Source organism: Rhipicephalus microplus, chromosome 9 (assembly GCF_043290135.1).
Source record: "Rhipicephalus microplus isolate Deutch F79 chromosome 9, USDA_Rmic, whole genome shotgun sequence".
Classification (NCBI taxonomy): domain Eukaryota; kingdom Metazoa; phylum Arthropoda; class Arachnida; order Ixodida; family Ixodidae; genus Rhipicephalus; species Rhipicephalus microplus.
Window position 1 is genome coordinate 26,805,502 of NC_134708.1, and position 72,089 is coordinate 26,877,590.

The 72,089-nt window shown below is 47.2% G+C and overlaps 1 protein-coding gene across 1 annotated transcript; it reads right to left on the bottom strand.

Moving 5' to 3' along the window:
- Window positions 1-23,109: 23,109 nt before the first annotated feature.
- Window positions 23,110-49,916, bottom strand: LOC119163638 (uncharacterized). Its single transcript, XM_037415677.2, has 3 exons — window positions 49,778-49,916; window positions 46,628-48,055; window positions 23,110-24,468 (listed from the first exon to the last, which is right to left on the bottom strand). The coding sequence occupies exons 2-3, from the start codon at window positions 47,955-47,957 to the stop codon at window positions 23,558-23,560; spliced, it is 2,241 nt and encodes a 746-aa protein (XP_037271574.2). The 5' UTR covers window positions 47,958-48,055; window positions 49,778-49,916; the 3' UTR covers window positions 23,110-23,557.
- Window positions 49,917-72,089: the final 22,173 nt, after the last annotated feature.

Sequence of the window (72,089 nt, forward strand, 5' to 3'; positions counted from 1 at the left end):
TCGTCATGTGTCTCTGGCACATTACGGTGTCGACAATTGGGAACGGTGGCACTGCAGCCGATGACATGAGCGTATCGTCTATTATAGGTCACACCAAGACGAATCTACTGTATAACACTTGCGATGCGTCGCTTTAATTAGGGAAGAATCCGGAACCTCATTTCCGGGTACTACTACTACAAACGCAGGTGTCGTCACACCAGTTTGATTCAGCGCTATGATGTCGCGATAGGTCATTAACTGACGAGACTGTGTCAGACTCACACAAAGGCCTGACACCTACAATGCAACTGTGGTTGTAATAGTGGTCATAGCTTCCTTAAAAGCAACTGGACTAGATGCAAGGCTATAACGCTTTTCTCAACTTGACAGGACTGTATGTACTCGCCTCTCTAACTACCCATCACCATCCATTACTCTTTTCCCTCCCCTTTACTCTCCCCTGGTGTAGACCAGAAAGCTAGAGAATGCTATCGCTCAGGCCGCCTTCCATGCCTTTCTGCAAATGAACCTGTCTTTCTCAAGGCTTATGGTCGAAGCGTATACTATAGGATAAGGTTTAGGATCGTTAGCACGGCGGTAGGTTAAGTTAGGTAGCACGTTAGATCTTTAGGTTTAGGACCACAGTATTGTTTCTCTCTCTTTCTCTCTCTCTCTCTCACACACACACACACACACACACACACACACACACACACACACACACACACACACACACACACACACACACACACACACACACACACACACACACAGGGTCCTTTATGGACTCGCCTAAGACGCTCAAAAGCAAAGACCACTTTATCTTCTCAGTTGATGAATTGTCACTCCTCCGCTCACCTCCGAAAGCTCTCTACACCTAACGAAGTTTAGCACGGCCTCCAAGATCAAACCTGGTTTTGCACAGCCTCTGAGATCGGCCCACCTTCGACCAAGATGTCACAAACTTTGGGGACCTTTGACACCAGGACGACGTCAAGTAGAGTTGTCATCCCGTGACGGCGACTGCTTGCGTCTGTCGAGTGGACGCCGACGACAACGACGAATTTTTGCGCAAATAGCTCACCAGGGGAAGAATAATCGGAAATCGCACATCATTAACGAGAACTAACAAACAATATTGCCAATAATACCTTGCGTGGTATTACTGTCAGTTCTCATTAATATCGTGTCTAACAAATAAACGAGCCTTTCAGTTTACACTTTCCTTAAATCACGCATCAGAAATTCGAAGGTGACCTGCCATTCAGGAAACTCAAAATAACCCATATCTTGAGGTTAACATTAATCTTCCTGCCCATTCCGCTATATATAAGATGGCCGAAACTCGGCCAAATAAATTTACATTAACTCATATAAATAGCATGGCCGCCGCCAGTGGTCTGCTGTACGACCCATGTATGGTTTCCTAAAATCAACTAGAGGGAACTTTGGTGCTGCGATCGTTCAGCGACCATTGGTAATGATGGGTAATGCACGGATTCAACTGGTCTTCGTCTTGCGGGTGGCAAATCACACTTGTGGCTTCGTTTCTTGCTGTGCTTCAGTTTTTTTTTTTTAATCTCGTACCGAAATCTGCGCGCGTAGCGTTGCGGATTTCAAAGGCTATACTTCTCATATTCTGGCGGCAGTGGCTTCACGAAATTTTTCGAAACTTCGGGTGTTAAGCCTATAGCCCTTTGAGAGGACAATGCACTTCTTTCTTATCGAGTAGTAACCATTTGTGAGCAAGGCAACACCGTCAAATTCCACGATGTCGCGGCGTTTGAGACGGAAGTTGACTGTTGCCACCCGGTTTCTCACTAAATGTATTTTAGAGGAGACGGGGCGATGTTAGTATTGTGACAAAATGGTTTACTGACTTGACAAAAAAAAAAAAAAACTAGCGTTAGTCTCTATGGTGTTCGTTTAAGAGAAGTTCCCTAACGCAGAGGGACCTTGAAGACGCAAGCTGCAAAAAGGAAGCGCGTCATACTGACAAAACAAAAGGAAGAAAAGGAACAGAAATAGAAGTTTGCTTTAAGAATGCGAATGTCACAATGGTGCGAAAGAAATACTTCAGAACGTCATCACTGTTGCCAGGAAAAAGTAGAATCGAGAACAACCATGAATGAACACAATTGAGCGAATTTCCAAGAACCTATAATTTTTGCTTGCTTGCGAATGGAGGCATACGCAACATCAAATACGCAACACCACGCACAGGATTGGCCGAGCTAGAAAGCAGTGCAGTTGGCACGGCCTCTTCGAATAGAATTACTGGTATACTGGCTAGTTGTGCACGAGTTTGAAGTGAAGTACCGTAAAGAATAACTCGTTAACGAGTTTCGTCGATGCGAAACAGCGCGACAAACGAAAACAAAAAAAAAATACCGCCAGACCTGCGTGGAAGACGCAGCACTGTCACAGCGAAAGCTATAGAAGAGCGGCCTTTCAGAGCCTTTTCTAAACACGCGCAACTGCTGCAAGCTCACTTTGTTTGATACCTATACGTCATTAATAATAAAACATTTAGAGTTGTAGGCCGGCATTCGCTATGCTATATTTCGTCATTTTTTTTTTTCGGAGAAGCATGGTATCCGCTAAATACTTGCAAGGAATTTTGTGCCAATCAATGGTTGATGAAGTGGCTGACGACGATGAGGAATTACGGCTGAAGTGGGTATGCGCCACAGCTAATAAGTGTGGCCAAGCCCCCATGTGGGTATGAGCCAAGATCTCCCAGGAGACAAGACAAGACAAGATAACAAAAACAAGAACGCATCCGGGCCTCCATTGCAAGAAGAAGGTGCTCGTTATTACGTGCAGCACGAACTGCTTCGTACCTGCAAGGTAGAACAAGGCTCTTAAACAACGCGGGCGTTTTCAGACCTGCAGCTGTTCAAGCGTGGAATGAGAACGGCCTAGCTTCAAGAAGAAGCAAGCGTTTCCTTGGGTCGTCGGTGGATTTGCCGTCGTTGTCGTTGCGCACCTTCTGTACCTGTGCTGTGAAGCTCGACTGTGAAGAAGCTGCCCGGGCTCAGGATCGGGCGGCAGTATCCTTATCGCTCTGAGAGTTTGTTGTTTTTTGTGTTTTTTGATAACTGTATGGGTTTTTTTCCACTGAAGCGAGTCATTCGAACTTGATGCCATTTTCTTCGCCCGGCCAAGGGCACTCCCCACTCCCGCCAAGGATTAGGCTATTGACTATTTGCTACGCAGTGGGGCGAGCAATGTCCCTGTGGCTCTGGCACCTACACATGGGGGCAGTATTCCTATGAAGAAACCAAAGGCAATTCAAGTGGAGCTTCGAAAAGCCACTTCGCATTTCCAGGAGATCACTGAGGTCCGCCAGTTTGGTCGCGGAGGCATTCTGTGCTGTTCCACAGATCAGGAATGCATTCGTGAGCTCCTGCAATGTTCCGAATACGCAGCGCATCCGGTAAGCCCATTTATTCCGGCACACTTCGCATGCTCGAAAGGATTAGTCCGCGGTGTAGACACAAGCCTGACACCTGCAGAAGTGCTCGATTTGTTTTCAGTGGCGGGTGTAATGTCAGTGTACAGGTGCACCCGTACAATTGACAACATAAAATCTCCAACGGAATCGGTAATAGTGACCTTTTTAGGAACAGTCTGACTTTCCGAAATTAAGGCATGGCCACTGATCTATAAGGTATAGCCACTTTCCCCCAAACCCCTGCAGTGTTTGAAATGTTGGCGATATGGACATAGCGTCAGAGGGTGTCGATCAGTTCTTAGATGCCGTCAGTGTGGTGAAAATCATGACAGCCGCAAGTGCAGCTCTGAAAAGGAGAGGTGCTGCTTATGTAATGGGGCGCACCCTGCAAACTTCGCAGACTGTGCAGCAAAAGAAAGGGAGCTTGCCATATTGGATATTGTAGAACGCAAGCGGTGCTCTCGGAGAGAAGCCGTTTCAGAACTGCAGGAGAGATCCAAAGGATATGCAGGTGTTGCAGCACGTAATACCACCACCATGGATCCATCTCTCGCAACATCTATCGTAGAGGCCATAGAGAAGGCTACGGAAAAGGCAATGGAACGCCTCGCAAACAACCTTTTTGAAAGCTTGGGACAATTAGTTTCGAATCAGCTATCTCAAATACTATGTGTAGCATATGCGAACAATTGGGATCGTCAGGCATCAGTAGTATCGCAGCGTACGGAGATAAACAGTGCGACAACACGTCAGCGATCGGTTTCTCCTGAGGCAGGGACTTCCAAAACAACGGAAGAGGGTGATCTAACGGATGATTCGGAAGCTTGTGCAGATATGGATACGAACTCTCATAGGGCTCTGAAGCGAACCCAATCTCCCCAATCAAAAATTCTTCACATCATTCGAAATCTAAAAAGTATCTGTCCAAAAAAGAATTCTTTGAGAACATGTCTAAGAAAGACTTTTTGCGAAAGGAAATTTTAGACCAAGCAGTTTATGCTATGGTTCTGTCATCAAAGTAGGTTCACTAACCATATTTCAGTGGAATTGCAGATCTATATTTTCCGCAGCCACAGACCTATCATACCTTTCTTCACAACTTTCCCCGGATAGTATATCACTGCAAGACACCTGGCTTTCAACCGGCCAGAAGTTTTACCTAAAAAATTATCGGCTATTTCGATTGGACCAACCTAGCAGGGGCGGTGGACTTGCTGTTTTGATAGCAACTATGTTTAGTCACAAAGCTAAGATCTCTTATCAGTGTGTGACTCCCGATTGTGAAATTTTGATAGTAAACATAATATTACCCGACGGTTCTCCCTTCTCATTTGTAAATGCATATTTTCCAGCAGGGTTGCAAGACACACAGAGTCTAGACGATATGTTCTCTGCCTGCAAAAAAAGATATCATAATCACTGGAGACTTTAATTCACATCATGTGGCTTGGGGTTTCAAAGCAGATATAACCGGAAAACGCTTGTGGGAATGGGCTATTGACAAGAATTTATCTTATTTAAATTCGCAGTCTGCTACATTTGTCCGAGGTCTTTCTAAATCTGTAATTGACTTGACATTTTCAAGCTCATCTCTAAATATATGTTCGTGGCAAAACTTTAGATTGTGCTACTAACAGTGACCACTTGCCTATTAGTTTTGCACTCAAGTTTCTGAGAATGCTTGTCGCCGAAAAGGCTGGCTCATTCCTCAACTATAGAAAATTAGAAAAAAGACTTGAGGGCTACTTTTGATCGCCGCAACGACATGCAAGGTGACATTAGGGCTATGTGTCTGTGTGCAGTGTTAAAAGATCAGTAAAAGACGCAACTTTTAAACTTAACTCGGCCACAAGAGGTTCTTTTAGTCCATGGTGGACTGAAGAGTGCATGAGGAGCTATAGAAAACGGAAAGCTGCGTGGAAACAACTGCTGGTCAACCAATGTCCAAAAAATTGGTCTGATTAGAAATTCGCAGCAGCAGATTTCAAACGCACAGTAAGTACAGCAAAAGATGGTTATAATATGAAACGACATGAGTATCTTTCTAGGGCGAAAAACAAAAAAGCGCTCTTCAGATTTTTAAGATCTCAAAAGATGTTGCCACCCGCTGAAAATATTGACTCTTCTGTTCTTTCCCCCCGTGACCTCTCTCATTTAGTAGAAAATATTGCGAAAGGGCTCCAAGATAGATTTATGTCAACTCTACCACTGCACATTGTGAACCCAATGGCAGGCGAGGATTTCGAGGAGGTTACTTTAGATGAGCTGGCAGAGATAATACGGCACTTATCTCCTTCAGCACGTGGACCAGACGGGGTAAAAAATGCAACAATAAAAGTAATATTCGAGATTTCTACAACTGAAGTACTTAATCTGGTGAATTTTTATTTGACAAAAGCTTGGCTACCTGCGGAATGGAAGCTGTCTAAAACGATTCCACTTCTTAAAAAGCAGAGAAAAGAACTTGCCTTAGACAATGTAATGCCGATATCACTCACGTCAAAGCTGGTTAAGCTAATTGAAAGAGTTTGGAATGTCCGAGCAATGAAATATATTGATAATAACGCAATATTAAACCGCAGTCAAATTGGTTTTAGATCTGGTTGCTCCATATGGTGTGCGCATGTTGATTGGAGAGCCGAATACAACTGGCTCGGCGTCGGCGCCAATACTGTGCATTAGTTACTCTAGATTTGGCTAAAGCGTGCGATAGGGTTGATCTTTCAATTTTATTAAAACAGATGGAATATCACCACTTTCCCAACTACATCACTGCGTGTCGGAGTTTTTAAGGGGGAGAGAATATTACTGTTTTAAAGATGGGTACTCGTCGAATAGATATAAGCAGACACGTGGCGATACCACAGGGGGCTGTCCTGTCGCCAGTTTTATTTACCATCTTCTTAAGCTCTATTCCATCAACCAAGGATATTTAGTTATATATGTGTACGCGGACGATATTGCTTTCTTTGCAAGTAATACCGACCTTCAATCTCTACACCAGAGTCTACAAAATTATCTCAGTATGATAGAAAGATGGCTCAAAAATATGACCTTGGACGTAAAGATAAGTGCGCTTATTGCATTCTCTTCTCTGCAGCCTATCAACATCTCGTTAATAAACAGTAATGATCTCACTCCGCAGGCGAATTCCCTTAAATATTTGGGCATTCTATATAATGACACATTAAATTGGAGAAGCCACATTGATGATGTGTACTCCAAGGCAACACGGGCCATGGGGTGGCTACGGAAGCTCGCAAACCGTAAAGCGGGTTTAAGAAGAGATGTGCTAATAATGATATATAAACTTTATGTGCGGCCCATCATGGAATTCGGGTGTGTATTATTTTCTGGCAGTGCAGCTTATAGAATGAGACCCCTAATAATGCTGGAAAGAGGAGCGTTGCACTTGTGTCTGAGTATACCAAAATTTGTTGCAAATAACGTGTTGTATATGGAAGCTCGCCTACCTTCTCTGCTAAATAGGTTTGAAATTCTTACTGTGCAAGCATTCTTGAAGATATAGTTCACACCAAAGACTCTCATTTTACGCTTTCATTCAAGAACCAGCTTTATTTTTCGAAACACATTGGTCACGACTACACACCCCGCAAAGATTATTTGCACAAGCGCTACTTCAGCAACTGAATGTAAAAATTAAACATATTGGTCCAATACACAACCTAAAGTTAATGCTTAGCATACAATTTCATGATACATTTCCTCATAACGCGAAACGATTTGCACATAGACACTTGAATGACCAGTTAACAGATTATCTAGCTCACCTGGAGACAAGCAATATCATTGCGGCTGACGCATCTGTGTCAAAAGAAAAGGCTGGGGTTGGCATCCTCTCTCTTTCTTTGGACTGGTCCTTTTCGATTCGACTCCCAGATTATACTCCTGTATTCATTGCAGAATTATTGGATATTGTTCTTGCCCTACGCAAACTGCCCTCAAGCAAATCATTAGCAGTTATCATTACAGATTCGTTATCAGTATGTAATGCACTTTCTGCGGCAGCAAATGCAGAGCTGATGAATACGTCTCAGCATTTAGTACCGAAAAACGTAAAAAGAAAACTGCATTTGCTATGGGTACTGGGCCACCGCGGATTATATTTGAACGAAATGCGGACTCTTTAGCAGCAGTATCCCTGAGTGGGCCCACCATCCCAGTTTTGCCAGATACGGCTTACGTGACAGCGCTAAGGTTCCAAAATGCTTGTCTGCAATGGGGAATAGGTAATTTGGATAAATTTACCGATTTCGAGCATTTGAGGTATTGCTGGAATAAACAGTGGTGTGTATCTCGCCAGTTAGAGGTCACTTATACCAGATTGCGCTGTGCAGTTCCACAACTAAATTATCACCTTAACAAAGCTCGACTCAAGGCGTCACCGCTGTACATTTTTGCAACGAAATTGAAACAATTGAACATTTCTTTTCATTCTGCCATCGTTACTTTTATCAGAGAAAAAGATTTTGAGTAGCCCCATTGCAAAAGCTAGGAATACAAGTAAATCTACCAATACTTTTATCACTTGGCGGCACCTCATTTGGTTACTGCAACAGGGATATATGCTCCACTGTGTTTGATTACATCAACGCAACTAAAAGATTACCGTGCTAGTGAACCCTAACCTTTCCAGATCTTTAGTTTATTATTCGTAGAGATGCCTGTCAAAAACAAGAGATGGTTTGACCGCTTGCTCAGCAAACATTTTTGTTTATTGGTATTATTATCTCTAAAATAATTTTTCAGATTGGCTTTAATTTCATTTCAGTTTCATTTAAGTATCCTGCCACCCGGTTCTTGGCCCATTTCCCTCTGTGGGTGAGCGTCATCCATCTGAGGTCATCAGCATCAGCATCAACAAGCTTTTGTGATCGGTTGGAGCATCGGACGACCCACTCGTTACGCTATTCGCATTGTGCGGCGATTGGTTGTTCTTGCGCCGACTTAAAACGCTTTATAAGCCGTATTAACGCGATTGCTTTTCCGGCATCAATCATGCTTAAGGCAAGTTCGCCAACAAGTCCTGCACCGGTGTGGCTCAGTGGTATACAATACAGCCCTAGCACCCGGCAGGCCCTGGTTAGAGAACCAGTGTGTCATTGGTGCTAGTTTTTTTTTTTTTTTTCATATTTCGTGCGATGTGGTTACACCGGCCGCGGCGGCGGACAACTGCGCGTGACCCGAGTTATCTCACAACAGCGTTCGCTGTGTAACAGAAACAAACAGGAACAAGCGCTGTCCATTCCTGTGATTTAAAAAAAGTGCCGCCATATCCACGAAGTGAATGATGATGAGTGGGCGAAGCTCCGGAGGTAAACCTGGTAAACCATGAATCCTCTGTACATTTTGCCCACTCGATTTTATTACATCGCTCCCCCTAGCGTACGTCGCCGCACTAAATCGAACGATTCCCTTCAACCAATGACACGCGCCATATGTGACATCATTCCTATTTTATAAGATCTCGCGTCTTTCATCAACTACAAGTACCGCTTTCTAGTTTATAACATCTTGCATGTTTTCATCATCAGCTACAAGTACCACCATCTAGTAAACACTACAAGAACTAAACGAGAGGTGGCTACATACAGGAGACGGTACCGCCATCTAGTGAACACTGCAAGAACTAAACTAGAGGTGGCTACATACAGGGAACGCACAGCCCACGCCCTAAGGAGCTTCGCCCCTAAAAAATGTTTCAATTAATAAAACACTCTCTAAGGCCCACGCATGCTTTTTGGTCGCGTTTTGCCCCTCCCACGCGCCAGAAATTGAACAAAGAATCCTCTTTTGCACGGTGCACTAAATGAACCAAACTTTTGGCGGTATAATCTGGCTAGTATAATATAAAGTAACTGAATAAGTACGTTAGTTGTACTGACGTCGGAGTGGCCTCATGCACAGAACTGAAATGTTGGCTGGGCTGAATTTCGCCTTTTTTTTGGGGGGGGGGGCGAAGCACGAACACACCGACACCAGCCGCGTAATTTTACAGCGAAAGCTGTAAAATTACGCGGCTGGTGTCGCTACGGAAGCCCTCCGCTACGGAAGGCCACATGATCCCATGACACAGTGGGGCTCGAACCCGGGTCCGCTGGGTGCCAGCCCAGTATTCTTCCCTGCGCTATGCCGGTGCTCAGGACTTGTCGGAAAACTTGCCTTAGACAGGCTTGATGTCGTGAAAGCAATCACGCTAATACTACTTACAAAGCGTTTTTAAAACAGCTACAGGACAACCAGTCGTCGCACATAGCGAATAGCGTAATCGGTGGGCCGTCCAATGCTCCAAACCATTACAAAAGCTTGTTCTTGTTCCCCCATTATCTGTGGCGCATACCCGGTTCAGCCATAATTCCTCATCGTCGTCGGCCACTGCATGAACAAGTGGCACGAAATTTCTTGCAATTGTTTAGAGGATATACAACGCTTCTCAGAAGAATCACGAAAAATAGCATAGGGAATGCCGGCCTACTATACGCAAAAGTTTATTATTAATGCCCTATAGCGGGTATCAAGCAAGTGTGCTTGCGGTAGTTACCCAATGAGTGTTTCGAAAAGGTCCTGAAAGGCCGCTCTTCTAGCTTTCGCTGTGATTGTGCGGTGCCTTCCGCACAGGCCTGGCGTTTTTTCTTACTAATTTGTACACATCAACGCTTTTACGGCGGGCTTAAAAACGCTACGCAAACAGGTAAACGAACTACGTAGCAAGACATATGTCTTGCTACGTAGTTCGTTTAGGCAGAAGTGGCATATTCCACTGCTGCCTAATCAACGTCTGATAAAACGTTACGACGAAAGCATATTTTTTCTAACGCAACAAACATCACTCATCTTCCTAGTATTGCACGCACTGTGGTTCGCATTTTGGTGGTTTTTCGCTGTAAATCACAGAAACAAACAGGAACAAGCGCTGTTAATTCCTGTGTTTTTGTGTGCTCGTTTTTTTTCGGCTGGACAGGGCTATATTAACATAAGCCGAAGTGATGAGAATACGCAATGAAACTGTCTGCCCCATCGGTTAGTGTACTCGTCTCGGTTAGGGTACTCATCCATTGGGGTACCCAAGGCTCGCAGGCGCAATGTTTGTCACGGTAGACGCATAACAAGACCTCCAACTATCTCACGCAAGTTCCTTACCAGAAGCTCAGACCACATCGTGACGTCACAGTTGAAACAGAAGCTTGCTTTAAGATCGATACTGTAACCACTTCTTGAGAACACTTTGTACTCACGCTTAATAGTAAATTTATCGTTTAATTGGCCCTTACGATCATTTTATAAGGCTCTTGAGGGCTTCGCCTCTCATTTGACGCTAAAGAGAAAAAAAAATTCTGTCAGTACCGTTTTAAAGAACACCACATGCTCGAACTTTCCTGAGCCCTCTGCTACGGAAAGCCACATAATCTCATTGCTGTTTTGGGGCGTACAATCCCCCGCAATAACTGCGAACGAATTACCTTATGTATGTATGTATGTATGTATGTATGTATGTATGTATGTATGTATGTATGTATGTATGTATGTATGTATGTATGTATGTATGTATGTATGTATGTATGTATGCATGTATGTATGTATGTATGTATGTATGCATGTATGTATGTATGTATGTACTGTGCACTGCTTGAATCCTTCCTTTAAGTCCCTCGCGGGGCTAATTTAATAAACTCTAATTTAATATTTTAATAAACTCTTTTCTCTCTCTCTTGAAATATCCTTTGAATAGAACAGCGTTTTGCGTCACAGCTACATTTAATCTTTCGGCTTCCGGTGGTCAATTAAGAAATTTCCTTCATGCCTTGTCAGAATGTCCACTGTTGACACACCTCTTCGCTTGCAGTTTCCAACAGATAATGTCTCTACACACACACACACACACACACACACACACACACACATTATATATATATATATATATATATATATATATATATATATATATATATTTATTCTCTTGCCTTGAGTGAGTGACAGCCAATTATTCCAGGGACGTGTACTCGGTTGCGACTTGATCTGCATTGCACACCGCACGCGCATCACGTCTGCGTAAGTTGCATGTTAAGTTACGGTACACTGTGACTGAAAATACCATATAGCGAAGGACGCGTCACACTGTAATTACCTACAACGTTCGCGCATGCCATACTGGTCGTATACATTCCTAAGTTAAAACTACTACGAGGCGCGTTCTCACGTGACATTTGCTTAACGTACGGTCGTTAGGAAATTGCGCTGCGGAATGTAAGGTGGTGGGCTCGCTTCCCGACAGCCGGTGACGTTGTGGCTCACCGCCTAATGCACAGAAACATTAACAAGCAACTACAGGAGAGACAGCGACACGATGGAGTTGGCATTGCGTACCATTTTCGTCCTGAGCATTCGTTTTCATCGGCACATATTCGCCGAATAAAGACTTCGTGTTCCTATCACCACGGCTGCTCTGTAAAACAGGAATACCAATTGATTGATATGAGGGGTTAAACGTCCCAAAACCACCATATGATTATGAGAGACGCCATCGTGGATGGCTCCGGAAATTTCGACCACCTAGGGTTCTTCAACGTGCACCCAAATCTGAGCACACGGGCCTACAGCAGTTCAACCTCCATCAGAAATGCAGCCGCCGCAGCCGGGATTCGATCCCGCGACCAGCGTGTCAGCAGCCGAGTACCTTAGCCACTATAGACCTCCACAGCGGGGCCAACGGGTATACCAACGGCATAGAGCCGCGGTTACGCGAAGAATAGGGACAAACTTCGGGCCAAGAGTCTATATCAGGACACACGCGTTGCTTTTAAATGTACCATGCTGGCAACCAGCCAAGTTATTTTTAAAATGCTGTTTTATTGGTAAATTCGAGGACCTTATTTACTAATGGTTGAATTTCAAGAGTAAAAGCAGCGCGTAAAAGAAAACGTGTCCTATTTTCAAAAAAAAAAAAAAAAGGGACGCACTTGCATTCTCATTTAATTCCTTTTTAATCCCCGGGACAGTAGCATGTACCGATTTTCCATGAGTGCGAGAAGAGCGCGCGATGAAAATTTATTCCGCAAACTTCAACTGCCTTCACTTAGAACCTACTGAGTGAATGGGTGAACTTTGATTTCTGATCATTAACGTTACTTCCGTACAAATTTTAGCCCTGAGGATAAGCCGTGTCATCTATATTGGTTACGAGTGACCAGTCGTGCGAAATCAGATAAGATGTGCCCTAAAAAGAAATTAAGAGTGACGATTTATTTAACTTCATTATGTACTGTCTTACGTTTGGCTGCGTCAACCAGGTGAGCCCAAGGATCTTTAGAACTTAAAGTAATCTAGCTGTGCTCCCCACACATCCCTCCTATAATTTCTGCTTATCGGCATTCGTAACACATTTTTCAGCGCGCGAACAAGAACTCTAAAGAAGGTGGAGAAGTAATAGCAAAACGGTAAGACCGCTGGCCTTCAATCTAATTGACACTTCCAAACGTGAGAAGCAAAAAGCTTAAAAGCGCATGCGTACGGTAAAGATCCTCAGCGATGCTAAAAAAAAATCAAATCACCGGTACTTGTATCACAGAGGCATTTATCAGTGCATTCGGTTTCTTTTCTACCCGGAACGATTGAAGCAGTATATACTCGCACATCAGATTTATGAGATATAAAAAAAGTGTGGTAAATCAATGATACAACTTTATAGTATTGGAAAGACGTTAAACGATCGTCGCGACGGTGCTCGTAAGGAACGCTGTGCCGTGCCTCATTTCATTTCACGTAAGCACGGCTGCATCGTCGCCTTTAAGCAAGACCTACGGCGGAAGGATATCCTTTGTCACTATCGTCCGAGAACGCGATGTAGTTAGCGGTAATTAGCTCTCAATAACCCACCGCCAGTCTCAGACTGTGCCTTCGTACAGATCAGTTTCGGAGCCCTGGGAGCTGACCTCGAACTGGCCTGCCATTAAGTTAACTGTCTTTTTTCGGCTGTCGCTGACTGTAGAGGTGGATACGCCATGTGCCCCCGTTGCTGGTTCTCGTTTCCATAACGGGACGGAACTCCCACAACTGTTGACGCAAACGAGAACGGTATGCACCGAAATACGGAACTCGAATCTCGGAGGCAGTGCTTTAATTCTGATTGTGTGATCGAGCTAGGCCTACAATTGGTTTTTTTTACGCGGCCTCTCGGTTGACCCACCTGCGCGATTGCAGCATGCTCGCCGCTACTTGCAGCAGCGGAACGCCCTTTGACAAGTTACGCCGAAGTGGACGTGTCTGATAGATGGACAGTTGCGGAACAACGTTTCTGCTGTGACGTCTGAGCCTCCATGGTTTAAAAACGTAACGCACGATGTGGGGCCACCGACAGGCTAAGTACTGCAACCCCCCCTCCTCCCCCTCCCATTCCTCTTTGCGCACGACTACAGTTTTCACTGCAACGCGATCGCACCCAAGTGGTCGTGTGGTGTTGCTATAGCTACACTACCCGTCAAAAAGACGCAAAAGGGTCGTAAAAGCGAGACAGGGCAACCGCGTCACCGTTGCACGAACTTCAACACAATGCAGCCAAACCCAATGCGAGAACAGGCCAGGAACGCGATCAGGTTACGTCGGCGAAATCCACCCACCTTTCCTGTCGGCACTTGCCTGGTTCACTGTCGACGAGAGATACAGGCCTGGCTTCCATGTTACAGCGCAGGAGGCCACAAAAAAAAAAAAAAAACACGAAACACGCGCGCGAGTTCAAGGCGAAGGGTGGCTCACGGTCCACGCCTGTAACGTAACCGCCGCAATACGCAAGAAATGCTGGGGAGCTTTCGGAAGCGGATGTCTGCTGGCGCCCCCTACCGATTGCGTTGCGACTGCGTTTCAATCGAATATTGCCACCTGCACTCCAAGCAAATACCGCAAATACTTCGGCCACAGAGCAATAATCGTCTTCTGGCTCACTCTGCCTTCCTTCGACAAAAGCTCGGGGCTTGCCACTTTCATATCAAGAATGCTGTGTCACGCCGATAGCGCGCATCATCCGTTCACGAACTGCTTGCGAGCGCTATCGACGTGAAAGGAGAGGAGGTGAGGGGCTGCCGCTCCCCCGTCCTTCCCTGCTGAGCATTGTTTAATGCAAACTCATGCCGCTATATGAATATGGCGGATACCATAGCGTTGTGCTTCCCCTTCCCCTCGTGGGCACTTCGAATGAGAGAGACAGACAGAGCGAGGGTGAGGGAGTATGCGCGAACCTGAAACGAAACAAGACAAACTAACCCCCGTATTTACAAACGCTCCTCGACTCGACTTTCACCCTTCACTTGACAGAGTTGCGCACTGCGCCGCTGCTCGGCTGAAAATCACGCTGCGCTACTCAAGAATAGCAGCAAATTATTACTGATATGCAGTGACTTTCCCTGCCTACAGATGGCGCTCCCATCGGTTTTCTAACAGGGAAGCTAGCAGCAAGATAAAATTTGAGAAGCGATTGAGAGAAATGGGGGAGGAGCGTTGGGCTAGGAAGGTATTCAGCTACTTGTACATGAAGAATGTCGATACAAAATGGAGAAAGCGAAGCAGGAAATTGACTGGTAAATACTTAGAAAACAGCAGGTGGCCAAACCAAAAAGAACTATCGGTTAAGAAGAAAGTGAAGGAAACGGAGACTGGTATGTGGAGAATTGGCAAGATTAAGCAGTACGCACAAGAGATCTATCGAACTTTTAAGCAGGAAATTGCCAAGGAAAGGATCTATGATAATACTCGGAGTAGTTCTCTACTGTTTGAGGCCAGGACGGGAGTAATGCTAACCAAGACATATCGGGCCAAATACGAAGGGGTAGACACAACGATGACGATAGTTATAGCGCGAGAACAAAACGACGACACAGAGACAAGAAGGACACGAAAGACACGTGTCTTTCGTGTCCTTCTTGTCTCTGTGTCGTCGTTTTGTTCTCGCGCTATAACTATCGTCATGCCATACCAACTAGCCCAAGCTGCCACACTTCTAGGGTAGACACAGTATGCAGTGCGTGTGGAGAGGAAGACGAAACTGCCGAACACTTGATAATGTTCTGTAAAGGGCTTCACCCTATAGTTCAGGATGATGGCGCAGAGTTTTTCAAAGCACTGGGGTTTAGGGACAGGGAGGGCAAAATAGACTTTAAGCGGGTAGACTTAACTAGAAGGAGGTTATCTGATTGGTGGCTAAAGTCAAGGCACGAGTGAAAATTAAACCCTTCACTGCAAAGTACCCGTCCAACTTTACTATTTAAAGAGGGGAAAAAAGATAAATCTAGTGGTTAGTTCACTAAGTATTACGGCTAGGTGGCGTTAGCCACCGCCCGATCTAAAGGGTACAGCCACATCCATCCATCCATCCATCAAGTGAAGGTGGAGCGTTGAGTGAAAGGGCGTTCTAGAATACGGGGGTAAGCCACCCGCATCTCCCCGCGGGGGGAACTCGAGTACATGCGTCGCCGAGTGGTTGGGGTATCGCGCGAATGTTGCGTATGTGGGTATGGTTTTGGGAATGCTTAATTAACAGATGTACAGAAGTATTAGGTGTATTATTATGCTCAGTATGCCAACCGAAAACGTGTTCGAACTGCACCGTAAAAGTTGGATTTTTCTTCTTCAACGTGTTCTGCATCTTTGTACAAGTGATACGTTTTTCAAATTGATCTGCATCTTGAGCTAAAATGCCGTTCATTGTTCAACTCTTATCTCATGCCTGTTATATAACGATGCTATAATTGCATGGATTCATACTAGCAATGTGCTAAGGATCCAGATGTTGCTAACATGTTTTTCTTTAGTGTTATTTTATTTACTAGTAATAAAGTTAAAGTTCAAATAAAGTTCCAATCGTTAATTCTTCTTCATTATTCTTACCTATTGACTCAAGGGGAAACGTTACCTTCAACGTCAAGCGAAATCCAAGTAAAGACGCCCTTGGCCGAATTCCTACATATACAGGGTGGCCAGGGAACGGTTGTGCAGCGCGAGCAGCCGTTTTTATTTTACTCGAATCGCGGACATTACTTTTCGGACGTACTTCAAACTTTTACGAAAGAAATCCGGGGACAAATCGCAAGCCTTTTCGGGAAGCGTGACATCATTTTATTTTTACATCTGTTGCGGAGCTTTATGTGGAGAGGGGGAAGGACTCGACGAACACCTACAAAATATAGACAAATAGACTATCTAAACGTATTTTTAGATAGTCTATAATGCAGTCTATCAGACAGTTTAGATCAGTTTTTATAGGACTACGAACGTGGGGGCCTCCGGCGAAACCTTCCCCTCCCCCTCTATTGTATAACACTGCGCACTCTTATGTGGAAGACTCAAGTGCTACAGTTGCTTGGTAACACACTTAGGCAGGCTTGATGTCGGGAAAGCAATCGCGTTAATACGACTTACAAAGTGTTCTAAAACAGCGAAAGGACAACCAGTCGTCGCACATTGCGAATAGCGTAATCAGTGGGCCATCCCACTGATTACAAAAGCTTGTTCTTGTTCCCCTACTAAATGTGGCGCATACCCACTTCAGCCATAATTCCTCATCGTCGTCAGCCACTGCATGAACAAGTGGCACGAAATTCCTTGCAAGTGTTTAGAGGATACCACGCTTCTCAGAGGAATGACGATAAACAGTATAGGGAATGCCGGCCTACTACCAAAATAAATTTATTAATAATGATCTAGTGGGTATCAAGCAAGTGTGCTTGGAGTAGTTACCCAATGAGTGTTTAGAAAAGGCTCTGAAAGGCCGCTGTTGTAGCTTTCGCTGTGACTGTGCTGTGCCTTCCGCACAGGCCTGGCGTTTTTCTTTACAATCGAGAATAGAAAAACAAAACCTGTAGTTGCAATTGATACCTAATTTATCGGTAGTATTCCGTCACTATGCTATAGGGTTGCCACCTTTCCTCGATCGAAAAACCAGCCCTTCAACGAGGGATGGGGGGGATGAGCTACCAGGAGATTGAACTAGTATTGAACAATCACGAGCACGCTCAAGACCATGCGACGTGCAGTGCCATTTGATATAGCGTTGCTTTCCTTGAGCCAAACCTAATGTGAAAACAGAAATGGTGCCTAGAGCTAGCCTACTAGTCTAATTGCGGGCATAAAAAATATCCATGAATAGAGTGATGCTTCATTTATAGCTTTGAAAAAAAAAATGGCCAGTGACGGTTGGCGCGGACTGGCAACCGGCCGACCCGGGTGAAAACCGAACAGGTGGCAACCCTACTATGCTGCCATGCATGTTTACAACTAGGAAGGAAGGAATAAACTATTTTCTATCTAGCGTGTTAGTGGGCTGGGCTCCCGCCTAGGAGCTTGCAGTAGTGTGCTTGCAGTAGTTACGCAATGAGTGTTTTGAAAGGGCTCTGAAAGGCCGCTCTTCTAGCTTTCCCTGTGACTGTGCTGCGCCTTCCGCGCAGGCCTGGCGTCTTTTTTTTTTTTTCAAGTAAATTCTCCGAATAAAGAAGTCTAGCAAGCTGAAATGGCGTGGTTGTCATATGGTATGAATGATATCATACCATATGATACCACACCATTTCAGCTTGCTGAAAGCATGGGGACTGATTCTCATTCTGGTGCTGAGGATCAGTCCATGATCGATGCTGGCTGCTCCAATGGCGGGACAATTTGAGCCCCTCTGCCACCACACGCGCCCTGCGGCATTTTTTATTGGCAAACGCGGCTGTGAAGCGATGATTGCTAAAAAAATTTCACCAAGTAAATGAAGGTAGTTACCAGGACCACCTTATTGAAAGCCATATCGTCTGTCATGTAGTGGTATGCTGTAATGCCCGAAATATTATGGTGTGGGCCGAGGCATTCTACTCCTACCTCACAGTAAAGAATGTCATGCAAGTGGGGTGGACGCTGCCCCAGATTCTATCCAACCTGTAAATGAACATGTTATGGGAATCAGTTTCGCAAGTATTCCGAACACTTCTTTCAGGCTAATCATTCATCAGCCAACGCGGAAGTAAAAAGGAAAAATATCGTACAGCTTTCTGGATCTGGTCCATCACGGGACACAGAGTCTGGAGACCAAACTTCTAAAGTCATTGATAATGACTACCCAACTTAGACAAGGAAGGTGTGCAGAAGATGCGAGGCTATATACGACAAGAAATCCAAACAGCTGGTGTCACTCGAGCCCATGCTTCGGAGATTGCAAAGCCAGCGGGTCGACAGGTCGTTTCAACAAGTGCTATCGTCTTCGATGATTGGATGTCTTCGATGCCTGAACATTAGCCGAATTGTCGGGCCCAGCTACAATCATGTTGAAGTTATTCAGCTAGCATTTAACTTGAACTTTTTGGAGACAACTGATTTGCCTGTAACACAATGAATTCAGGTATTAACCGATTAAAAGAAATAACAGCTTGAGAACATTTTTTTAAAACAGTGAAATAGACGTGTGGGTCAATTGTGTTCAGCCCCTCCTGCAGCATGTGTGCAGAAAAACATGGAAATACCACATCATTTGCACAGGCATCTACACAGCACTTTCATCACCAAGCAGCTGCTGTAGACAAGCCCAAGACAGAAAGATGCACCAACACAGATATGAGCAAAAACAACATTTTAATTTTCTATGCAACTGCATCATAATCCTATTCAAATCCTTCCTTGGCACTCATAACTTAAACTCGCGCGTGCAAAACAAAAATACGTTTCCTCAATAGCAGACTCAAACGCCCTCTAATCTTCGGTTTGAAAGAGTAAAAAAATGTCTCTTACGGCAATCTAACATCGACGTTCACAGTTTACCATCTGTCTTAGTTTACCAATATTAAAGCTATGATCCTGTAATGATGATGGCTGAGGTGTAACAGTAAATTACAAAATGGGGAAAGAGCAAGTCCTCTGGTGTATATATATATATATGTATGTATACATAATATCGATGTATATATAAAATGCAAGTGGTAATGTTCGATGAAACAACTATGCTGTTTTTTTTTTCAAACTTCCACTATAAGGCACGGCAGTAGAGGATTAAAGGCGTTGAGAAAAGTATCAGTTTCCTCGGTACAAACGACAGTTCTAAAGAGAAAAAAAATTCCGGGCTGTCGATATGGCAAAAAAAGTACAACATGTACACAAAGTTTAAAAATAAAAACCCCTTACAAAAACACAAGATTAAAATCAAAAACATGGGTAATAACAATCTGCAGTTTTATAAAAGAGTTCTTATGAGCGAAACAACACAGTGTGAACGACACAGCACACAATGAAAAAAACCCTTTGCTGCATTTGCATCCTTGTTTTGGGGAAACCATACCGTGCGAGAAAAACTTGCATTGAAGAAACTTCTCCACATTAGAAAAAAAAAAGAAAGACAGTTCCTATTCAAAAAACAGCCAGGACGGCTTGTCCAAGGCATTAAAAAATGTGGTCGAACGTTTCCTTATAAAACGAACAAAAAGTGCACACATGACGGTTACTTATGGCCAAGGAAAGGTTACATCACAAAACGATTGGAAACTATTGCTACAACACTCAAGTGTTTGCATTTATGCACAATTGGCTTGCATTAATAAGATATATGCACAACTGTTCCGAGCAAAAGTGCCTTAGTCGAAATTCAAAGAACCGACGCCGCCCCATTCCATAGACTAACTCGTGGGAAGCAGACTAAAGCCGTCCCAGATCCAAACCACAGCAGCACAGGCGGCGACGTGCCCTCGCAATTCACGACTGCACCACACTCAATGCAAATTGCGTTGGTGAACAATTACAAGGTCTTGCATAAGCTCCAAACTATCTCGATGTCGCGTAAAGAAATAGCAATCGGGCAACAAACACACAATGATAGTGAACAACAAATGGAATTCTCCAGCGACTCTCCGGTATCACAATATCGACTGAAGAATACTACCAAGTTTGTGCTAAAGACTCAGTATTTATGCCGGAAAAAAAAAGCCCAGTGATTCTAACGAAGAACGTCTCGGCAAGGTAGGGTATACATGTAGCTTAGTGTAGTAACGTAGCACGTGCGAGAAGATACCCCTTCTTAGTCTATGCACAAGGAGGTAAAGAAAGTCCCCTATCGGCGATACTACCATAAAACACTTGGCATTACAACAAACCCACCGCAAATAGATATCTAATAATTACTATCTATATATAAGTGTAGGAACTTCGGAGTGTATTACGAAGAAATGAAAGAAGGCATAGAATATAAAAACATCTCAATGCAGCCAAACCGTGCCAAGAAAAGTGTGCAGCACCGACTCGACTAAACAAGCAAGAATAACTCGGATGTAATACCTATTGAAAGTACAAGTTCTTGTGCTCCTGGCAAATTAGACTTTAGAATTAGGAAAGCAGTAACCTCGAGGGTCAAATTTCGGATATTAGAACAGTGAAAAAAACTGGACTTTAAAAAATGCTAATGTTTTTGCTTCTCTTGAGTGTAGGGTTACTGGCAATTCAAGTGCAGAAATATAACGCATTAGGCAGCCATGGACTAAAAGCTGGTGCTCAAGCCCAAATTTATGCAGTGAAAATATAAAGGTAGGCGAGCAACAGCAGGGGAAACTAGTGATTACATATGCAGCAATAAAATAAAGGCGTGCACATACAAGAAAAACCATGTACAGCAAGTACCTTTCCATAGCCTTTTACTTCGAGCATATATAGACGATGGTACATTTCTATGCCAAAAAGAACAAAAAATAAGGTGATTACACGCAATTAAAACAGCTTCGTCTAAAGTCTCGAGGCAATAAGAGAACACAATGGCTTGACCCAGCTAGGGTAACTCGTTGAACAAGGCTTGATTTCAATAGAAGCACTGTTGGGTGGAGCGAAAAAAGCTTGCTGGATTTCAACCTCTACACAATTGCAACTTTGGCAGCCTCTAGGTTACTCGAACATGATGATGTATGTTGTAGTACCATATTATGCAAGTGCTTCCAACAAAAGAGTCGAAATCATGACCACGCCACCAGGCCAACCATGAGAAGACACTACCAGCCAACTCCAACTGAATCCTTGAAAAAAAGCAATGGCATCATGAACTGCGACAGCACGCGAAATCTTAATGGAGCTACGAAAATATGATAGCATGTCTCGCAAGATGAGACACCTAATGCCCAAAAATTGCTGCAAGCATCGAAGTTACAACACAGAAATGCAGTACGCAAGAAAAATGAGATGCGAGAAAGAAATGGACGATTATCCAGTCAAGAGGGAACATCGCGTCAGGCCAAAGTACCCGATCCAAAGTACCCACACAGCTGGGGAGCGTGCTCTCACTGAAAGTGTCCGAGTTGCCTCTACAAATGGCTTGCATAGGGTCTAGCATCACAACTATGCAACGCTAACTGAACTAAGCAGGTCTCTGAAAAATGGGTCATATAGCACCACTGTCATGCTCCGCAAACCTGTGTGTGGCTTACAAAGGTATGCCCCAAATTAAAGCGCAAGTGCACAGCGATTCAATGTGAAGCAAGGAGAAAAAGACCTCGACCATCCACTGTGATGTCATTGCACAGTGCAGGGTGCACGTCTCAACACAATTTAGCAATACATCAAGACCAGATTGCATGCGTATGGGCCGTTTGGTTGTAGAGAAGTGATACGCATCAGTCACTAGCCTGCCAGCCGCCTGCTAAGTGGCTGCTCACTCAGTGAATGCTGCAAGAAAAGTCCGACTTTGTTGCTAGCATACATTAAATAAGCAGGCTTGATTCAGCTGCAGCTCAAAGCCGACAAAGCAACTTCCACAGGTACCAGCAACAGTGCGCCATCGCCTTTACGTGCGAGCAGTACCTACAGCTGCCTCAGCACAACGGCTTGCAACGAGGCGCCACTCACGAATGATAGCCTGGTTGGTCAGGCTAATTAGCACCATGTGAAATGAGATGTATTACGTATGGAAGGTGTGGGATGAAAAAAAAAATGCTGAAATCAGCCTTCACATGGTGAAATGACTGAAAGCGCATTGTACAAGCACACTAACAGGCACAACTTCCTTAAAATTAAAAAATACAAAAGCTAGTACCAATACAATTACCAGTAAGAAGGCCCCCACAAAGAGTGATAGGTGATTACATATGCCATATATATAGATGGACATCTATATCTAAAATTATGTAACTGTAGCAGCAGCCATATGGACCTACTTCACCCTGCCAATCAATTTAGGCAGCTGTGCGCCAGAGTAGAGCAAAGCTAAACTTAAAAACCAACAGACAACATATACAAGACACGAACACCACAGAACACGTACCACATGAGGACTAGCTGTTTTCAACAGTGACGCACCAAACCTGCACCTTTTTTTTTTCCCTTGTTCAGGTTCCCTGAAATCCAAAGTATTGGCTGCATCTCCTTTCCTCTACAAACAATACACATATGCCAAAACAGTTCCTCAAAAAGAAATTTCCGAATTCTACAAAACCAATCCTGTTCTGCCAACTGCTTTCCATCATCTCTCCAACTCTAAAAAAAAAAGCTGTACTTTAAATCACAGTCAACACACAGCCAATACCTGGTTAAAGAGATAAAAAAATGCAAGTAGGGTGCGAAGAGCTCACTCCTGCGCCCGCTTAAAAAAAGATAACTTAAAAAGCCGCGAGCTGGTTTTAACACCCCTACTTGAATGCAACATTCCTATGTTGATGCAAGAAAGAAAGTTACCCGTGCTACAAAACTCTGCACAGCCAGCCAGCCAGCTAGGAAGTCATTTTCACAGTTACAACGCAGGTTTATAACAGGGAGGGCTAGCACAGATATGGCCACCGCACAGAAGAGCATTCAATAACTAGCCCCTCCAGCACGCACCGTGAAAGTCTTCAGCATCAAATTTTGCAGAGGGGCCGGCATTTAGTTCTGGTAAGAGTTCAGATGCTTGCACACTGCGGGGCAATGAGGCATGCGAACTCCGGTCCATTACCACTGAATAGGCACCGATGCGGGCAAAGCTCCAGGTTGGCAAGGACAGAGGTCCGACTGTGAGCCTCAAGACAGGCGAGCATGGGACCCAGGTGAAGCATGGGACAGTGAAACACTGCAGTCTGTGACTACACATGGGACAAAACTCACTGTCGAGGCTTTGCGTCAACACCTCAGAGTTCCGCTCGCTTAGCGCCTGCTGTAGCGTATCCGTTGCTGTTGCTGATACTGCTGCTGGAGCTGGTACTGCTGCTGCAGCTGGGCGAGCTTTCGCCGGAGCATGTGGTGGCGGTGCTGTTCGTGCTTGTAAACTTTCTCCTGCTGGTACGCCTCGCTCGTGAGCTTTAGCGCGTACGAGGCAGCCTCGCGAAGGATGGTCACTTTGGCCGCCTTCTTGTTGTCGTACAGGCAGGGCACCCGGACCCTCAGGTCCTGGAAGGCCAGGCGGAGGTCATCCCGACGCTTTCGCTCCATGGTATTGTGCTCGTTGCGCCTGACGCTGGGGGGCAGCTGGGACAGCGGGTGGTGGCCGCGCCGAATCGGGCACGACGGCGCGCCGAAACCAGCGCCGTCGGCGTTGTGGTCGCGCCTGGACCGCTTAGGATGAGCCAGCAGGGAGCCGTGAAGTTGATGCTGGGACGCCTGGTGGTGGTACTGGCGGGAACGCTTTCGCTTGCCACCCACTGGAGACGTGGCGTGGGCGGAGACGTTCGGGGACCCGGCACCGCGACGTCGTCTCCGGGACGCCTGGTCGTGCAGGGCCTTGTGCGAGGGCGTAACGACGCGGCCGCTGGACGTGATGCGGGAGGCAACAGGAGTCACCGTGGACGACCGGGGCTGGCCCCGGACGCCGGCGCACCGGATCGCGGTGGCACCGTTGGCCGGAAGCGCGAGAACGGCGGGAGCGTTGCCGTGCCGCTGGTGGCGCTCTCCGGAGACGGTGACGACGTCGATCTCTTCGTCGTCGTCGTCGTCATCGTCTTCATCATCATCGTCATCATCATCCTCGTCGTCATCATCGTCATCGTGCTGCTCGACAGACTGCTGGCGCTCCTCCTCGTCCTCATCATCGTCATCATCATCGTCGTCGTCGTCGTCATCTGCAGCAGACAAAAGACGCGGACAATGAGGCGGGGGCACCCAAGAATGCCAAAGGCGAAACTTGAGGTCGCGAAATCAGCAACCGCACTACGCCCTTTTGCTCCCCGATGGCTGCGGAAACGAACCAATACTTACTGAACCAGGTATGACAAAATCAATACAAAGGTAAAAAAAGCACGGTGACATCATATCATAACCTACTGTGGCCCGAGACAGCACGACAAAATGCGCAGAGCGTTAACGGAGCAAAGCAGGTTCAGAAACCATACGGGACCACCAGGCTAGGATCCTAAACCGAGGTTGAACGACCTTCAGGCTAAAAATCGCTACCAGGCCGCACCGGCGGCGTTGTTGGCAGGGACGCAAGGACTGACTAGCTCGCGCAGTTGCCGACGAGAGAATGCGTCCCGTGACACCAGAGGAACGAACAAAAAGGGGACACTGAAAGCCAGTGAGTTAGGAGTTCGGCGGCTACAGACCAAGAGTACCAAAATCCAATGCACTAGAACAGTAGGCACGCCGCACCCCAGCTTATACAGCCACACTGTGCGAGGGTTTGCTCATTCAGCAAACTGGACTTGCGCAACGCTAAACTAAGCTGAGCGACAATTCAGTTGCAACGGGCAACAACGCCAGGCAATGAGGCGCGTCATGTCCACGAAGTGAATGCTGATGTTTGGGCAAAGCAGTGTGCATCTGATCACGTATCGAGGCCTGTTTGGTTCTGGTTAACAGCCTTTTCTTTTGGTCTTGTTAGCCTTTTGTTGAGTCATAAGCTTTAGTTGATGGACGAGTAAATGTCCGTGTTTCTCCGCTGTTGCGGTCTTATTTCATTTGTTCTGGTTAACAGCCTTCCGAGAAAATCTTCGTTGTTCACGGATGACCGTTCCTACGTGCGCTGTAGACGCCGGGCGACTGCTTACGGACGGAGGAACATTGTGCGCTCGCATAGGTTGTTAGCGAGGCACAGCGCAAAAGGGACGAGGAAGGCCCTGACACAAACACACACACACACACACACACACACACACACACACACACACACACACACACACACTACTCCTCGACTTGTCGGTTCGCTACTCGCTCGCTACGGAAATGAACGCGGCGGAGGATGCTAGAACCGAAGTGGCAGAAACACAAGAAGCCTGCAGTTCGGGAAAAGGACACGGGCCGCGAGTACGACTAAAGAGGATGAGGGGGGGGGGGGATCTGTTTCGGTTCCATGACGCATGCATGACCACTAAGATTAATGAATAGTGCGTAACAAAGTAAAAAGCTGGCTGACAGTCCTGAAGGCCTTTGAACACGGATGTGCGGTACCCGAGTTTCCGAACCAACGTGTGTAACTTATCGCTATTGCATTACAACATATTACAGCATTACAACATATTACAGCATTACAACAACCCCCCCCCCCCAAGACCCCACCAGCACTGTCCTTCACCCAAGCTTCAGCAGTGCTCTCACCTTCCCTCAGCCGCTATGCTACACTGGTTTACAACCCCCCCCCCCCTCCCCCAACCCCCCGCAAAAAAAATCCTGCCGACGACCATGCCAGCAAAGTCTAATTTGACTAGTTAGGGTGATCGATGCCACAACGGAACAACAGCTGAAAGAGAAAAATCGGGTAGTAGCACGTCGTAAAACTGCCGCCGGACGGCGAAGCTTCAAGCTCGCAAGCGTAAGCGATTGGCTAGCTAGACCGCGTGTTGTCGTGAATCAGCACTCAGTAACACGGATCGCCATTATGACGGCCATTTTGTTTCACTTGCATATCCACTAGCCCTACAAAGCCACGTGGCCTGCGTGACAAAATTACGACAATGCGCCTCAATTCGACGAGTGCCCGGAAATAGCAAAACTCGTTGCTCCGGGAAATGCGCATCAGGCCCCTTTATTAGGGGACGACACCGTAACCTTTCAGACACTTAGAAGTGTGGCAGCTAGGGCTAGTTGCTATGACATTCTCGCGCTACAACTATCGTCTTTCAGACACGCTTCGAGAAGGCGCATCCCGACTCTACCGCTCATTAGAGACGTCGACTGACGCCTGATCCGTGACGAGGATCGTGTCATCGACACGAGACGTGTTACTAGTCACTACTGCGGTACAAGTTAGCACTATATTTTAACGCTTTCGTGTTGACGTATACCGTAGAGAAAAGGCGACCGAAATACCGAACAAAAACTATCGTTTAACTTCGTCGTAGGGCAAGAAAATGTGTCGGCAAAGAGCAAAGTATTCTTTGGAGAAAGGTTAAAAAAAACGAAGAAATAAAACGTGGTCGCGCTATGTCGAGTGACACTTGACAACAGCTTTGACGACAGCTGCACGTAGTAAGTCAGGCCTTTCAAACGACACCCCCTCCCCCACCCCCCATCGACCCACCGGTGAAGTTCGGCCTGCCGACAGCAGCGACGTGAATGCAGAGAAATTGACGAGCGTTGAACACACTGACGAAAAATCCATCGCGACCTCGATTGGTACTCGGAAAGTACGAAAACAAAAGGCAGCCAACGACATCCAGGGCGAAGCCCTCTGGCTCACTAGGGAATCGTAACGGTCCCTATATTTTGCACAAAGTCGATCTCACCGAATTTGTGGAAGCCACGCACACGCTAATGTTCGTCACGTTACCATTGTCTGTGTGTGTGTTGCGTCTACGCTGTGGTGCGTGTTTTATGAGCTTGTGTTGCAATATGCGCGACAATATTACACTCCCACGTTTAGTGCATACGTAAGCGACACTTATTCTGGGCGCGACTTAACACGCGTTGAGTTGTCGCACGCTGAAATACGTTGGTCGGCAGCTGAACGCGAAAGCAACTGACGCGATAACTCACAAGAGTGGAAGCTTGGGCTCGTTGGTGCATAGTCATATTTGCAAGATTGTTTCAGCGCGCGAACAAAGGAAAAAGGACAGGGCAGACAGAAACAGCGCTCTTTCTGTCTACCCTGTCCTTTTTCCTTTGTTCGCGCGCTGAAACAATCTTGCACATATGATGCGATAAGTATAGTTCATGATTAGCGTCGCATATTATACCGCGCGTACGCGGTGAACGGTGGGGGGAAGCGACATCGGAAATACCTTGAAGCATTTCCTCAAGCGCTGTGTGTACGCGATGTTTTAAAATCGAGCAACACCACACCTACCCAACCCCCACAGCCGATCCGATTAACTAAGCTGGTCCACGATCCTACAAAGTCAAATCTCAACAACTTCGAAGCGAGAGAGGGTGTGGCGAGTTCCTACCCGGCAACGGTAGGAACTAGTTTTGTTTATCGAACCCGAAGAAAGGGTGCGGTCAAAAAAACAAGTCGCAACAAGAAACCCGAACTAAACTGGACGGGCAACTCGACTCCGATAAGTAATATACTACAACACAAGCTCAATCGGCGGCGGCCAACCCTAAAGCAGGGTGCGGACGAAACGCGCGACTACGGTACCAGACATGGTAATGGAGTGACCAGACGAGGATGTACACACAAAACGAACAGCGTCGAAACGCGGGCAAAAAACGAATACACGGATGAGCAACTCAAGGGGGGGGGGGGGAAGGGGGAGGAGAAGCGGGTCGTAGAAGATATCTCTGGCTCGGGAAATGAAGCGGCAGCTTCGCTAATCGGTCATACGACCACACCCACCAATGGCGCGAACATGTATAAAACGACTCCTACGACGAAGGCGGGGGGGGGGGGGGAGCCAATTGCACACTGCAAAAGAACAAAAAAAAAAGCAGCGATTTCGAAGAGCGATAGGAACAGGAGCAAGCTTGAATGAAGAGTAAACGTCAGTGATAACCGGAATAAAACAGCAAGCAAACGAAAAAAAAAAAGACCAGAAAACAGAAAGAAGGTAAATGTAGAGAGATGAAAGGTGCGCGGCCACCAAGTAAGGGCGCCCGCAAATGGGGGGAATACGCATGCGCACAAACCACACACAAACGAAAAAAAGCACGCGGAGCAAGAGCATTTTGTAGGAAGATAGCTGCGGAAAGTAATTTTGTCGTTGCGCATGCACTGTCAAGAAAAGCCTGCCCGAGGTGTGTTGGCGAAAAAAAAAAAGAGGGACGGGATGAGAAGGGGGGGGAAGGGGCTGAAGATGCCCGCCTAATCAAGGATGCGGAATGATGGCGCAAAAACGCGAAAGTGCGATTAAAAATGCGCGATCAAGAGATGCCTCCTCTCCACACCTTCCTGCAGACATCGAGAAGCAATCTGGCCGAGAGAGATCCGGCGGGATTAAGGTAAACAAGACAAAAGCCGTCCTCGGCTAGTGGATGGACGACTCGTAGAGGCGAGATGTCCTTGCACGAAGCTTTACGCATCCAGCTCACGCGCCTGGATAAGATGATGCGCTAATGGAGCGCGCGAAGGAGGGACAACAGGAACAGACTTACGTTACACGAAGCAAAAAAAAAAAGCAAGCGAACGAACCACACACCGTCGACTCCAGACGGTGCGCAATTTAGTAATGAACTCATTCCATCAACATCGTCCGAAAAAACCAAGGCAACTGATAGACATACATTCCGAAAAACCCTGTAGGCTTTCCTGTCTAATTCGGTCTAACCAAAGCTGCTGAGAGAATGCGCTGAAGAATTCACTTTTTGGCGCGGGGTGAATAACCCGTACTCTCGCGATGCCCCTTCCGTGTGGTCGAATGTGAATTCGAAGTGAATTGTAGCGGCCTCCCAAGACATCAATAAACAAGTACAAAAGTAGTAGTAGTAGTAGTAGCGGTAGTCAAAGGAGGCGCCCTTCAGACGTCTGCAATTTGGCCAATGAGCTATTATTACTAATAACATCAACTTATCCCGTTCAACTTCCAAGTTCTGGCAATAACGGCCCACAAATTTGCTCAAACGTGTCAGTGGCAGCTTTCACATCTTCGAGCAAACAGGCGTTGTCGCATCGTTCACTGATCGCTCTTGCTGCAAACTAATACTTAGTTTCGTTTCTTCAGCTAAATTTGTCGAGCACAAACAACCGAAAGAAAACAATAACACAGTGCGATGTATCGGCTTCGCCCCAACGTTCGAACCGATTGTATTCACTAGAGGTGTTCGTTAGACTTCAAAAACAGGTTTCGAAATCTCGCACTACCATTTAGAGACGAACACCGCTTGCAAAAAAAATTGGAAAGGACGGACCCGCCTCACGCTATCAAGAAAAAAAAAGGGGGGGGGGGCAGAAAAAAAACAGCCGCACCGTAATATCTAAACAGAGAGCGAGTTTCGGGTTCGGCAGGTAGCATCAACGAGAAGGGAAAAGAAGCGGTAGCAACAAAACTCCACAAACAAGCGGGCTAGACTGCGATCATGTCGAAACTTGCCCCGCAGACCATTCGCTCTAGCAATATATATTAGATACGATGAAAGGAGACGGAAAACGCGAATAAAAGGGACCCTCGTTGCGCGGAGTTCTCTATCCGGGGTGAAACCAAGGCGAATACTCCACCCCTCCTCCGATGCAGGGACCATTTCCCCCCTCACCACTTTCTTCCTTGGCGCAAGAGAACAGAACAGCCTCGCTTTAAAAAACCCAACTACATACACACAGACACAAGCACGCACACACAAGAATGCGCGGGAGAAAGGCCCAGCTTTCGGCGCAGGAGCTCGGTCAAACAAGACTATCCGCACGTGAAGGCATGCGATTCAGCCTCCAGCTATGGCCGAGAGGGGGCGCTAGGTTAAGTAAGGGTGGAAGGAAGGGGAGGCTAAGAGAGCCAGCGCAGGGATATCGAGGCTTCCTCCCAACAAGGGCGGTTGCCGGGGGGAGGCTTCGCATACTACTACCTGACACTGCTTAGTACTGTGCAGTGGTGGGATCTGCGCCAAGCAGCGCGCTGCGCGAACTAAAATCTGGAAGCAGTGCGTTGACGGCCGATTGATATGTGGCGTTTAGCGTCCCAAACCCACCACATGATTATGAGAGACGCCGTAGTGGAGTGCCCAAAAAATTTCGATCACCTGGTTGTTCTTTAACGTGCGCCCAAATCTGAGCACACGGGCCTAGAGCATGCGCGTTTACGGCTAGATGCTGGATGGTTTACAAACACCTTAGGGGGGCTCTAGGGAGCGGTAATGGAGGTTTTAGAAAGGTACGGAAACACGTTACGGAAATACGACACGGTTCATTTCCGTGCGCACGTATACAATGGTCGCGCATGCGCACTCGTCAGCCGGTTCCGTGTTGCCGCCTTTCCGTAACGTGTTTCCGTAGCTTGCTAAAAACCTTTATTATGTCGCGAGGAAGACGCGGAAACGAGAGGGACCGGTGCCACTCCGGACTAAATAAACGATCTACAGTCATTGAGTTTCAATGGGAGCAAAAATAAACCGACATGCAATCGTTCGTTAGCTGTCAAGGAGCAGACCCCTCCCTTGCATGCCCCCCTCCTGCTAATTGAAGTTCAAAAACGCACCCCGCCCCCCCTCCAAACACTTCGCCATCTATCAAACTGGCTAGATAGAGCATACTCCTTTAAGTAAAATGAAATCCCGGTCGACGGTCTGTGCATGCACACACTTCACTGCGATCCACTGCAAGCGAACGGGATGCAATCACGCACACCAGCCACGAGAACCTATGCTGCACCGAATTAAGCAGAAATTGAGAAGAGAGGTTGCGAGAAATGAGGCTCAGGCGGCCGACACCACCCCTCCCGGCGAAAATCTGATCGGGACGCCTGCCTGCCTACTGGGCGCGCGTAGCACGCAATGGCTGCACCTTACATCGGTTCGTATTTCAGTAAAAAGTAAAAAATGAAAAAAAAACGACTCCAATAAATAAATGACGCGCCCCATTCACTGCGTTACGTTCCCCACGCATTCAACTATTCCTTCACAAACACTAACCTCTATTCAAGCTAAAATCTCTTTAGGAATCGGTCCCTCTTACACGGACCGCTTGTTAACGCTTTTCGACATCCTCTCAACCAGCCGAAACATTCGCTCAAGAAAAAAAAAAAAAGACGGACACTAAAACCCAAACGCACCTTTCGAATTCGATAAAGCGAATAATAACAGCACCGGCGCGGTGCAGAAGAAAGAAAAGCCTTACGGGGCGGGCACACAAAGGTAACGACAAAGACCTCGCACTTGCTGCGTGCCCTCGCGTCGATTGTGAGTGCGCGCGCGTGTGTAATTTGATGTATATGTTTTGACGCACATGAAGTGCATATGCATAATAGATACTAGACTCATCCGTTCGCGCCCTAGAGGGCCGTCAAAGGTGAACCCGGGGTCCCCGACCCTTCATGAACGGTCATGTCAGTCCGAAAAAAATGAAAAAAAAAAAACACGGCGAGGGTGAGACTGGATCAACGATCAGGGCCACACGCAAAGCTACTAACCTACACAAGACAAAAAAATACCAGCGAGGACTGGCGCCAAGTTCCAACAAGCACCGCCAGATGGCGCCACCATCCCGCGCTGCAACGTGCAGGCAACGCAGCCAAGCTTAGCGGCGGGCCTTTCCATGCTCGGCTCGCTGTTCAAAAGGGTGGTTCGCGTTGCGCTGCCGCGTTAGCTTTCACTTCCCTCCCTCTTAACGTGCTCCTTCTCTGGTTGCGCTACGTTGTCGAAACCATGCGGAGATGGCGGGACCCGTTAGTGATGTGCCAATCGTCGCCAGGAAGGGGTCGCCATGGAGCACGGAAACGGGACGCTTTGAAGAAGGCCCGGAACGCACATGCCCCACGCTTTGGTAGTCTCGTGAATAACCCCGGATGTTCCGAAACCGGCAAGCAGCAAGAACTGAACGCACGGCATACGACACGTGCCTGATGGAGACTTGCTAAAATAAGACCAAAAAGGCGAATAAGGTGCTGCATGAACGAAAGGACGGACGAAGTCGCGGAACACTGCAGCCGACTTCGGCAAGCGTGCATACCGTACTCGATCACAGCCTAACTAAAAAATGTGTGCATGAGTAATCGACATTCTGGACAACACCCCTCACTCCCCCTTTTCCGTGTGAAACGAAGTCTAGCCCGATGACATGCGCGATCGTGTCAGCTTCCCGTACTGAACTTTTTTAACATTGTCGTAAGACAGCCTAAAACCAGTCACCATATGAGCAAAATAGAAATGGTCACGCTCTTACCACGTTGAAACCCAGGGGTGTGTACCACATTCAACGATTGTGTTCACTTCGGCAAAAAAACGTCACGGAAGGAAGACGTCAAGAGAAACGCAGCGAGTGAACGTGGCGGCGCCCTAATTACTACTACTACTACTACTACTACTCGCGTTCCTCGCACCCACGCAACTCGGAACGCTGAACGACGCCCGCGCGAGGTGCACAGCGCATCTTTACACACAATACCAGCTCAACCACATCCGGTCACGCAAGTGCGAGCAGCGTGACGTAATCGGCGGTAACGCGCGCGCCTACCCTGGAAGCAGCAGCTGCACCGACTGTGTGTGTGTGTGAATGGGGAATCAAAAGCGCAAACTATAAATGCTCCTCGGCGCGCAGATGTCCGTCACCGAAGCGTTCAAAACCAGAGACGGAAACCTAGCGCGACGCACGATAAACAGCTTGAACGAGGAAATGGCCAAACGCAGCGCAGTTACTACGGGAAACTCGCTATACACGACGCGGTCTTGCAAGGAACGTTCGAGGAACGCTTCCCATACCAAGACATGAGGCGCAAGCAAACCTCTGCGCGTACCTGGTCAGTTTTGTTTTGATATCTCTATAGGATCGCGCAATGCTCCCTGCTAACGTTTCCCTTGCATCAACAATGCAACGTTAAACGACGACTAACCTTGTATAAACACAAACGATCAGGTTGCGGTATATGCCAAACAACTGATCGCCATTAAACGCGCAATCGAGTGTGCATTAGTTATTGGGAAACTGCCCCTATCGATACACATACCAAGCGCACGTTTTTTTATTACTTTATTTGGGGGCCGAACTTAGACACGATGAGCCGTGCTCACCGCGAGCGACACCGCAGTCGTCACAACAACAGTGCGAGCTAACGGGACCTTGAACTCTAACGGAACATTCGTTCAGTATACCATGTGCCGTCCGCGCTCAATGCACTGACCTTCCACGTCAACTAGCCTAACTGAGAATCCTTGTCAATAACCAGACGCGTCTTGCCTTGAAAACACGCGCAAGCAGCATAGACACTGCGAGTTTATGGCACAACCCCCCTCCCTCCTCCACCCGAGGAAATTAAGGCCGGGCCGTAGTAGAGGAAGTCGGCGCATCGCACAGCAGGTAGGTAACGCCGCGCGCGGCCTTGAAAACACGCGGCGTGCCCCCTTTCTTTTACAGCGTGACGAGGCGGCGGTTTGTAAAGATATAAATAACCGCACAATCACAATACAGCATACGAGTGGGTGATGCAAACATTCGCAAGCGCTCGAGGAAGCCAGAACACTGCTGGTTCCTTGACGCTATCTATATCTCCATGTAGCACGTTAGAAGAGTCGGTGCAACCAACCACCTTAAGTCCTGGTTGCGAGGCGCACATAAGAGGACGCTAACACTAGAAACGTGGGTGATGAGTAAGGAAGTGCCTTGCGTAAGGCGCGGATGAAATCGGGCGCTGCTTTGCGCCTGACCTCTTCTTAGTCGAGTAATGCAGAAGGGAAAAAAAAATGGCCGCGGATCTGCGTGCTTCCCTGCAAATGTCGAAAGACAATAGCTCAATACGGCTTTTTTTTTCCATTTTACGTGCACGACGTCACATTTTCAGCGCAGCCTACGAAACACTACGGATTTCGAATTGCGTATCTATGTATTTTATAGTAAAGGAAAGCACCACCTAATAGTTAGGTATTGATGCTGTACCTCAGACATGCGTATTATTTACATTTTGATCGCCAATGTACAGAAGTAATAACGCAGCCACCAGTTCAAGATGGCTGGGCGTTCAGCAAGGGCTGAAACTTTTGTCGGGGGAGGGGGCTGAACCATGATTGATTGATTTGTGGGGTTTAACGTGGATGTTGTGTTCTGTCGCAATGTTCTGTTGGATTGTAATTGATGTTCACTGTCTGTGAGAATAAATTTCTCTAAACAAAACCACGCTATGATTCTCAGGCACACCGTAGTGGAGGGCTCCGGAAATTTCGACCACCTGGGGTTCTTTAACGTGCACCCAAATCTGAGCACACGGGCCTACAACATTACCGGCTCCATCGGATATGCAGCTGCCGCAGCCGGGATTCGATCCCGCGACCTGCGAGGCAGCAGCCGAGTACCTTAGCCCGGTGACTTGACCATCGGGGCGGGGCTGAACTATGTGACAGAGCAAGTCGTATCTTGAAGAGAATACACTAGTTAAACTAGAAATCAGTATTGGGAGCGTACAAACACATTTACGCAAACGTACTCCATAGGGGAGGAGAGGGCAACAAGGTTTATTTGCTAGCCTTCGAAAGGAAAGGCGCTAACGAGAGTACCTTACCTAGTCGACTCTAGGGCGACCACTTTCGCCACGCGAAGGGTGACACTTACTTTGCGTCCAGAAAGAAAATGAGTTTTTTTTTATTTTTTCAGTATTGGATTGAAACGCCAGGGTCGACTTCAGGTAGCGAAAACTTTGAAGAAAGCTCGCGAACCATTCAACTGAGTTCGGAGCAAAGGATTAGTAGCTAAACAGACAAAATTAACAGAAGAACGCGAGCCGCGAAGCCGACAAAAAAAAAAAATAAACGACGGCTCCGCACAAGGCAAACCGACTCGCGCGAACGAACCCGAACAATGCGGCGACCGGCGCATTGCGAACAGAAAAAAAAAAAAAAGCCCGCACTAAGCGGAGGGCGACATTATGCGGCAGACGGGGTAGCTCCTATCCCTAGACTGAAATTCGAACGTCCGGGTCTGGTAAAAACAATAACACGGCGCTGCCGGCTTGTATACACGGGGGAGCCCCGACGATGACGCAATGGCGCGCCGACAAACCGATTAAGACACAAAGCGTTGAAATCGGACAACGAACGCGACAAAAATGGCGGTTCAACTGAAATTGCTTAACACGAAAAAAAAAAAACACCGAAATTCCTAAAATTCAAGTTCGTGAATAGTAGGGTGCGATTACCAGCGTTAACAGGCCGGGAACGAGACAGCAGATAGTTATTTTTTTTTTCTAGCGCTTCGCTTCTTACACAGTTGAGCAATGGAATTTACTACCAGGTGAATTAGGTCATTGCCAGCAGAGGCATTTTTGAATAAACTGACCCAATTCTTGCGGTGTATAACACAAGCAGTCTCATATTGTAATGTTCACGATTCCTAAATGTTGCAATGAGTTCGCGTAGAAAAAAAATATTTTGATGCACGTGCAATGTATAACTCCCTCCTACGAAAGACGGATTGGGCTGGAGTGTGCATAAATATATACGGTTCGTCAGGGTAGGTAAACAAACATGAACACAGAAAGAAAACATGCGCCACTTAGGCCTTCTCGAAAGTACGTGCCCAAGCATTTTGGGCTCGAGTAATCACTCGAGCCCCGAAAATAGCCCACTACGAATCCAGAGGATAATCCGTTCAATATAAGAGCGCGTGGGCGATGTGCCGCGGAACACCCACACTACTCCACGCCGACGAGCCAAAAATAGAGCCCCGTATTCGTCAAAGGAGCGCTTTTTTCGGGCCGCGGCGGGACAAAGTATAAAGACAACGAAAAAAAAATCGCGTTATAGATTTGGTTCCGCCGTGTCACACACAACTGGGGAGCATGGGGCGTACGCGGCGAAGTTGCGCGTGGGTGTTCAGGAACCCAACAGGTATGTTCTAAGAAAACGAAAAAAGATTCCTAGAACCCTACCACCCACATTCTTGTAACCGGGTACGACGAAAAGTGAGAACAGAATTCAAAATTCAAGCAACGGTAGTGCTGCGCGAGAAAGAAAAAAAAATATGCGAGAAGTCATTCATAATCACTAATGTCGGCACTTCCGATTCCGCAGGAAGGTAGACTCGATTTTCTATGAGGCGGCAGTCAATATTTGAAAGGGGGAAAAAAAAACTATAACACACTGGCCGCGAGCAACCTCAACTAAATTCCATGATTAAAAACTAACTACAAAATTGCTTTCTACAGTTAAGCTGTAGCACCTCTTGATGAGAAACTCGGTAGCTGTAGTAAATCACAAAACTGAACAAAAGTCTCCAGAAGTCCGTGTTAACACAATCAGCGTCAGCAGAAGGGGAGCGGGGCAAACGCACAGGAGCGGAGTAAATCCCACAGCAAGGCAAGATAACGTGCGTGGTTAATTAAAAGTTACATACCGAGACTCGAAGACGTAAGGCGAAGGCGTGATGCGAACAGGTGACGCAAAAACTTGGCATTCAATGTAGGCACACTCGCGGCAGACTCCATTTTCGTGGCTCTCGCAAGCGAAATGACCTCGGAGCGACGACGGTTGGGGAAGCCAAACGACAGGCGGGTGAGCGGGGCAGGATTCCCTACCAAGCAAGGTGGTTCCATTATGAACAACCCCCTCCCCCGTTTTTTTTTTTTTTAAGGCACGGGGGCCACTTCATGGGATGCAAGGTGGTGGCTCGTAGCAGACGGTTCCGTGAACGAGCGTTTGGTGACAGCTCGTAGCACCAGTGCGAGCCGGGGGGGAAGGGGCAACCGCCTCACCCCCATGCACTCCCCAAATCTCTAGAAGCCTATTCACGAGTACGGTCGTCCAGCCATTCTTTCCCCATAGCTCCACTACCCAGACATCCCCTGAACCCAACCTCACCTGCCTTCGAGCAACGGCCGCCGAACAAGGTGAAAGAAAGGCCCCTCTGGATAGAGGGAGGCTTCGAAAAGGAATTCCCAAGCCACAAAACTAAATCCGCGCAGTGCAGTAAAGACTACCGACAGTGAGAGAGAGAGAAGAAAAAAAGAGCTACGCGAACTGCACGGAAATGCTTCGCGGAAAAAAAGAAAATAGAAGCGTGCATTAGACGGGTTCTCGTTATAGAAATGAACTGAATAGCTCCTGGGGCTCAACTCTACTGCACGTAATTAGAGATACCGCGAAAGGCGACAACGAATGAGACGGGAGGGATTAGAAGGCGAGCAAAAGGGGTAAACGCACCGGACTAACAAGCAGTGAACCGAGAAGCCATCAGCTGCGCTTTCTCGGGGGGAGTGGAGTATTTGAACGATGGGTGGTGGTTGTTGGACGTCTGCGGAGGCAAGTGAAGAAACTACGAACCCGCACCCCCCCCTCTTTCCCAACCGCTGGCGCACTTCCTAGAATGAATCAAACAGCGCCGATCAGCTAGATAAACGCTCACAGTGAAAGGAAGACGACGGGGGAAGCAGGCGGCAAGCTTCGAAGGAGTGGAAACAGGCTTAGATGACTAAAAAGCGAGCGATACCTCGGGAGAGAGAGAGAGAAGGGTGTTCAGAAGCGCGGACGAGTTGCGAGAGACAGGTGAACCGCATTCCACAGAAGCAACTCCCATTCCCCCCCCCCTCCCCAAGGCGGCCCCCGTTCTACGGAAGTCAGCGTAGAACGGCGGTAAGAAAAGCAAACCAGACCGGTCAGGCGTAGAACGTGGTCCGTCTGCTACGAGTAGCAGACGAAAACACGCGCCTGATCCATCCAATCCATTCGTCTCGCAGTAGTCTGCGTCAATGGAGGAGCGATTGAAATTCCTTCGCACAGGTGTTTCAGCGAGGGGGGTCATGCGCACATGACCGAGATAGCGCTCAAACAATGCAAAAAATGTTCCGAAGGGAGTGGGGTCGAAGGAGTTCCAGTGAACTATTGCAACCTGCCTACGGTCAAGCGCTGCCCTTTAAAATAACAATAAGCGTGATTGCTCGGAGAGACGGCGAAAAATGCATTAACCCACTGCGTGCGCTAGTTAATAAACTCCGCGGAACGCTGCCAGGCTGTTGAGGACTATCAGTGCTTCGTCTGCCACTGAACACTTCTTGGCGTCAGAAAAGGCAAATAGAAAGACACACACAAATGAAATCATCTGTCAACCACATAAAAAAAAAACAAAAAACGCTACTGATTCCAGGCGCAACGACATGGAACGAGACGCCGCGGCGTCTAGTCGCGACTTTGTTCAAGCGAGCTTTGTTTTTCAAATTTTTCTTAAGAGCGTTGACTGACGCGAGTCGGCACCCCTTGTCGCCTACAGAGAAATAACTGACTGCTCAGCAATACGGGAAAACGGGGTGCTCCTCATCGAGCACACCAAAACAGTGCCGCTCCCGATGATTAAACACGGGTCAAACGAGAAGAAATGTCATCCTAGGGTTTGTCACCAACGATAAGCAGCGCTTAGACTCTTCCCAGCGAGGGAAAAAAAAAAAGAAATCAGGAGTGTCCTAGACATCCGTCACATCCTTGTTTTTAAAAAAAAAATCAACAGCGTCACCAGCGTGATTGTCCATCTTATCACCCGGAACCACAAAAACGCTTTCAACGGACGATAAACGGCAGCTACAAAACCGAAATCGGGGTGGCGCGAACTCGAGAAAGAAGGTCACGACATCACTTTCTCGAGCTTTGTTTTGTTTCTGCTTTGGTGTTTCGCAGATGAGATAACGAGGCAACCCCCAGACGCGACCCAGACAGAACTCCGGGAACGAGATACACTAAATCGACGAAAGCGACAACCCCGCAAGGCGGAAGACATGTTTAAAGTGAACAGTAAACTCGGACACAGTAGTAGTAGTAGCTCTAATAGTGCTAACAGTAGTAGCATTAATACAAGCAGCAAGAACCCGCACCCCTCCCTCCCGAAAGAAAAACTTCTATATCACATATTGTGCATATTGTAGGAGAGCCTTAAGGAGAATCACAGCAGGCTTCATTGGGCGCTGCCTTTCATTCGAGCAAGAAACAAGGCCTCGAAAATCCCTTCCTGCAGACGTGTTTTATATTTCATACAGTGCTCGAAATACGCACATGTCCTGTACGCGCGCTGCTTAAACGGTCAGCGCTGATGACATCTCGTTCACGTGCATGTTGCGCTGTTTCAATCTGCGTCACAACAAAACTAGCCCAAGAACAAGTAACAACACAAAGAAAGCCTAGGATAGCCCATTCATGCGGCGTATGTACAAAAAAGAACGAGCGAGTGATTGGCGAAAGCTATAGCCCCGTCTACTCTTTACTACATGTCTGCCGTCGCAGCAACAGCCGTAGCCCCACAGCGTGGGTAGTTTTGAAACTAGTATGACCTACAATAAGGGGGGGGGGGGGGAGGGGCTGTTAACGGAAGAGAGCGGTACCCGAATGACTAGCAGCTGACACATCCACCTCCCCCCCTGCGAAGCCAGCAGGCAGCGCCATAACAAACCGGCTACACAAGATTTCCGCGTCAGTGATTCATCGGCGACGTAGTTCGTCGTCAGCCATACGCGCCACGTTGGTCGGCGCCCTTTTCTGAGTGGGTAGGTAGGTAGGTCCGGGAAATGCGCAATGAATGAAAAAAAAAAAAAAATAGAACACGCCCTTATGGCTTGGCCGTGGTAAGACAAAGAACGGAAAAAAAAAAAACGCGGAAGCGAACAACTCGAGACGGGAGGTCGACGGGGTTACGCGCGTACAACGAAACAACGCTGACGCCCAGAATGACGTCACCTCGTCAGGCGACGTTTCAAGACGCCCACGTGCACACACAAACAAACGTGAGAGGGCGCCAGGAAGCACTTTTGAAGAGGCGGAAGATGTCCGTTTATTTTGTTTCATCAGAGACGGAGAGCGTGACGTTTGCAAACTATTGCGCCAAACTATTAGAGCCAAGTGGGTCACCTCCGCTGTTGGAGTGAACAAATCGATCATGTGTGCCTCATCATTTTGTACATTTATTTTGTTGGTGCGCACGCTATGCGTCATCCATTGCTGTCGTGAGGGGCCAGTCACCTAGCAAGGCTACACGCACAGCATTAGCTCTTTAGTTGTAGGTTGTTTCATTACCAAGTGAAAAATAATTATCCAATTTATGGAGAAAAGAAAATTAGAAAGTGCTAAGCAAATTATCTACGCAACAAAACTCGGGTACGCGTTTATTATCGCCGTTTTTAAGTTGAGTAACGATAACAGCAGTAATTAGCGGTGTTCTACGTGCGCCAACCACTAATTATTAGCCATACCACAAAGTAGGATTCCACACTAATTTTAACAAGCGGGATAATTTTTTTTAAGAACGTCTAAAACTAAGCGCACAAACAGGCAAAGGGGCAGACCATGCCATATAAAACGAAAAAGGATTAACAGAAATATTTTTCTGCTCTAATATGCGGATGCAGGGCGTTTTTCTCGTCATTTATACCAGCCAACGAAAAAAAAACTAGCAAAAGTACACTCAAAATGCTATTCCGGCAACTCCGCGGAAATGCGAAGCTCGTTGGCTACTGATTTGCATATGCGTCGTACGTCGACACCGGCGTCTACAGTTAATAAAAAAAAAACGACCCGGCCCTGAAATGAAGATGTACACAGCACATTAGACACGTCACGGGTATAGGCTACAAACCGCACCGAAGGCGAAAGCTCAAAATCGCAGGAAGCGGTGACACGGTCCGATGCAAGCAGAATGAATCAAACGGCCAACTAACTTTCGCATTTCGAGTACGCCGGCATTGTGTGTATATATGTGTAAAAGGCCGCAGGAAGGGTGGGACGGACAGTGCTCAACAGCCCTTGACCAACGACAACCGAGAATGCCACCGCTAATCACGTAGTAGTGGTTAAAACGTACATTTTCGCCACGGAAAAGTATTACGACGCGCAACGCAAAAAGAAAGGGCGACAGCATTGCACGCACGTTTCGTCAGTTTTCAGTAAGAGCAGAGCAGGCATAACTATTCGATCGTCGTATGAACGACCTCGCGAATATTGATTTGTGGGGTTTAACGTCCCAAAACCACGATATGATTATGAGAGACGCCGTAGTGGAGGGCTCCGGAAATTTTGACCACCTGGGGTTCTTTAACGTGCACCCAAATCTGAGCACACGGGCCTCGACATTTCCGCCTCCATCGGAAATGCAGCCGCCGCAGCCGGGATTTGACCTCGCGAATATTAAATAAATTCGTGGGCGAAGACTCAAATTTTAAAAAAAAAGAAAACCAAGCTCGAGTACAAAGCCCGGCTTTGTTCGAGGAACGCAACAACAATAGAGAAGACTGGTGGTTGGTTCTCTTTGCTCTTTCAAAAGCTTAAATATCCGAGTCGTGTCACCGACACCACAGGGAAAAAGTGCACAGTGTTATTTTCCGTATATGTGGTGATCGTGAGACTGCATTTTATGCGAGCAGTGTTCACGTGACTAAACTATATTGCGTCAATGCACTTCGCGAATATGTCCTAACTGCTACGGCTTGATTGACACTCCGACTCGTCCCTAGCTGCTCTTATACGTACTCGTCTTCAGTGCTACGACTTCCACAAAGCCTTTATTCTAAGAATGACCTTGCAGAGTTATAAGCACTAACATCCAAGCGTCAAACACAAAATATTGCTCAGGCACTTCGCCGAATTAACTGCCGTCAAATCAAAACAGCAATCCGCTAACGCCCACCCTTCGATACGCTTGTCACACTCCTTGAAAGAAAGGAAGAAAAAAAAAAAGGCTTGCCGACAACGCGACGCATTCCTGGAAAAGGCGCGAACGAATGCGTAACTCCCAGCGGAGAGAAAGCTAGCGGTCAAACCAATGACAACCTCTGAACGACCCTGACGAAAGAAGTCAAGGACCTCTCTTTACTCCACTTTTTGACACCAAAAGAGGAGTGAAAATAACCACAAAACTTAAAAGAGGCTAAGTTCATCATCACGCACAAATACGCAGAAGGCACTCCTCCCCCCACTTTTTTGTATCCCTTTCCCCACCAAACACGGCAATGCGGCACGGCACCCAAACCCTCGGAGGTCGTCTACCGCCGCAGCCAAACACACACACAGCCCTAGAAAAGTCCGGTGCCTCCCCCCCACACACAAAAAAAAAGAGAAAAAGAAGGTGAAGGACCTCAGCGCTGCCAGCGCCCGAAACACTGCAACCTTCAATCGATCGCGCCAGAACCCCGGGTCGGAGCTGGCGGCGTCTGGAGCCCGGGGTGTCCGGACGGAACCCCGGGCTTTGAGGAAGAGGAAAGCAGCGCCCGTTCACCCTTTCCCCCCAAAGCTTCCTTCCGAAGTTGTCCTCTTCCGAGAAGGAAAGAAAAGCCGGCGCGCTGCGCTCACAACTCTTTCCGCCAGCACAGCCTCGCAACGTCAGCGACGCGACGCCACGTTAGGAAGGTGAGAGAGGCGGTGCGGAGGAGAGGCAGAGAGACGCGAAGCAAACGCATCCAAACGAAAGCGCAACGCCCTCTCGCCCTGCCGGCGCTTCGGTCGGCGGCGACCTTGGTGCGCAAAAAGCGTCGCGCCGGGCTGGCCTAGCCAGCGCCCGCTCGGGTCTTTAACCAGCGGCGTGGGCTTTGCACCCCCCTTCTCTTGCTCCGTCTGTCCTCTCTCAAAGAACAAAGGAGGCGAAACGCAGCAAGATTGACAACGAAAGAAATGGGACTAAACACGCATAACACACACCAAGCAGAAAGAAAGGAATCCAGAAACGCCGACACGCTTCTCCTACCACTCCAGCACACCAGACGGCGTCTGGTGGGAAGGGAAGGCAGGCGTGGTGGACGACTTGAAAGTCGTCTGCTGCACGACCACCACGCGGGGCTCGCGTCGGTCGTCCTCTCCTTCGCCATCGTGTACGACCAGACCAGACGATGGCGGCCTTTGGGAGGGTGGGAGAGACGCCGGTAGGTTCAATGGCACGTTCTCGCAGGCCGAGAAGCACGGCTAGCCGACCGACCAACACACACAAACGTGTACGCGTTTGTTGAAGCGGCGGTGTAGCGCCGTGCAGAGAACGGCCCCTTGGAAGGCGGCGGCAAAGTCTACGAGAAAGCGTGCGAAGTGTAACGGGGGGAGGGAGATAGCACAGTTTCCTAAAATTAACTAGCGGGGACTGTGGCGCAACGACCGTTCAGCGACCATGGGAATCATGGGTACGACACGAATTAAGCCAGTCTTCGTGCTTGCTGGTGGCGAACGCACTGGTGGCTTCGGTTATTGCTCCGTTTTAGTTTCGTTTCAAAGGAAAGAACAAACCGTTTTTCACTTCGTGACCCCATTTGAAGTGATAAACCTAAAAAAAAAAAAAAGATTGAGGCGATGAATAGTAACTGCCGAATATTTGCCGGTTGTTTCGTGACAAAGCAGGTTCAAGCCACACGACGCCAGAACGAACTTAAAGTACGAAGACTAGGCAAATCCCTATGCTCGCTGAAGCGCCATGCGTTGCCGCTCCCATAGACAATAGCGCCGCAGTTCCTTCTAGTGAATATTTAGGAAACTATGGGGGATAGGGGCACAAGATTCTTCTGGCTGCGCAAGATAACGTTACTATCCTTGCCAAAGTGCTGTGCTAGAACTGGCGTCACTCTTTGCGTACAACGGCAACATTGTCATCAGGGGGCAGGTTGCACTGCCACTTCATTACCCTTAGCGGGAGGAGCGCGAGGTCACGACGGTATCCATAACGAAGGGGTCAAGGTCACGCAACGTTATCCTTAGCGGAAGGATCGCAACACCTTCAGCTAACGGGGTTCAACGACAGGTGCACAAGGGAGAGAGGGGGGAGGCCACCTACGCAGACGGTTTAGTAACGTTACACCATACGTGAGGTCATACGAGAGGAAATTTGTCAATATAGAACTCTAAGAACCAAGGGCAAGCTTGAGGGCTACAAACGTCTACCCAGTTGTGAAAGGAAAAAAAATAAAAACTGTGCTCGTGTAAAATATAGAAATGAATGATGCCCGTAGCCAGCCAAGGAAAGTGAAGATTAATATTTTGAAGTTAGGCAATATTGAAGAATTAACTGTCGAGACAAAAAGTAATCGGGCACAGCAAGCGGTAGCGCAGGTAAAAACGAAAAAACGGGGCATTTCTGCGCTACAACGCTATGGCCGGTATATAAAAAAAAGGAAACTGCTTGCCTAACGGAGGTGGAATCGATTGAACAGTCATCCATTTTGTCGCGGAAAGCGAGCGACTACGCAGTTTTCGCTGTTGCGTAGCAATGGCTTTAAGTAAGCGCAATACCGACGGATGAGGTAGTCACTACGTTAGGACTGTCAAAGACGTAATCAAGCCCACACAAGCAGTCTAAGCGCAGTGACGACATCACGTCGCGAAGTTACCGGAAAACCGACGCTATATACTCCAGTCGCCAGAAGACCGAGTCAGCTCGCCTTAATATATGCTATATGCAAAACAAATTTGCCGGACGGCAGATTGCTTTTAGGATGAAGTGCCCTGACGCCAAGTTTTTTTATGAAACATCCTTCTATTCCATAACGCAACCGTAACACTGTCGACACGTTAGTCGCTGAAGCATGCCATGGCAACCTCCGATAGCGCGCGGAAAAAAAGAACAAGAAAAAGCGCGCGAAAGGAGCAGTTGGCGCCAACTGCGTAGCTCGCTAGCGAGGCAGCCGGAAAGAAAAAGCGCGCGAAGAGCAGACCACACGCCGCGAAGGAAATCGCAAGACAAGAAAACGCAGTTTTTATCAGCCAGGATGTGCGAGAAACCCGGACGCGAGGAAACGTTAAGTATTATCTAAGACACTTCGCAAGGATGTGTGTCAAGAGACCACGTCAATAACCATAACGCAAACACAGAAGACGCCCTGGCCAGTTCAGCGTAGGAGAAAAAAATCTGGCTTCATTCACACGAAGCTCCAGGTGGCGAAAGAACGCAACTGGCTGGCTAGCACACGAGACGCTTAGGTGGGCGTGCTTCGCTTGAAGTATGATGGAGACCGTACTTCAGATTGGTTGAGAATCAAGTCAATGAGCGCCCCGCCGCCACATTGTGCATAGTTGTTAGACGCCACGTAACTGCGCTCACAAACAAAAGATGCCGCGAGTCAAAGCGTGCAGAACACCTGGTAAACGTAACTACGAACAATAGTCATTCCGAAAAATGGACGCTTGAAGATTTAAAGCACGCTATAGATCACCCTTTCGCCAATAATACGTTCACGAAAGGTCTAGGAGGGATGACACAGGAACAGCAACAAATACTTTAGAGCACACTCTTAACACATAAATCACTGTCCGGCAAACACAGCAACACAAGCACGGCAAACACAGCAACACAAGTGCACTTTCTGCAGAATGCGAGACGCCGCCGCATAAATCGACGTATAGGTGCGATTTTTTTTCTTACTATTACCGATTAGAGCGGCGCAAAGTACGAGGTAACGCGATGCGAAAGAATCTCTTGCTGCGAAACGAGCGAATGATAACGGCGCTGTTATCGCACCTACGCACTTAGCGAGGCCAAGAGGGAACACGCCACAGTTGGCGCCACGATCATACCCGAAAGCATGCGGAACGCGTAAGATGAAACCATTGGCCTGATCCCTATGTAATTGCGCAGACGGCTCTAACAAGAAATACTTAGATTAACGGTGTAAAAAAATTGCACGGAAGGGCCTAGCTGGGAACGCGAACTGCACAAATTTTGCTTTGAATTGACTTCTTCAACGTTCATATTGTATCCGGGTTCGACTTGCGCAGGTTAAGGCATACTGTGTAGGTCAACCTATAAATAACGTACAGGGTAATTTTAAAGGTACATCAAATTCTAGATTTGTGGCTTTTAAGCGTACGAGATTTCAGAGAGAACGCAAACATCAAAGTTGAGTTTTCCGGTCAGCTTTCTCACTGATTGACAATGAATCAAGTTTGAATAAATTAAAATAAGCAAGGTCAATCGACAGCGTCTCAGACGTAGATTTCGGATCAGTTGAAAAAATAATTACGGTACGATAACAGCAGTACGAGTCGAAATGTGTCACGTCGATACCTCAATCTGAGAATAATACTGTAGTTGAATTTCAGTGTTATTTTATCATGAATTAGGAAGAAAAAAAGGTCAAATTTTAATATAGAAGTTCAGCGTCTAACTGTCAGTGGCACACCAGATTTTAAAACTTATCGTTTCACAGACGAGCTCCATATTTGAGCCGTTGCGCCCTTCAAAAGATTTACACGTGTAAAGTTCCAGTTAACCTAGGTTTTACGCTAGAAGTAGAATTAAACAAACGTAGAAGGAAAAAAAATACACGAGGTGAAAACGCTTACCGGATTCAGACGGTGTATCCGACATGACCATGCCACCACCGCGTTGCCAGCTGCCGTTGTGTGAACGGTACAGTGTGAGCTGTCCCACGCTGGCAGACCCATTGCTCGCGCCTCTAGAGGTCGCCGACGACGTGGAAGAAGACTGCTGCGAGACGGCCTTCGGGGAGTCGGGCGGCGTCGGGGGCGCCGAAGAGGTGGCCTGGTGGTACGAGTGGTCACTCAGGGGCGTGTAGCTCAGCACCGAACTGGGATCCACGCACTGACCGGCAACCAGGGCGTCGTCGCAGACCGCGGAGGCACCACAACCGGAAGAAGCCACCGTAGAAGTGGTCTTCGACGTGGAGGTGGCGGCAGCGGGAGTGACGGTAGCGGGTGCAGTCTCTGTCGCTTTGGCCGCGGGCGACATCAGAGGAATCCGCATGTCCAGGACGTCGTCGGGGGACCGAGGGGTCATGGCAGACGCCGGAGACATGACCAGCTCTTCGAACGGCGAACAAGAGAGCAGAGAGGACACGGACATCTTTTCGCGGGCCGCCTTCTGCTTGCAGTCGTCGGTGCACTGTCCAGACCACATGCAGTCGTGGAGCAGCTGGTGTACGGGTTCGTCCTCCAACTGGGCTCCGGGATAGCCGGGGTACCAGCCAGCCACTGGAAGAGGAGATGAGGACACCACCGGACTCTCGGCGACCAAGTCCTCTACGTCGTCTTCGATGGTGTCTTCCGAAGAGGTAGACGTGCCGCCTACGAGGACAGAGTTGAGAGCCGCGTCGTCGTTCAGGAGCCTCTCGATGAAGTCGTCGTGTTCGAAGAGAATGTTACAGATGACCTCCTGCTCCTCCGGAGACGGTAATACCTCGGAGGAGAAGTCCGCCGCCTCCAACTCGTCCATCTCGAAATGGGACCAGGCCTCGCTGAATGCACCGTCACTGAAGTCGACGCTGCTGGCGTCGTGAACAAGGCTTACCAGGCCACTACCTCGGACAGAAGTCGTCGTGGAGCCTTCGCCGTCGCTGCCAGAAGAGGACGAGTCGGACCGGTCGGGAGACCTGGGAGGCGTGGGCAGCAGCTCACAGCAGAGGTCCTTACGAGAAGACTGGTAGTCTTCTAGCTTGCCGGCGCCAGGAGGGGCAGCACTGCTGGACTTCTGGTAGCCGTTGAGGTACTTGGCGGCAATCTCTTCGGCTTCGTCCGGGGCTGTACTGCGGCGCACGGGTGCATACGTCCCGCAGGTCACTGCGTGGAAGGGCACCGCATCGTCGTACATCATGTGACCAGTGCTGCTGCCAGCCGTAAAATGCCTCAACGTGTCCAGCGCCGACGAGAGAATCATCGTGGCCGACGAGCGGTTCTTAGCGTCACTGCCAGCGTTCCAAGAACATCCGAACGACAGCAGGTTCGCCGACGTTGCCACCGACGGCTGCAACTGGCCTGCGAACGGGAAGCCAACAGACAGGCGGGCCCGACGCGTAAGATACCTCGCCCACAATGGCTAACAGGCAGCACACAGATATTAATTGTAGGGGTGCGTGCGGTGTCACGTCCCAAAACCACGGAAATCCAGACCAGCAATGGTCTTTTATGCGTGCACCTAAATCTGGGCACACCAGCCTCGGGCATTTTTTCGCCACCATCGAAAATCCCGCCGGAATTAGATCACGTGACCTTCGAGTCGGCAGCAGAGCACCACGACTACTAGGCCACCGTGGCGGGCGTATTTAGGGAACGTTAACTTCTAGTGTTGTAGTAATTCTGACGCGGATGTAAAGTTGACTTAACGCCGCGAGCAAGGATCGAACCGGAAACCAACGCAAAACCATTCTCGCTCGTTCAGTTTCGAGGCATCTGAACGACGGGTTCTTCGTTAAGAGGCATCTATGGGGCGTCACACCACCACTTGAATATTTCGCTAAAAATGAGGGGGGGGGGGGGGGTATTTGCAGCGCGACATCATTAGCGGCAAAAGCACAACGGGCAAGAAATAGGGAGCAATGCGGTAATACTGTAAGGTACTCCCGCAACTTACTAATGATTAATATCGTAACGACTGAGTCCAAATACCACGGTACGATCCCGAAAAGAGCCATAGCGGAGGGCTCCGTAAATTTCGACAGTCTGGAGCTGTAAAGCGGAATTAAATCTAGGAGCACTCACCCCTAGCATTTCAGCCTCTTGACGAGATGCGGCTGGGATTCAGTACCGCGAGCATTACGACCACAACGGTATGTGGTACGCAATAAATATATGGATTCAAATATGCGCGCGCATCAGCACAGCCTTGAACCAAAGTATCGGCGCGTAGTTTCGCGACAAGACAAATCAGTTTCGATAATCTGAGATTACGGTTAAAACGTAATCTCGGAAACGGATAAACACGAAGACTACGCTTAAGTGCAGATATACCGGTAAATTCGTGGAGTTGAACTAGCGCAACAACTAATTAAAACGCACGGATTCAGCAGTTGGCTCAACTATATGAAACGATTACAACTGAGGAAAAAAAAAACACGGTCAAGATTCGAAACTTGGCGAGCAGGTGCGGCTAAACAAAGAGCTAATCTGAGAACCTCAAGTCTCAATCGAACACTCACAAAATGTATTCATAGATAACAGTAAACGCGAAAAAAAATATAAAAGAAAATAGAACGCGTCGGACACGACCGCGCTAACTGACCTATATCTAAACTAAACTTCAGACAACAACAAAAAAAAAAGCAGAAGCGACAAGCGAAACTAACCCAGGGCGCCAACATACGGCGCGAATGTCCAGCCTGCGACGCTGACGCCGGCGTCCGCCCACTTTCTTGAAATCCCACCTAGCAACGCCGGCATACTTCCGAAAACGTCGAAACCTACGACAAGTGCCAACACGGTCCTGCCGACGTGACAACTTGAAACGCCACCTCGCAGATCATACGTGGAACTTTATACACGCGAAACGCCACCAAGTATGCCGAACCGGCGAAACGCCGCATACCTGAGGCGCGAGTTACATGCCAGCGTCAGCGGCCGACGCCGCCATGCCGGCGCCAACCATTTAAATGTCATTCATTCCCCGCCGGCGCTCTTTTCTTTTTTATCCGGCTCGCGCGACAGCGCGCGAGGAAAGTTTAAACATGCGACAACCGCGTCCCCGGGCACTTTCACACTTACCTAGTAGAGACTCCGTAATCCGTTCGGAAAAGAAAATCCCAGTGGAGGACGCTTAATTCCAAACGGGTATCCAATGCATGGCACGCCACAAGACACAACACACACAACCCACTCGGGCGAGCGTACGCACAGCTCTGTGTGCAGGCGCGCGCCGTCGCGACGCTTTTGTAGGGGGCCGACACCCCAGCGTTTCGGCAGGTTGCGCATATAAGCTAGTAAACAAGGACACGCCCAGAAAGACACCACACCTAGTTTATTATAACTATTTGACAATATTCGTTACAAATTTTTAACCTGTAATTGCGTATTTCACGGCTAAATCGCAAAGAACCGGGTGGAACTATTTTCCTCCGCGGAACCGCGTCGTAGCTTCACGCACAACGCCGCTGCACACAACGCCAGAGAGAGTGAAACAATCAAGCAAGGAGGACCTGTCGACCAATGAGAGGTAGCGTTACAAAAAGCGCGGGAAAACTGCTAGTCCAATCGTAGCTGGCCTTACGGAGCGTCTCACTTAGCCTCCCCACGTGCAGTGCGCGCCGGCTGCGCGGCTTTTAAAAATGGGAGAGTGCCGTGCCGGCGCGGAGTTGGAAAGGAGCGCGGCGCGCCCGGAAAGCGAAGGCGTTGAAGTAAAGCGACGTAAAAAAAAATGAGAGAGGAAAGAGAAACCGGGGGAATGCTTGCAGACAAGCGGCGATGGCGGCGGTAGAAGCGGCCATGTTTTCTTTCTTCTTTTTCTGCCACGGAGACCGACCGGCATTCGGCGTCGGCGGGGAGTCGCGGCAGTTGGCGCGCTGCGCTGGCCGCAGAGCGCACGCTCTGCGCAGTTAGTGTGTCGGTTATCGCTAGCCGCGGCCGATGCTAGACTGGTGGCGGCTGCCCATCGTAATCGCTTGATTGACACCGGTTGCCTGGCTACCTTTCGTGCTTCTGGTGTAACGACGTGGAAGCTCGCGAGACTTCGTGAAGTAGATGCGTTTCCACCAAGAAAACAGTTCGGTAGTTTTTTTTTGTACCGTATCGACGACATTCTCGCAGATTTATTAGCTCAAGAAGCGGCAGGAAGGAAGCACCCTTTTTTGTTTTGTGACAGCGTGTACAAATTAGTGCTACAGCTTAGAGTGAATACGCTGCAGAAGGCACAAAGGTTAGAACTTTGGGGTAATATGCTCTCCCATAGTGGAGTGGCAAGTAAGCTGAATCGCCAACCACTTTTTCCAAACACACTACAGTTGCTCCTTCCGAGTGACTCATGCGAGTTCGACGAATTTGCCCGCCGTGTGTAATTTCCTTTATAATTTTTTTGACTGTGTAATGAACCGCGGCCTCCACGATCAGTTTCGTTAGCGCATAGTCAAGGTGGTGAATCGCGGAGGCCATGTTTATAACGACGAAATCCAGGTGGTGAGACGCCCATCAGAAACTCCTCTCTGTTGCCAATGAAATGAAAAAACTAATCGACAGTGGTCAGTGTCCTCCATCAAATTCACAAGGAAGGATAAACATCTTCCAATTACTGTCAAACCGATTTTGCAATCCTACGTATTCTTTTTAAAGTATACAAAATTTCAAATCGTGCTTTGCAATTAAATTTGAGTATAAGCATAGGTTCTCGGAAATCGGTCGAAAAGCAGTTGCGATTTCATTAGTCTCAAACAGCTGAACGATACTAAACACGAGTACACACTCTGTCTACAAAAGTAAAGAGGCACTAATATACGTTAGACACTGTACTTAACTGTCATGAGTTTCAAACACCATTTGAAAGATGCATCTCATAGAGGGGGTCTCACCTGCATGCCTGAATACAAAAAGGCTCCCCTTCCCGCCACTTCGCGTGACCTGTGATTTACGCCAATGTTAATGAGAAAGCTCTATACCGACACGCAGTCACGACAGCGTGCTCAATCGAACACGCTGCGAGCGCTCCTACAGAAAGGCAGACGACAGCTAGTGTGACGCCGAAATAAAAGAAATCGTTTTTTGCCAGGAGACAAAGATACCAAACAAATCGAAGATCTCCAGACCTGAAGGCACACCGGAGGCACCTTTTCAGCGGTGCGCGCCAGGGGTACAAAATTGCTTGTCTGCATCATTTATGTATTTATTTTTTTCGTTTTAACCACTCGGTGAACTTCAGCACCTAGTAGACGCGTGGGAGGCGAAAGATAAAATTGTGCGCAGCGAAAACAACCGAAAGAAGGAGGCGCTAACGTGAGCCCTTTTTTTTTTTCTGATAAGAGCCTTCTTCTGTGCGCCCAAGAAAAGTTACGCTGTGGACGAAGACTGCTTGAAATGCGAGATATTAGCTTACGTTCGTGGATAATGTGCGGCACGTGAACAAAAGCCATCGTCCTCGCATCCGATAAAAGAGTACACGTTGAATCCTCGACCGAAGTTATTTACTTGGCGCGTAGATCCTGTAATAAACTAGACGGAACTCTGGCGCTGTCATCGTCCAGATGCCATGGTCATGGGAATGATGGGTATAGTACACAAATTTGCCAAGTCCCCGTTCTTGCGGGCCTCGAACGCCCTCGTGGCTATGTTTTGTTGTTTGTTGCTGTGTTTAGGTTTGGTTTCGACTAAAAGAACGGACTGTTGTCTAGATCTGGACCCAATTTTGAATTGGTAAACCTAAAAGGTTAAGCGGAATGAAGTGCAACTTCTGAAAATTTGCCCGTTGTTGTTTTGTGACAAAGCAGCTCCAAGCCCCGCGATGCCAAACGGAGTCGAAAGTACCGAAGATTAAACAACGTCGCGCACTACCAATCCTGGCTAAAGCACCGTGTGTTGTAGCTCTCATGGACACTAGCGCCAGAGTCCCTTCTGGTGGATTCGTGTTGAACTCTATGCCATAGTGATGTTTTACGGCCTGGAACTACGATACGATGAACGTCGTAGTGAAGGTTTTCCGGCAAATTCGACACTCTTGGGTTCTTTAACGTGCATCTACTTAGAAGTGTGGCAGCTTGGGCTAGTTGGTATGGCATGACGATAGTTATAGCGCGAGAACAAAACGACGACACAGAGACAAGAAGGACACGAAAGACACGAGCGCTAACTTCCAACTGAGTTTATTGCGCAGAGCAGCAAAATATATAGAGGAGACAGTGACCATGGCACAAGAGCAGAACATGAGTTAGAAAACCTCATGTTAGCAAGCCCTCCGTGGCTTTGTCCGAGAAGGAGCGCAGGTTCCTCGAAAGATTCGGTGCAGGCAGGTAACGCGAACAGGTGCCTTGGATTAGCAAGCCCTCCGTGGCTTAGTCCGAGAAGGATCGCAGGTTCCTCGAAGGATTCGGTGCGGGCAGGTAGCTTTACCTTTCTGGTTCGGTTTCTTCTAGGTTTTTCTTTGCTGTTTTTCAGTGCCTTTGTATTTGTGGTGTTTGTTTTTGGTTTTCTTACTCATGTTCTGCTCTTGTGCCATGGTCACTGTCTCCTCTATATATTTTCGTGCTCTGTGCAATAAACTCAGTTGGAAGTTAGCGCTCGTGTCTTTCGTGTCCTTCTTGTCTCTGTGTCGTCGCTTTGTTCTCGCGCTATAACTATCATCGTGCATCTACAGCTAAGACCACGCTCCTCTTGCATCCGTGCAAATGCGTGACCGGAATTCGACCCCGTGACCTTCGGTTCAGCATAAGCGCACTATAACCAAATAGATCACCGTAGCGGGTTTCTCCCCCAACTCCTTCGTAGACTAAGTGATAGGTGGTGGTGGTTCGGTGAAGAAAGGAAAGAGACGGTTATTTCTGCAGCCCTTAAAGGGAGCACGGCGCAGCGTCTTGTAGGGAAAGGGTTATACAGAGCAGGAAAGAGGAAAATAGGGTTAGTCAGCGATAAACGCTCTGTCACTGGCACAGTATACCCCAGTGCAAGTGCTAGCGATGAGTCATCCCGTATGACTCATTCAATATGCGTTCTTGTCAGTGCGCACCACTATACTCGCGGACAACTTTTCTTGGAAATGAAGGCAACGTTACGGAGGCGGAGCCACTGTACATGTACTCCTCCGCCAAGTAGTCCGATCCGGCTCGCGCTTCGAATGACGGCCGTGTTCGAATAATTAACACGGCCCTGAATTTACCAAGTCTGCTTAGACAGCCATTCGTGAGTGAAATTCGTCACGAGATCCGTCGGCGAGTCGTAGAAGTAGCTGGATGACGACGAGCGCACATCCAAAGACGAAGACGCCATTTCGACAGTGACGCACACGTAAACGAGCGACGTTTTCACAAGTGTAAATGACACTGCATGAAGAAAAGAATTATGTCATTGACGTTTGGTGCATCTTCGTATAAGCAACACCCCGTAAAAAATAAAGTGCTGTTTGTTTTTTTCTATGATCTTCGCCTACAAAATACAGATGCAACTGCGGGACTGCATTCTTCAGCGGTGGCACATGCCCAGTTAGGCTCCGCAGCCTTCCTTTCATTCTTCAACTACATCGCTGGGCACCCCGTATGCAGTTGACAAATGCTAAAGAAATTGTGATTGAAATTGTAAGTGATTGTGTGTACCTTGTCATCTTTCTGTAACCTCCTTTCTCCCCTTTATCCCTTCCCCAGTGCAGGGTAGCAAATCGGATGTGCGTCTCGTTAACCTCCCTGCCTTTCCTTGCATCTTTCTCTCTCTCTCTCTCTCTCTCTCTCTCTCTCTCTAAAGAAATTGCTTCTGGCGTCATTGGCATGGCCGATTCATCTACTAACATTATTGTTGGGTATAGGACACGTATCGGTTGTTGAAGCTATTCTGATGTGTCGCCATAGTCACTTCTCAGGCGTCGCTGAGAAAGGTTGTACGAGCTGTGCTGGAAACTGGCCTACTTTTTCCATTAACGGTAATAGTTCTCTGGGTTTAACGCACCGAGACGCACGTTCCGATTGATTTATTTATTTATATGTGGGGTTTAACGTCCCAAAACTACCATATGCTTGTGAGAGACGCCGTATTGGAGGGCTCCGGAAATTTCGACCACCTGGGGTTCTTTAACGTGCACCCAAGTCTGAGCACACGGGCCTACAACATTTCCGCCTGCATCGGAAATGCAGCCGGGATTCGATCCCGCGACCTGCGGGTCAGCAGTCGAGTACCTTAGCCACTAGACCACCGCGGCGGGGTGACGCATGATTCGAGGCACGTCATACAAAATGGAAATTTCAGACACCTGGAGATTCTTTAAACCACTACTTAATCAAAGTTCGAGGCCATAGGGTATTTTTGCCTTCATTGAAAATGTGACTGCCGAGATCAAACCGCGACCTCCAAGTGTATAATATTTTTCTTTATTTACTTAGTTATTTAGCTTGTTTCAGGTTGCCTTGAACACCAAATGGCCACAGTCTACACATATATGGCTGTACCAAAATGAGCGGCTAATTGTGAACATACTTGCCATAAACTTAGTGAAATTCAGCAGATAATGAAGCCAAATAAGGTGTAACGATCTGTAATAAGTATGCGAATATATATTACCAGTTGTTGTGAAGGCCAGTGAATCAGTTGGCAGTGACGTGCGAGACTCGTTGGTGTCCTCTTTTTTATTTTTTGCTATTCCTGCTCTAACTCAACTCTTTGGAACGCGGTAGGTGCAACGGACTTAGAACTACAAAAGTACGGACTTTTCCAAAAGCTGCTTCCTGGGCACTGCGGTATATCTTTCCGGGCTGCGCGAATCGGAGTGACCCCCCCCCCCCCTCCCCAAATGCATTGCCGTGATGTCAGCCATTGTACTCCCGCGCGGCCCAGCATGACGGCGTCTTTTTTTTTTTTCCTTTCTTTGAAAAAGTGTATTCCTTGGCCACGTACAAGTAGCTTGGCAGAAAAGTTTTGAGCTGTTCGAGGACGCAGGTGCGATTCCCGGACACGGCTACCGCATTTCGAAACGACCGAAATTCAGGACCAGGCTTAGGGTTAATCTGCTCGGCGTTTCACCCGCAAATGCTCCTCGAGGTGCATGTAGCCTGGGATGCCACACCAAGCCCTTGCCCCCCACCCCCTCCTTCCCTCAACCCCCGAAAAAAACTGTTGTGCTTAGGCCTCTGCTCGTGTGCTTCAACAGAGGTGGTTGAAATTTCCAGAGTCGTCTACTACGTCATCTTTAAACTATTATTATTATTATACTGCAGTTTTTTTTTTGCACTGTCGCTCACAGTTTGTTTTTCTCGCTAGTTGTGACTTCCCCGCACCGAATTCCAAATGAAGGCACGGGAACACCAAAAATGCTTTTCCTTTTTTTTCCCCCCAAAAGCTACACCCACCTCACGTGACCCTTCAATGCCCAATCCCTTACAATCCCTGTGCCTTCGCATCGCAGACGAGGCACCTGTCGTTCGAAAGCGAGGGATGGGGGGGACCGCACAATGAGCGAGAAAATCAGCCTTCGAAGGAGAGTACTTCCTTCGAAGACAGGCTTGCCAGAAAAGCCGTCGTGGGAATCGTTCATTCACCCCGATTCACACTAGCACGGCTTGCCTTTCAATCAATAAATCAACCTTTATTTTCAACATATTGGTACAGCTGGTCGGGGGTCTTTCAGGCAGCTCGATTGTGCCGGCCTTTCTGACAGCTAAATAAAGAAAGCGTGTGTTGGTTTATTAACTGAAGCATATTATAAACGATTTCGTGCGTAACAGTGGTCAAAAGACCGAATTATTGATTAGCAAAAAGCAGCGGAACCTTACGAATAATCATATCGCCGATCGAGCGCGAAAAAAATCCCATAATTTAATTTCCAAAAAGCGCAAGCCTCTTTAATGCCGAGTCCACGCGAACTCAGTTCGTTGGTTCCTCTTTCACTACGATGATCTTCGTTTTTTTTTTTCGTACAAAGTATTCAAGTGAGCACAACTTCCCGTTCGTAGTATGTATAAAATCTTTCAGTCGTTCATCGTTGATCTCTGTAACTCTCCAAAAAAAAAAAAAAAAAAAACAAGAATTAGCTTCAAGAAAAAAAGAAGAGTGGACACGCATCAAAGTACCTACGCTCTCATTTCGTTAACGGGCATTATTTAACGGGCATATATATATATTTTTTTGCTTTAGCACTGTGATTCTGCTGTCTCGTATCCACTTTTTGTTTTCTCATTTTACACAACCTTGCACGAAGTGCAAGAAATAGCATATAACAAAAAAGTAAAGATGCCAATTTTGCAATGACCCTCTCTCGTAATATTTAGCTAAGAACCGCTCTCAAATAGCTTTAAAGAAATAAAGTTAAACCAACGGCAGAAAAGAGGGGAAGATTGCCACGCGATATGGCCACAAAAAAGACGAAAAAAAAAAAAGTCACGGATGTGCTCGTTTGCTCAAAACTACTGTTGGAAGACCTGTCCACGGTGATCTGAAAAGGCGATAAGGTACCCGCGCACCACTGCTGGAAAAAGAAAAGAAGAAATACTGGAGACGAAAAAACTTCAGGCGCGCTACAAGCCGACGCATCGCGAAGCAGTTTCTTTCTCCCTCCCCCCTTTTTCTTTTCACTTTATTTTCAAATTTCTGTTCGTCGACTAGCTCTCGTCACCCCGACGGTCTTCAGTGGCGCTAACCCGACAAGTTTTTGCGCGGAATGAAGCAGAAAAAAGCAATGGCGCTGAGTCTCACGAAAAGTAAAGAAATAAAATAAAAAAGAACGAACGTAAAGACGGGCGAGGTGGAACAACGTCTTCAACCGGGCAACTGGCAAACGTCCCGAAATGGGTTCCCGGGCCTCGTCTGCGGTTTAGTTCCGCAAACGGACCAGCAGAAGGCCGGACACAATTTTTCGCGCTTGATTTCATATAATTTCATTTCAGCTCTGCTTGAGTCAACCACTTCTTAGATGCGGGGACAAAAAGCAGCATTTTCACCTCCGTCAAAAATGCAGCCGCCATGGTCGGGGTTCGATCCCAGGACAGTAGGGGCCAGCAGCCGAGTGCCTTAGCCGCTATACGACCGTGGCGAGTAGAGCGGGAATCATCCGAAACAACATTACACGCTATTATTACACAGAACGCAAATTCAAACAATGTGAACAGGGTGCCTAGTTTTACAATCATAAAGAAAGGGTCATAAAATCAGAAATATTGAAACCTCAGGAACGTATAATTTCTGGATACACAACCTATTGATCTATAGGACAGGAAACGGATGCGAACTTTAAAAACAATTTTGGCAAGAGTTTAGGGGCACACATTTCTGGACATTTATATGGCATGCGAACGTTTGATGAGAATACTGAGAATTAAGTTATCAAGCATTGGGGTCCCGTAATTGGTTCTCGGGAGTGTAATTCTGTAATGGTCACTGGTTTTAGCGTGTTCGCTCACTTTAATGTGCGGGCTTTGCGTTTTTTTTTTTTTATCTTAGATGTGTACCGTTACGAAAGACGGCGACGCCAACACGGTCCCGAAGGCGCCACTGCTCCGATCTCCGCGACACGGTCACCAGGCGTTTGGTAACGTAGGTTTCTCAGCTCGCGACTGCTTCTGCGCAGAGCTGATAGACGAGCGTACGAGACGACGGTGAGTCAAAGCAAGGTTTATGTACAGCATAGAAATAGAGGCGTTACAAATTCGGCACTGGGGCCGACAGTTCAGAGACTTGAAGAGCCGAGCTGTCTTCTTTGACACATAGGTCTACTGCTCGCGACGCGCCGCAGGGCTTTTTTTTTTTTATGGGCACCGGGTGGATTCTTTGAGTAACAAAATGTCCAACCAGAAGCGCCACTTGCCGTGACGTCAGAATCCTCCAATGAGGCTCGCCGCTGGGCCGCGTCATTCTCATCAAATCCGGAGCCGCTGCGCGTGGTTGCAGCCAAGGACGAGTGACGTCGCCACGCATTGCGTAAGACTCGCCAGACTCGAAGGCGCCGATTGCTTCGACGGAGTTCGTGGGTTGAGGGGTGTGCGTTGCGCGACATACCGGCGCCGCCGCATGATGACGCCGTGGAGTTGTTCGAGTCAGGCGAGCTCGCAGGTGTTCTGTGAGCTCGCGTGCTGGCCTTGACACAGATTGCCTTTTTCAGAAGCATGGACGTTCGGTGTGGACTCGCAGGCATAACAGTACGTTATACGTTGTCTGTGGTCGCTACACCCACCCGTTAGAAAGGACCCAGGTCAGAAAATCTGCATCAATCCTGCCAGAGACTGCCAGATTCGACTGCGGTATAGAGAAGTTGCATGAATACCACCAACACTGTAAAAAGGCCCGGAATGTTCAAGCAACGTTGGGCTGAGGTGCCTTTTTTTTATTTGTGCATACAAACAAATATAACTTTCAAGAACAGAAGCAAGAACGTAAGATAGACATTTCGTTTCAATGTGAGCATTTTGTGTTAACCAAATCAGTATGCATGTCCGCAATACGAACGGGATGGCTCATGCACAATGGAGGCCATTCGCTGCTTTAAACAAATACCTACACATGGCGCTGAAACGAATCCTTTTTTGCGACTCGTCTGTAGCACCCCTGGAGAGATATTGTGAACATTCTTACATTACGCCAACATTACACCATTAACCAACCCTGATTTGTCCACATGCGTTCTACGGGCTGCATGATTGGCTTTAAGGTGGAACCATTACGAAATCTGACCGTACGACATAATTTGAGTGTTCAGAATAGCATCCTTGCATCCCTGTATTGAAAAGTTCGGGATGCGTGGTTCTCTACGAAACACTGTCGCCATGTTCGGCGATAACACTAATCTAGCATGCGCGAAGATTGCGGTGTGTAGGCATAGTTTCCTAATATACAATAGAGGGAACCACGACGTTAGTGTCTATGGGAGCTGCAAAGCGTGGCGCTTCAGCGAGCATGAAAATGATATGCAGTACATGGATTTGTAATCTTTGTAGTTTACGTTTTGTTCGGCTTCGCACTGCTTGAAGCTGCTTCGGCACGAAGCAACAATCAGCAATAATATATCAGTTACGCTGCACCTCTTTAATCTTTTAGGCTCACCGTTTCAAACGGGGTCAAGGAATTCAAAACGGTTTCTTGTTTTATCCGAAACAAAACTGAAACACTGCAATAAACGAGGCCACAACTACGTTCGAAGCCCGCAAGCCCGAAGACTATATAGGCAAGTCCATGTACTATCATCATTCTCATGGCGTCTGAACGATCGCAGCACCAGAGTCCTCTCTCGTTAGTTTTAGGAAACTCTATGTGTAGAGCAACATTATTCCACGTAGCTTGGGATAGTGCATGGAATAGTTTCCTAATAATACATTGAAGAAATATCTGGCGCTAGCGTCTATCGGAGCGGCAACGCATTGCGCTTGAGGCAGCATGGGAAGGATGGGTAGCACATGGATTGGCTTGACAATCGTTCTTTCGACTCCGTATTAGATTCCGTGCGGCTTGCAGCCACTTCGTCAAAAGACGAAGTTCAATAAGCGTTCAGCCTGTCCGCTTCACCACCTGTAGCTTTTTATGCTCTTCAATTCAAACAGGCTCAAGTAGTTCGCGATTGTCTATTACGTTACACGAAACAAAAGCCAAGGCAACAACAGACAAAGCTTCAATCACGTTTGAAGACGCAAGCACGAAAATTAGGCGATTCTATGTACTACCCGTGATACCCGTGATGGGCGAATGATCGCAGCGCCAGAGTTCCCTCTAGTGAATATTGTGGGGAAACTCTATGGTGTATGCCATGGCCTCCGAGATCGCGCGCTGGCATGGCGTGCCATGGTGTACGTCAACTGCAAGGTCATGGTGTACGCCAACTGCAAGAATAAAACAGCATATGATGCAAGCGCCGTGCTACTGCTCCTTTTTAGCATGCGTGGTATGTTCAGTGCAGTAACTAGGGGAAAGTTGAGGGGGTTTATTTATTTATTTATTAGAATACCCTCAGGGCCCGTAGGGCATAACAGAGGGGGTGGGTACAACATTTATAACACACAAGAAAAAAAAGACAAAATAAAGAAACAAGTGTCAGATGCGCAAATCAGGAAGACAACATAAGTCAACTAAAAATGTATAAGTAAGAATTCAAGCACATACAAGACAAAGATAGATAATGGAAACTGCGTATAGTTACAAGCATTGCTGAGAAATTGCAGTCTTGAATAACAAAGGGTCTGTTATTGTTACAACGGAAGAGGGAAGGTGGTTCCAATCGGCGGCTGTTTTCGGTAAGAAGGCTGCTGAAAAGAATTTGGTGCGGCAAAACGGAATGGCAACCTTATGCTGGTGATCAATGCGCGATGAGTGGTATGACGGTTGTGAAATGAGGTCTCGCTTCATTGATGGATTGTGAAAAAATATCTTATGAAAAAAATGCAGTCGCGCCAGTTTCCTCCGGACAGTTAAATTGGGTAGGTCAAGGTTAGATTTCATTTCTGATATGCTAGCAGTACGGGAATAATTTTGTGGTTCTGACGTACCACAAAAAATTTTCGTGCTCTAACCTATAAAGTACCACACACTTTCACATCGAGCACCAGTCGCCAAAGTGTGTCGTTCTACACCCCCCCCCCCCCCCCCCAAAAAAAAAAAAAAAACTTTTGGATACGGTTCCGAATAGGCGCTTACGTTTGGTTTTCAGACACTGTTCTAAAGCCGTCCGTACACTGTTTCATTCGGGTCATTTCTGCTGGCGCGCATGAATGGGCACTCGGCAACAGGAGACGAGTGAAGCAGTCGCTCCTATCAGTGTCGACGTCCTTCGCTGACGCCACCAAAAAAAAAAAAAAAACGATACAGCTAGCCTGCACGCTTCCTTGAGAGTGTAAGTCGAGTGCTGCCAGATAGAAGGAAAGGTATCAAACGACAAAAAAGAAGCAGAAAAGATGAATAAGCGACGAGATTGGTGAAGTCGAATATCGTATTTTGCGTCGCTTCTCGCCGCCTGGATGCCTACATTATACGGTAGGGCCTCAACGAAAAAAGCTTCAGAGCAGAACAAATAATATTATTTTGGGTTGTAGATCGGAAAACCAAGATATGGTTACGAGAAATGCCGTAGTAGAGGGCTTTGGAAATTTTGACTATCTGGTGTTTTTTTAACACGCACTGTACACACGCCCTTGCCATTTCGCCTCCGTCGAAATTCGACCACCAAAATGGTATCGAACCCGGGAGCTTTTTGTGTCAGCAGACGAGGAACATAGCCCCTGATTCACCGTGACGGGCTTAGTACAGAACTTGATTGGCGTAGAGCGTCATTGTCGATGTGAACAGCTGCATACGGAGCCTCTATACAACGTGGCAAAACTTCAAGCCGTAGGAAGAATATGGATGAAGAAAGCGAAGACCGGAGGAAGGGCAGCGTCCTTTCTTCGCTTTGTCCGTCAGAGTGTTTTTGCTAATCGGGCTACAAGTTTCGTCATGCTTTACCACCCGACAAGCGGCTCATTCTTACATCTACCCGACGTCATAACACTCCGTTAAAGGACTACTGGCGCTACATACGTACAAATAACTTTGACGAAGAGTCCTGCAAATTAGTTGGATGGAAAAGGTCCCACCCGGGTAACGGTTCATGAGTCACAGCGGCTTTTTCGGCCCGCTCATCAGCCCAAAGTCGGGCGTGAACAAAGTTGGTCTACTATATACCGCGCAACACAGCGTCCCAGCGCGCGCGGAGGTGATTGCTAGAGGCTGCGTTGCCAGCACTGATAGTTATCCCTAGACATTCCCAAAGAATTTAAGTATTCCACACTGACCTGCATTTATCTTTATCGTATATGTCGGTGTAAATGAGACGTGCGTGTTTGAATAAACTCTGGTCTACAATCACCGCCAGTCGACGGAATGCTTCTTGCTTAGCTTTTGGCGAGGTGCGTGGAAGATCGAAAAAAAAAAAATGCGGTCGTCTCTTCAAATAAAGGTTGGCAGCCGTACCACGAACTGAATGGTGATGGAGCGAAGCTATAGATTCTATTCGGTGTCTCTCATAAGCATATCGTTGTTTTAAGACGTAAAAGCCTGCTGGTATTATTGCGGGTACTTCGACAACAACAACCACTACTTCTATTATTATTATTATTATTTTTATTATTATTATTATTATTATTATTATTATTATTATTATTATTATTATTATTATTATTATTATTATTATTATTATTATTATTATTATTATTGTTATTATTATTATTATTATTATTACACCCCGACAGCTTCACTCCTCACAGCAAATACGTACGTTGTACATGCAAAATGATAAGGAAGAGTATATATGACAGAGAAACGACATACATGACAGAGAACAGAATTCGCGCTATCGATTTCTGCTAACAAACCTCCCTTTTCTTCATTTGTTCTTAGAGTGAACAACGTAGTTGGCAGCCCCGATCACGAAAGTTGCCGATAAGAGAGAGTAGAATGGGACCGGGGCTGCTGACGAAACTCGAAACGAACGTTGCTTGGACACGTGAAAGAGAGCGGGGAAGGCCCGGATGAGAAGACGACGATCGAGCAGGGTTCGGTGAGGGGGTGTATCGCGAGATTACACTGTGCGATGATACAGATAAGAGGTATACGTCAGATGATAACGAACGCGCGATCCCGAACCTATAGAAAGAGTGGAGGGGCAAACGTTTTAAAGAGCCCTATATCACCGAGGTGTGTCCGAGTGACAGGGCCGGCACCGAAAACCTTTTCGTACGATGCGGGGAATCGGGGCAGTAGTGCCCGTGGGACGAGGACTGGCGCGTGTACCGTATGAAACGCGTTGTAAGGCCGCTCTACTACTGGTTTGCCGTTAGCTATAGTCTGCCGTAAGGAAACGTGGATGCTTATGAAAAATGCTTTAACCAATATTAACCAATCGGCGAGCCATAATAATTATGACCACGCGCGTCAAAAGGATTTCGTTCTAGGTCGAGGCTTGTCCGTTGGCATTGCTCGCCACAGCCGCTGAAGATGATGAAGATGATGCTGATGAAGAACAAGCGCGTTCAAGGCCACACATTCTCTTTCTGCCATCATATGGCACCGTCATATGACGATGACGATGAAGACGACGAAGCTGCACAACAGCTGGCTTGTACAGTATATGACGTCTCGAGGTGATCTACGCACTGGAAACGACGAACAACCACCAGGGGAACCTGCACAGACCTCGTCTTTGCCGACTTCAAGATAGATCCGATACCAGAAAGAAGTATCATAATGAAGGCGGAATGAAATGCAAAAGCCCACGAAACCGTGCCAGTTATGACCGATAGACATTGTATATAACTGTACACCACTACGCGTTCATTTGCGTGCGTGATTGGTCAATGCCACGGGCGATCTACGGTAACACCGAACTATCCCACTGATTCGCCCACTCATGATCATTCACTTTGTGGCTATGCCGTGATTTTTAACACGAAAGCGTTTTATGCCAGAGTCTACCCCGGCTCAGTGGAGGTACTTCCGTCACGGAAGTGACGTTGAATAAATATATATACTAAGATATTGCAAAGAAAAAAAAACCGGAAGGCAAGCATTTGTCGCGTGGTGTCTAATCAGCATCCTCTCCATTCTCATAGCGCGGTGCTAACCATTACGCCATGGAGCGTTTACGCTGTACGGAAGGCTAACGGCAAGCTATTTATATGCACCATACACCGTTTGGCAGTCCTCTGAGGTTCGAAGCTTTAACGCGTTCTCGTTATCAGTGGCGAGATGGCGCGACGGGCTCACGTTAGGCGAGCTCTAAAGCTCGTCGCCTCCACGAAGCGCCGCCTCCGCGGAGCGTGGTCTCTGCGGCGCGCACTCAATTATCAGACTCGTAATTCGGGAGAGGACGAAAGTCGCGTCGCACGCTGCGCTGTCCCGCTTGCGAAAGGAGTGCGTTGCGGACCCACGACGCAGGAATTGAATTGCGACCGTTGTTCGCGCGTGTGCGCTGACTTCGTGCGTCGTTCTTTCTGTTTGAACAGCGTGCTTTAATTGTCGAGCTGGGAATGTTGCTATAGTCCGCGCTCGTTATGTGTATGCTATTTCAGTGCGTGATTTCTGCTTCAGTTGTGCGCTGCAAGTTTCGAGCTACTTCTTAACGTGACTTTTGAATTTGTCGCTGTTGGTGAAACAATACGCAATAAACACACAGCTGAGACACGTTTCACTTTCGTGTTTTACCAATTCCTATATAGGGCAATCAGCCACGTTTTGTGTGTTTGTGTGTTTTATGGCGTTTTCCCCGTTAGCATTCCATATATTGCACACTCGGATCGATGAACCTTGTAAAGAAAATGCATATCATAAAAAATCAATGTTGGTCCCAATAAACTTGGTGATTTCCGCTCTTCTATAAACAGATAAAAAGTTCCTGCTCGTGATGATATGATATACTGCCAACAGATACGTCGTCCTGCACTTTCTCTGGTCCACGGTATCCGTGGTTAATCCGTGACTGAGTCGGCAACGTTATGACGTCTTTATGGTGAGACACTTGTTAGCCAATCACACGCGCGAATTTCGCAAGCCTCGCATGCACCCTCTCACGTGACCTTCTAACCACTATACGAGATTTATAGATGATCACGTCCGCTGTATCTACGTATAGAAAAGAAAACCAGGGCACGTAAATGTTTTCACCCCCGTAAGAGACAAAAAAAAGAGAAACTGGTTTTTGAAACGGGTCATGCATATTCAAAACGATTACGGCAACGCGTATAGAAGGAACAGATTCAGGGTAAATGGAGCGGATATATATATTGTATGATGCATGGTCTGTTTTTATCGGAGAGATTGAAATTCCTTCTTTTATTCGGTTTCCCGTGTGTAATATTGGTTCCACGACTCAATTAGCCCAGCGACGATGGACCAATCACGCATTCCTATACGCGAGGTTGTTGGACACCGTGTGAAACACCGATCACCCAGGATGGATTAACGTACAGCCGTCAGACACGCGGTGAGGAACCGATTGAGCGTGACACAACGCTTTGAAGTCACGTTTCCGTACTACACAACTTCATCAATTACAAAAAAAAAAAAGTAACTTGGTGCCTTGCGCATTCGCCTTATACTACTATAGAAGGCGAAATCTTCTTGTGGTTCCTCTACTACTTCTTGTTTTTCTTATGATGTTCTTTCATGTTGCTGTCCTTCATCTTCGTGCCATTCTTTTTGTTTTTGTTCTTCTTGTTGTTTTTCATCGGCCAGCGTGTTACCAAGCGATCGACGGTATAGTGTGATGACGCCGTTTGGTAGACGTCATAATAACGTGACAGGTTTTGGTGACCTGGGACATCATTATAAAGCCATCGCACGTGAAGTTATCTATCTATCTATCTATCTATCTATCTATCTATCTATCTATCTATCTATCTATCTATCTATCTATCTATCTATCTATCTATCTATCTATCTATCTATCTATCTGTCTGTCTGTCTGTCTGTCTGTCTGTCTGTCTGTCTGTCTGTCTGTCTGTCTGTCTGTCTGTCTGTCTGTCTGTCTGTCTGTCTGTCTGTCTGTTGTCAGCACACACGAAGACCCGCCATGGTGTATGGTCAAGAGGTTAAGGTGCTCGGCTGCTGACCCGCATGACCCCTGAACTTAGATTTAGGCCCATGTTAAAAAAAAAAAAAACCAGGTGGCCGGAATTTCCGGAGCCCTCCACCGCACGGCATCTGTCATAATCACATTGTGGCTTCGGTATGTTGATCACAATAATTAATATTATTATACATCAAACGAGTGGATGACAACCTGCAGGTACCGACAATGTCATCCGGTAACAGAAAATAGCAGACGCGACACGACGGAAATATTTTTTGTCGCCAATAACAGAGATCAATCATAACACCCGCATAAGAGCACATGTGACGTCTGTATCACAAGCTATCTTTCAATGCTTCGTATCATTACTCCATTGTTTTGCAAGCCCGCAACGCACATTTGTCATCATCGATATAGTGTATATGTAACTAAATAGTATCTACTAATCCTTCTTATAGTGTAACATTAAGGAGAAAGTTCCTGACGTGCGAACGGCAAACGTCAGTCAGAGACAAAGGAGAATATATAGGCTATCCTTTGGCGTTTTTATTCTTACTTCCTTCTTCTTGTGAAATGCTGCCTCGTAGTACTTCTTTACAACGTGACATGTTTATGCCGCAGCCGAGCAACTAACGTCATCGGCTGCGTATGCACGAACTCTTCGAATGTCAAAGCTACAAAATGAACGTAAACGAACGGTGACTTGTAGGCTCGCTAGTGGGCGACGCAAAGCCGCCTGCTTCCGCTTGCGTTGGTACAGAAACGTTGGCGATTTTAAAGGATGCCACAAGAACAACATTCGTTTTCTTTCAGACGCTCGAGACACCCCCCCTTTTTTTTTAAGCTACCTAAAAGCAATGTTTATTGTCTCTATCAATAATTATAGACTATTTTACTATAGACCGTAAGGCGCTACCACACTGGGTTGTCAAATTAATGTTTTCTTGTTTTTGTATAGCGATGTTATTAAATGAAGCTATGAAACATCCCATCAACTTAACCGTTTTCGGGTGTATGAGTCTACAGTAACGCGGTTCATTTAAATGTTAAAGACGCAAGATACAAATGTTAGCAGCCCATAATGGCGGCACTGAGACACTTCGAAAAATAGTCTATAGGTTCTATAGATATTTCCTAAAAGGGTAGCCACACATTTTTTCAAAGCTGAGTGAACTACGCCATACAAATCGCCTGTATACAGAGTCGACTCTGACTGACTGTCAACGTCAGGAAATCCTGATAAGATGCTCCATTTTGACATTACAGTTACCCTTGCGATTGGCGCCGCTGATATTGACACTATAGCATGACGACTGGCCACAGTGTCTATTCTGGTGATTTCGGGCACACTTGCCATGACGTCATACACCAAAACACGCAAAATGGCCCCCTGTGTGTCACCTATCTGGAGGAACATTTCAAAAATGCTCTTTTTTTTTTTTCAGATCCTCTTTGTCACCAACGAAGCCACGGAGCTAAGCGACCGTGGAAACATAACGATATCTCGCTTGAGCTCATGACGTCAGAGGGAGGATTTTCTCTGACGTCATGTGCTCGGGCAAGATAGCGCGCCGTGCACGGAGGCAGCTTTGCAGATGCTGCTGTGCCAATCGCCACTTGATAATAGAGAGCAGAGGCGAGCTTTCGGGGTGGGCGGAGCCCGTGACGTAACTGCGACGTCACTACAAGCCCCTCAGTATGTCGACGGCTCCCACCGCGGTTGACAAACGTGGGACAGCTCTGTACATTAAAACATATCAAACGTCGACGACTCATGCGCAGCAAACTGGCAGGCACAAACACAAACCGATCTCGCGACCTCCTCCGACCGTTTGCACCACGTTTTCCGATACAACTTCAATGTCACCGCAGATTGAAGCATTCATAATGTAAATACGTGATGGTATTTCCCGCGTTAGTATTCCATCACTGCGCAGGTAAGCTTTCTGTTGCAAAAAAAGTAATAATAATAAAAGAAGCTTGTACCATATAATTGTTCGTTGGTCCTTTAATATTTACCTCTGTCACCTTTCAAGAAACACCAAAGGGAAAAAAAAATCGCTAAAAAAATATCGGAGGCACAACTCTCGCCGAAAGAATACGAAGGGTCTGCTATAAAGACTGCACAAGCAAAATACCGCCGGTAACGGTCGCTTGAGCCTCCGGCGCCAGTGCTATGACGTCATGGACTTTGACAGAATACACTTCTGGGATCTACATATAATTCACTTCTATGCAAAATGTGAAGCTCATTGTGTTCTAAGGGAGCCAGATGTCTGCCACAGCGAGATTGTGCCAACTTCATTCACTCATTGTTGAGAAAACACAATAAGGAAGAAATTTAAATGCGTGACGTCACATTTTCATATGGGCGCCTTGAAGTCGGCGCGAGAACTGAAACTCCGACGGTCACGTTCGCTTCTAATAATAAATCGGTGATAGCGAAATTGAAGACAATAGAGTTATCATGGAACAATTTATCACTGTAAAGTGACACAGCATTTCACTTCTGTGTCTCGGCCTTCGGAGTGTATATCTTTAAGCTTACCCAGAACTATTCAGATCATAGACTTTCTTAATATACACTAGAGGGAACTCTGGCGCTAGTGTCTATGGGAGCTGCAACGCACGGCGCTTCAGTGAGCATGGGAATGATGGGTAGTACACAAATTTGTCTAAACTTCGTACTTCTGGCCTGCTTTTGGCTCCGTGTGTGTTCGTATGACTTGAAGCTGTTTTCTCACGAAACAAAAATCAGCAAATGTTCAACGATTGCGCTTCACCGCCGTATTTTTTTTTCGAATTACTTTCCCAAATTGCCTCACGAAGTTCAAACGGGTTGAATCTTTCTTTCAAAACAAAATTGAAACCCAGCAATAAACGAAGCCACAAGTACGATTCACCGCCCGCAAGTATATATACGAAGACTAGGCAAATGTGTGTACTACCTATCATTCCCATGGTCGCTGGACGATCGCAGCGCCAGAGTGCCCTCCAGTTAATTTTGAGAAACTCTATGATTCAGATGGTCATGCACGTAAAAGTAGTGTTTGAAGCACGTGTTCAGGTCAGTCCAGCGTTTCGTCGCGGACGCTGGCGCCGTCGGCAAACGCGCGTTAACTACAATCTTCGCGCGTTAACTACACGGCGCGTTAACTACAACGCGCGTTAACTACACGGCGCGTTAACTACAATCTTCCGTGCTTACATGAATTACAGCACAATGGACTAGCATGCGGTACGACCATAGAGAAACATACCAGGATATTTCCCTATGGTACGGCTATGTCCAAAATAACTACGGCGTCGGTCATTGCGTGTGAATTGGACACTAAAGAGCAACAATGACTTGGTTTGGATTGATAAACTGCCCTCTGAGGACTCTAATGTGACAAGTGTCGCTATCATAAGTTCATTATTAGCGGAGAAAATAAAGTTTGAAATTTCCTTTTGAAATTTCGCGCTCAAATCACTGTGCGCAACGTAACGATTTTTAGGCTGTAAGTTTCGCATGTTCACGACATTGGCTCCATGAAATTTTCTGAAACTTCGTATACAAGTTCAATGACACCCTGAGATGGCAATGCAGTTCAATTTTATCGATTAGAAGCTAAGTAGGACCCGGTATATGCCTTCAAAATTTATGATGCCACGATACTTGGTGCGGGTATACCTGGGGGGAGGGGGGAAGGGGGGAGTCTTCACCTGAAATTCCTTTTCGTGCGTTTCCTCGATCGCTTATACCAAGCGTGGTGTCGCTGTAAGAGTGGCGTTTTCGGAATTATGAAATAGCACTTTACCGATACGCGCAAAATCATTTTGCTCTTAAGACTCCCTTTAAGAGCGCAGCTACTTCTTAACCTGGCATTTTATACGCGTAGCATTCGGACAAAATCGGTTGATACGCGCCGTCAGACAGCGGGTATGCATGTGCCAAGGATCTCCTATTATAGCCAGGCTAAGTATAGTATAGCAAATCTGTTGGGCGAGGAGGAGTGAAGTCAGAGTGAGGAGGACTGATAATAGGTAATGGAGGAGTAAGCGGGGAATGAAAACGAGGGGTTGAACCATAGCGTAAACATGCACCGGGAGAGTATAGAAAGGGCTAGTAGAAAGATGTGCCAATCACCTCCTAGAATAGCATACCAGTGCATTGTATAGTGTATGAAAGCGGTGGGAAAATGATCTGATGTGAGTGCGAGGAAGAAAGAAGGGAGGGATTGATTGATTTGTGGGGTTTAACGTCCCAAAACCACCATATCATTATGAGAGACGCCAAAAGAAGGGAGGGAAGCAAGGCCACCATCTCCGCTGTGTCCTCGTATCTTGTTTTTTTTTTTTTTCCCGACTTAAATGACTCACTGGCTGCAAGTGTGATACGTATTGTATCGCACACAGAAGACCAGAAATATAGGCGTGAGCAGACGACGCGGGTGCTTGCGCGTCGTCTGCTTTCGTCCTGCTCTGTTTATTCTAACAGCTTGAGCGAACATAGCGCGCATCCTAAGATGTTTATACGATCAAGCGGCGATAACGAGTGACCGCTACCAAAACCAAAGACTACAGCGGCATCCTTATGAGAACACACATGGTAATAAAGGAAGCGATTAAATCGGAATAGATGACGCGACAGGAAACAAACAAAAAAAAACGTTGAAAGTAACAACGGAAAACTCATAAGCACGTACGAGCCTTCGCGTCGAGATGGCCATCTCATTACCATGGGCTTCTGGGGCAACAGTCACGAAATGCAAATATCACGTGCCGGCGAAGGTCATGTCCGGGTTAGAAGCTTGACGGTCGCGTATTAACATAGTTGAATCTTGTAACGTACGCTCACGCCATGGTACATGGCACAAATCGGCTTTAGGACTTGAGAAACTTGACCTCAGTATTTGGGCGTTCGGGATGGGACCAGGATGTAGTGTGTGTCTACCAAGGTCGAGAGGTTCGAAGAACGCGAGGCAATAATAATTGCGGCAATAAAGAAATTTAACCCGACGGGTCACATGCACACAATTTTTGAAGTGACAGATTTATTGACGGAAGTACGCATGTATTATGGTTAAATATGTGGGCTCGGGACAGCGTTGTTCAATGCTGAAATTCACGCTTGCATTACAACAACAAAAAAAAAAACAACGAATAAGAACATGCAGTGAGTGCGTACGTAGACTGAGTGCATGATCATATTACAATCTACCTTCCGGTGCTGTAATAGCCCTACCTCGAGGCTGACCATAATAATAAACGAAATGAACGAATAAAAGAATACAAATGTAAAAGAGAGAAATAATAACGGAAAAAACACAAACCATTCTGAATCACCTCTGATAAAGGGCCCATTACTCCCATGCAATTTTTTACCATAATCTGCTTCATATAGAGTAATATTTGCGCGATCACGTGAAAGCTGGTGAAAATTTAGCGAATTTCGGCGAGAAACTTCACTTCAACACTCTACGGGGCCCCATCTAGCGTGAGGCCCACGTGATGGCTTCATGCTCTCCCATAGCAGAGGAGGAGAAGGAGGAGGTAAGTTTATTTACAGAAAGGCAGAGAGGTCGGCCTGAGCGATACTTTGCTCTAGCCTGCTACTCTACACTGAGGGAAGGGAAAGGGGAGAACACAGACTAATGGATGACGATGGTGAGATAGAGAGGTGAGTATATAGAATTCTTTCTAGCCGAGACACATTTTATAGCCGCGCACATAGTCCAGTTGCTTCCGAAAAGGCTATAACTGCTCTTGTGACCGCAGTTGCACTGTTGGTGTCTGGCCAAGGGCCCAACATGGTCTCATCAGTTAATGACCTACTGCGATATAGTTCAGTAGAAGAAATCAGTGTTTGTCGTTCACGTGCGTATGCTGGGGCAGTCACAA

Bases quoted from the DNA above. Each gene is read 5' to 3' on its own strand.
- LOC119163638 (XM_037415677.2), bottom strand. From the start codon at position 47,957: ATGATTCTCTCGTCGGCGCTGGACACGTTGAGGCATTTTACGGCTGGC. The intron at 24,469-46,627 runs GTAAGCGTTTTC...TGTCTGCTGCAG, and splicing joins GGATACACCGTCTGAATCCG to ATGACGACGACGACGACGAT.